The 72,089-nt window shown below is 35.9% G+C and overlaps 1 pseudogene; it reads right to left on the reverse strand.

Annotated features, from left to right (window-relative positions):
- Nucleotides 1–18,290: 18,290 nt before the first annotated feature.
- On the reverse strand, nucleotides 18,291–56,672 carry LOC149527981 (putative beta-1,3-galactosyltransferase 2; annotated as a pseudogene).
- Nucleotides 56,673–72,089: the final 15,417 nt, after the last annotated feature.

The following is a 72,089-nucleotide window of genomic DNA, read 5'->3' on the forward strand; positions in this document are numbered from 1 at the left end:
TCTTCTAGGAACACTATCCCTCCAAAGGTTTTATAGATCTACTAGGGTACCACAGAACTCCCCGGTCCAACCAAGGTTTCCATGATGTCCTAAGATGTTATTGGAACACTTGTACTATGCTTGAATGGATAACAACAATGGGTTTGTATCTGATCTCAAGATTTCTTCACAAAAGGGCTACAAGGAGAGCCCCTAATGAGGCCTCCACCCAGATTTCTAGGGCCAATAACTCCTTTGTATTATGATGTAGGAGCATCTTGGGTTGCCTTGTTATCCTGATCATTTTTTTCACCTAGAAGTTCCTTCATGTGCCTAGCAATCTTTCATGTACCTAGCAATTCCTTCATGTGCCTAGCAGTCCTTCATGTGCCTAGCAATTCCTTCATGTGCCGAGTTCTTGTAGCATTCCTTCATGTGCTGAGTTACCCAGTGGATGTCGAGCGATTCTTCATGTGCTAAGTTACCCAGTGCATGCCAAGTGATTATTCATGTGCTGAGTTACCTAGTGGATGCCGAGTGATTCTTCATGTGCTGAGTTACCCAGTATATGTTGAGTGTCAGTATTTAGATGTGATTTTGCAAGTTGACTCATGGGATTTCTTTCATTCGCGACATTTATGTTAAGATCTTTTCTTGGGATAAGTACAGACCATTGTTGGGTCGGCCTTCCTCTTATGTAATGTTCTAGAATGTTCTGTAAGCCATTTTGGCAAGTATAAATAGAGAGTTTAGGCTTAGAGCTAAGTATGTTTATTTGGAAATTTTTTTTTGAGGGAGTAGAATTGAAAGTGCGAATTTGCTGTTGGATCTTTGTAACTAAATGTATTAAATTGGCCGTAACCAAGAAGGCCTCACAGCTAGGCATGTATGAAGATATTTTGATGAATAAATAGAAGTATTTTCATCTTCTCCTCCTTTGGTTGTTGTCCATTTGTGTTTGCTCCTGTTGTGTTAACTCTTGCAGGGTGGTTTGGATAGTTGGGGGAGCCCTTGGCCCTAGTTATTCACCCCTTGCCTATGTCAGTTGGTATCAGAGCCTGAGGTTCATACTTGTGGAGATTGGATCGTGTAGAACCCTAATTTGGATTTGGTTGTAGGGTGGAAGATCTGCAGATTTGACCTATAACTTGTAGAGGGTTACGATCTTGCAAGAACCTAATTTGTAAAGATGGTTCATGGTAGAGGAAATAATGTTGATAATGCTATATTGGATCAGTTGAGACAAATTGCAACTAGATTAGATGTTGTGGAGATAGCCCAGAGGAGAGGAGCACATCTTGATGATGTAAGTGATGATGAAGCAGTAGCACCAAACCATAATCTAGAATCTGAAGGAGATCAAGATGAGAAAAGATTGTTGAGAGTATTGTCTAGAGCAAATTCAAAGCCTGTTGTAGAAGTTGTTCCTTATGATGGAAAATTGAATACCAATGCTATGGTGGATTGGATCTCTAATATGGAGAAGTTCTTTGAGTATGAAAACACTCATGATAATAGAAAGGTGAAGATAGCAGTCACTAGGCTGAAAGGTCATGCATCTCTATGGTGGGAGCACTTGCAAAATGATAGAAAAAGAAGAGGAAAGTAGAAGATCAGAACTTGGCCAAAGATGGTGAACAAGGTAAAGAAAAAATTCCTTCGTTCTGATTACCATGTTAACTTGTTAAGAAAGATGAAAAATTTGAAGCAAAAAGACATGACTATGAAAGAATATACTGAGGAATTCTATAGACTAGACATTAGATCTGGACATGTGGATGATGATGTTGAGAAAATTACAAGGTACATTAATGGATTGAGATCTAGAATACAAGATGAAATAATTTTTGTGAAGTTGGAAAGTGTAGAAGAAGCATACCAGTATTCCTTGAAGGCTGAGGAGATCTTAACAAAGAAGCATGAACAAAGACAAAGAGGTAGAGGTGGTAGATTCCAGAGAGGTAGAGGAAAATCTTATGGAGAAAGTGGCAGATTTGACAGTTCTATGCAGGATAAAGGAAAATCTGAATGCAAGAATGATGAAAAAGGAAAGACTGAATGGAAAAGTGGTAATTCTTACCGAGGAGGCACTAATTCTTACCGAGGAAGAGGTAATTCTTATTCTAGAGGTGGATCTCATGGTAATTGTTTTAGATGTGGTAAAGAGGGACATAGATCTTTTGAATGTAGATCCTCTGAAAGTAGAAAAGATAACAAAAATGCTATGATTCAAGAGGATGATGCGGGTTCACCAAGTGGACCTGAGGGTGGAGAAAATTTAATGGTGAGAAGAACCTTATGCAATAAGGGAAGTGATGAGGAACCTGTTTTAAGGAGAATTCTTTTCAAGACAAGATGTAAGATGGCTAGAAAATGTTGTAAAGTGATAATTGATGGTGGAAGTTCTACAAATCTGGCATTAGAAGAGCTAGTTACAAAGTTGCAGTTGCAGAGGCTGAAACATCCCAAACCTTATCATGTTTCATGGATCAAAGATGAGCATAAGATATTGGTAAGTGAGCAATGCCTTGTGAAGTTCAAAATTGGACATTACTTTGATGAAGTTTTGTGTGATATTATGCCCATGGATTGTTGTCATCTTTTGTTGGATAGACCTTGGCAATATGATAGATATGTTGTACATGATGGAAGATTGAATCACTATACTCTTTGGGTAAATGGGAAGAAACAAACATTGTTGCCTTTGATTAAAGTTCTAGATAAGGTTAATTATACTACTATAAAAATTTGCATAGTTAATGGGAAACAATTTGAAAAAGAAGTGAAAAAGAATCAAGCTTGTTTTGCTATAATTCCAAGAAAACCAAGTTTTGTCAATGAAGACTGAGTGCCAGAAAACAATGTTAACTGAGTACCAGTCAGTGGTGACTGAGTGACAGATGGTAGTATTGACCAAGTACCAAAAGAAATTGTAGAGTTATTGAATTAGTATAAAGACATTATTACTGAAGATATTCCTAATGGTTTACCTCTAGTAAGAAGTATAAGTCATTGTATGGATTTGATCCTTGGAGCTAGTTTGTCAAACAAAGCACCATATAGATTGACACCTGAAGAGAATGAAGAACTTAACAGATAAGTGCACAAATTGTTGCAGAAAGGTTCGATCAGAGAAAGCTTGAGTCCATGTGCTATACCTATTGTATTAGCACCTAAAAAGAATGGAGAATGGAGAATGTGTACTGATTCCAGAGCCATTAACAAGATAACAGTGAAATATAGGTTTCCTATGCCAAGAATGGATGACATAATGGATTATTTGAGTGGAGCAAAGTATTTTACCAAGATTGATTTGAAGAGTGGCTATCATCAGATTAGAATCAGAGAAGGTGATGAATGGAAGACTTCTTTCAAGACAAAAGATGGTTTGTATGAATGGTTGGTTATGCCTTTTGGTTTGACTAATGCACCTAGTACTTTCATGAGGTTGGTGAATGAAGTTCTGAAAAGATTCTTGGTTAAGTTTGTGATTATTTATTTGGAAGATATTTTGATATTCAACAAGACTAAGGAAGAACATCTTGAGCATATTAGGCAAGTATTGCAGAGGTTGAAAGAGGAAAAGTTGTTGATTAATCTAAAAAAGTGTTCTTTTATGCAAGAAGAGATTGTGTATTTGGGATTTTTGATTTCATCTGATGGTTTGAAGATGGATCCTGAGAAGGTTAAAGCAATTTTGGAATGCCTACAACTACGAATGTAAGTAAGGTAAGATAATTTCATGGTTTGGCTAGTTTTTACAAAAAGTTTATAAATAATTTCAGTGCTATTTATAATGCTATGACTAAAACAATGAGGGTAGATAAAAAGGAATTCAAGTGGACACATGGAGCTGATAAGAGTTTTGAGACTTTGAAACAAAAGGTTGTTGAATTACCTGTATTGGCTTTACCTAATTTCAACAAACTATTTCAAGTTGAATGTGATGCAAGTGGTAATGCAATAGGAGCTGTATTAATTCAAGAAGGTAAGCCTATTGCTTTCTTTAGTGAAAAGTTGAATGATGCTAAAAGGAATTATTCTGTGTATGATCAAGAGTTTTATGCTATTGTTCAAGAATTGAAGAAGTGGAGACATTATTTGATGCCTAAGGAGTTTGTGTTGTATATTGATCATAAAGCTTTACAATACTTGGAAAGTCAACATAAATTGAATCAAAGACATATGAAGTGGGTTGAGTATTTGTAGAGTTTTACATTTGTAATCAAGCATAAGAGTAGAGTTACTAAGAAAGTTGCTGATGCATTAAGTAGAAGACATTCTTTATTGACTGAAATGAAGGTTGAAGTTCTTAGTTTTGATGAGATGAAAGAGTTATATGATGCTGAACCTGATTTTTATAAGGCATGGAAAGAGTGCAGAGCACCAAATCTAATATATCACATAAGTAAGTATGATGAGAATTTCATTCAAGAAGGTATGTTGTTCAAAGGTATTCAGTGGTGTATTCCTAGAAGTCCTATGAGGTTGAATTTGATTAAGGAAAAGAATAGTGGTGGATTAGTTGGACATTTTGGAATTGATAAGACATTGAGTTTACTAAAAGAGAAATATTATTGGCCACAAGTGTATAAGGATGTTTAGAAATTTGTAAAGAGTTGTGGAGATTGTCAAGTTGCAAAGGGAGTGAGTCAAAATATTGGTTTGTATACACCTATTACTATTCCTGAGAAACCTTGGACTAATATTAGTATGGATTTTGTTCTTGGATTGCCTAAAATGGTGAAGGGGTATGATTCTATAATTTTTGTAGTGGACAGATTTTCTAAGATGACTCATTTCATACCATGTAAGAAGACATCAGATGTAGAGCATGTTGCTAAACTTTTCTTTAAAGAGATTGTGAGATTGCATGGATTATCAAGAAGCATTATTTCGGATAGAGACAGTAAGTTTGTTGGTTTTTTTTGGAAGACTTTGTGGAAGAAGATGGGTAGTGAATTGAAGTTTAGTTCTACATTTCATCCAAAAATAGATGGATAGACAGAGGTTGTGAATAGAAGCTTGGATAATTTTCTGAGATGTTTAGTTGGGAATAAACCGAGTAATTGGGAGATGGTATTGGCACAACCTTTATTTGCATATAATAATTCTGTGAATAGGAGTACAGGGAAGACACCTTTTGAGATTATTACTGGAATGCATCCTAGAGGTATATTAGATTTGAGAGATGTTGCTGGTGAAGAAAAGAAAAGCACTGTAGGAGAAGAATTTGCTGATTTTATGGAGTCCTTGCATAAAGAAGTGAAGTTGAGGTTGGAACAAAGAAATCAGAGTATAAGAAGAATGCTGATCAGTCTAGAAGACACCATGATTTTCAAGTTGGTGATGAGGTGATGGTTCATCTAAAGAAAGGAAGATTCCTAGTTGGAACATATAGCAAGTTGAAGATGAATAAATTTGTACCTTGTAAGATATTGAAAAAGTTTGACAGTGGTAATGCTTATTAAGAGGAGTTACCCGATGACATGGATATAACTCCTATATTTAACATTGCTAATTTGTATAAGTATCATGAGTCAGAGGATGAAGTTGTTATACAAGATGATTATCCTAAGAAACAGAGTGAGGAAGTTGAATAGATATTGGATCAAAGAGTTGGCAAGAGTAAAAGAGGAAAAGATTACTATGAATATATCGTGAAGTGGAAGAATAGACCTATTGAAGATGCTTCATGGATATTTCAATTTGAGTTGGATTCAGCTCAGGTTGGGACATCTCAATGATTTAGGAGAATCATTTCTTTCAACCCCGGTTGTCTGATGCAGGAGCATCTTGGGTTGCCTTTTTATCCTACTCATTTTGTTCACCTAGTAGTTCTTTCACTTGCCTAGCAATCTTTCATGTGCCTAGCAATTCCTTCATGTGCCTAGCAGTCCTTCTTGTGCCTAGCAATTCCTTCATGTGTCAAGTTACCCAGTGGATGCTAAGTGATTCTTCATGTGCTGAGTTACCCAGTGGATGTCGAGTGATTCTTCATGTTCCGAGTTACCTAGTATATGCTGAGTGTCAGTATTTGGACTGTATTTTGCAAGCCAACTCACAGGATTTATTTCATTCACAACATTTATGTTAAGATCTTTTCTTGGAATGAGTCCAGAACATTGTTGGGTCGACCTTCCTCTTATGTAATGTTCTATAATGTTCTATAAGCCATTTTTTCAAGTATAAATAGAGAGTTTAGGCTTAGAGCTAAGTAAGTTTTTTGGGAAGAAAAGTTTTGAGGGAGCAAAATTGAAAGTGTGAATTTGCTGTTGGATCTTTGTAACTAAATGTATTAAATTGGCCATAACCAAGAAGGCCTCACAACTGGGCATGTATGAAAATATTTTGATGAATAAATAGAAGTATTTTCATCTTCTCCTCCTTTGGTTGCTATCCATTTGTGTTTGCTTCCATTGTGTTAACTCTTGCAGGGTGGTTTGGATAGTTGGGGGAGCCCTTAGCCCTAGTTATTCACCCTTTTCCTATGTCATATTTGATTTTAAACACCTCTAGCCTTAATAAAAAATTATACATAGGACCCATGCTCAAGGATTTTTAGGGTCTCAGGGTGCCTACAGGTCATATAACAAAAATAGCAAAATTGAGGGTTTGGTAGGGTTTTTTTGGTTGTCTGCTATCTCCTCTTTTATGAAACCTTCCACACTTCATCAAGAATCCTCCTCCACAAGTTAGAACCTCCTCATACCCCTCTTCAATCCCTCAGAAGGGAAAGCCTTATTCTTCAAGCTTTGCTCTCAAGAGATCTTTCTTTGCTGATAGTCCCTAGTCTGGCATTGCCTAGCTCACCTAAGGCTTGGTCAAAGAAGTTTTTGCACTCACTTTTAGGGCCCTTTCTTGCATAATGTAATACATTAGAGTCTATATCCTTGAAATTTATAAGACCATGGAATTCCCATAGTGGAGATAAGACTAACAACCCTTTCATGATATACAACTCCAAAACTTGTAGCAGACAAGAATCTTTGAAGAAATTTACAAAACCTTTCAAAACTTGGTCACAAACTATAAATAATGCATGGAAAATGGAAAAATAATAATAAGACAACTACAACATGTAACAAAGTGATAATAGCCATGTGATTTGCCTCCAAACAAGATTCAAAACTAGTAAAATCTATGCTAAAACAATCACAATCTACTACATACATTCCAACAGTATGGATTCCTACAAGAAATGAGTTGTCAACCCTTGGTTATAGTTCCTCCAAGCATAAATAGGTTTCTCCGGGTTAGAGATAGGTTGATTTTTCAAAGCTTCTTGACAATGCAGGTCTTTTAGTAACAATTGGAAAAAGTTGCTCAACAACTTGTAAAAATTGAAAGCAATTTTGGGGCAATTTTTATTGCTCGAGTAATCTTGTTTTGACTGACATTTCAAGACTATGCTATGCCTTTCCAAGACATCCTTGGGAGTGAAAATTTTACTATCTTCCTTCACCTAAGAATCCCCAAACTCATAATAACATCCCTTCCATAAGGTGGTAGATTTACATAACATTGCATTATTCATGCACTTTGATCTTCTAAACAAGTCCACCTAAAATGCAATAAAAACACCTAAGTCAACCTTCCCCCAACAAAAATCTAAGAAGGGTACCAACCCAGAGTCAAGGTACCATTCTCACTAGATACCAAAGAGGAAACTTTAGGACCTATCCTAGCTTGGACACACAAGCATGAGCTAAATGTCGTTATTGTATTCACATACTTCTTCAAAGAAGTTCATTACACCAAAAATGATAATGTGGGAGCCTTGAAAGGGTGCACCTGCACCACCTTCCAAGATATTCTTCAAAATCCTATGAGTAAAAATAATCTTCTAACATCCTATGACTATATTTTCTTTGCAACAACATGTAATTTGTTGATTTTTGAACAACTCTTCACAAAGGGAAGTGGTTATGTTTCAAACCCATGAAATGACTATTAAGGCAACTAAGAAGATCATTAACATATTCCACTAACTCTATTTAGTGATAACATGAAACTATACAAGGTGTGATGACTCTCAAAACATTATTGAGTCAACTTATTAACAAAAATAATAATAAAAGGAAAATTCTTAGGACTAAGGCAATTTGGGTTTATAGGTAACCTCAAGTTCCTTGACCTTACAAAAAAGGATTACCTTATTACCATAAAAAAATAACATGTTCAAAATGATGTGTATGATCACCCCTTTACCTTCTATCAGGAGTCTCCATCATTGGATGAGATGACATATCCAATTGCCACCATCAAAGATCGCTGCCCTATGGCATTTAGTGACTCTTAGGGATGATTCGGTTCAACCTCCCCTGAGAACATTTCATCACTCAATGAGATGGGAAAATCTTGGGTCTAGTGTTTACCTAGCCAGCTAAAGCTAATAGAATAGATAGTTTGATCCTACGACAAAAGGTGAGAGAGATTTGGTAGTTGGCAACTTTCTACTAGCCAACACTACAAGTTTCAACATCACCTAAGATGGCATCACAAAATCACAATAGAGTATGATCACTAAAATGTAAGAGAGGTTATTATAAGTCTTTGCAACATGGTCCTATAGCACCTAAAATCACATCCATAGCTTGCATGAGCTCTGAGATATACCTTGACAAAGATTGCTGCCCTATGGCATTTAGTGACCCTTAGGGATGTTTTGGTTCGACATTCCCGAGAACATTCAAGTGCTCAATGGGATAGGACAAGCTTGGGGCTAGGTTTTACCTAGCCACCCAGAGCTAACAAAATAGACAATTTGATTTGATGATGAATGGTGAGGGGGATTTGGTAGTTGGCCACTTTGTACTAGCCAACACTACAAGTTTTAGCATTACCTGAGATGGTGTCACAAAATCAAAATAGAGTAAGATCTCCAAAAAGTGAGAGAGGTTATTCTAGGTCTCTACAGCATGGTCCTATAGCACCTAGAATTGCATCCATATCTCACACGAGATCTAAGATATGCCCTGTCAAATATCGCTACCCTATGGCATTTAGTTACCCTTAGGGATGTTTGGTTCAGCGTGCCCGAGAATGTTCAAGCACTCAACAAGATGAGACAAGCTTGGGGCTAGGGTTTACCCAGCCACTCAAAGCTAACATAATAGAGAGTTTGATCCCATAAAAAACAATGAGGGAGATTTGGTAATTGGCAACTTTGTACTAGCCAACACTATGAGTTTCAGCATCACCTGTGATGGCATCACAAAATCAAAACAAATTAAGATCTCCAAGAAGTGAGAGACATTATTTTAGGTCTCTGCAACATGGTCCTATAGGACTGGAATCACATCTATACCTCACACGAGCTTTGAGATATGCCCCATCAAAGATCATTGCCCTATGGCATTTAGTGACCCTTAGGGATGTTTTGGTTCAGTGTGCTTGAGAATATTCAAATACTCAATGGGACTAGATGACCTTGAAGCTAGGATTTACCCAACCATCTAGAGCTAATAGAATAGATAGTTCAATCTTACAATGAATAGTGCGGGAGATTTGGTAGTTGGCAACTTTGTATTGGCCAACGCTATGAGTTTCAGCATCACCTGAGATGGAATCACAAAATAAAAATGGAGTAAGATCTTCAAAAAGTGATAGATTTTGTTGTAGGTCTCCATAATACAGTCCTATACAACCTAGAATTGCATCCATACCTTGCACGAGCTCTGAGATATGCCCCATCAAAGATTGCTGCCCTATGGAATTTAGTGACCCTTAGGGAAATTTCGATTTGGCATGCTCAAGAATGTTCAAGCACTCAATAGGATGGGATGAGCTTGGGGCTAGGGTTTAGCTAGCCACTCGAAGCTAATAGAACAAATAGTTTGATCCCACGATGAATGGTGAGGGAGATTTTCCAGATGGAAACTTTCTACTGGCCAAAACTATGAGTTTCAACATCACCCAAGATGGCTTAGAAAAATCAAAATGGATTAATATCTCCAAAAAAGTGAGAGAATTTATTGTAGCTCTCCACAACATAGTCCTCTAGCACCTTGAATTGCATCCATATCTCACATGAGCTCTGAGATATGCCCCATCAAAGATCGCTACCCTATGGCATTTAGTGACCCTTAGGGACATTTTAGTTTGATGTTCCTAAGAAAGTTTGAATGGTCAATAGGATAGGATGAGCTTGGGACTAGCATTTAACTAGCCACCTAGAGCTAATGGAATAGACAGTTTGATCCCACGACAAACAATGAGGGAGATTTTGCAGTTGGCAATTTTGTACTGGCCAACACTATGAGGTTCAACATCACTTGAGATGGAATCATAAAATCAAAATAGAGTAAGATCTCCAAAAAAATGAGAGAATTTATTGTAGGTCTTTGCAACATGGTCCTATAAGACCTAGAATCACATCCATACCTCACACAAGCTCCGACATATGCCTCGTCAAAGATCACTGCCCTATGACATTTAGTGACTCTAGGGATGTTTCGGTTTGGCATGCTTGAGAAAATTCAAGGGCTCAATAGGATAGGATGAGATTGGGGCTAGGGTTTACCCAACCATGAAGAGATAATAGAACATATAGTTTGATCCCATAATGAATGGTGAGGGAGATTAGGTAGTTGGCAACTTTGTACTGGCCAACACTACAAGTTTTGGCATCACCCGAGATGGTGTTGCAAAATCAAAAAGGAGTAAGATCTCTAAAAAGGGAGAGGTTATTGTAGGTCTCTTCAATATGGTCTTATAGCACCTATAATCGCATCCATACCTCACACGAGCTCCAAGATATGCCCCATCAAAGATCGTTTCCCTATGGCATTTAGTAACCCTTAGGGACATTTTGATTCAGTGTGCTCGAGAATTTTTGAGCACTCAAAAGGATCGCATGAGCTTGGGGCAAGTGTTTACCCAGCCGCCCATAGCTAATGAAATAAATAGATTAATCCCATGATGAACGGTGATAGAGATATGAGCAAGATATGTATGTGTAGGCCACTTTGTGCAAGATATGAGCAAAAGTTGCTAATTAGGCCAAATTCAGTTTTTTTGAGGTTTTGGTCAAGATAGCCTAGGATTAGGTGTTTTCAATTTTTTTTAATAGTTTGGAACCTTTTCCAAGTCCTAGAAGTGAAATGTAGTGAACTTTGCATTAGTTGCACTTTTTGTGCAAAATTGCAAAAGTTGTAAAAGTTGCTTTAAAATGCAAATCTAACTGGAAACCATCTAACCTTTAAAGAAAAAATTTCCCATGATCATATACACAAGCATGGATAGTTACAACTTCCCAAACTTCCATTTGCAACTTTTTTGCAAAAATTGCAAAAGTTGTTGAAGCAACTTTTTGAGCAACATTGCAACTTTGCATTTATAGGACTTGGGATGCTAGGATACTCAAGTTGGGCATTATCCCTCAAATTTTTCATCAAAATATATTAATGATCTTAATAGAACAACATAAATCTCATTTCCAACTTTAAATGGAGACTTCAACTTAAATGGAGATTGTTAGTTCCCAAGCATGTCCCAATCAAGCAGATGACTAGTTTACAAAGCAACTAGTGGAAACGGGGTCATGGAAATGAACTCAATGCTCAATAAGGTTCAAAAAACCTAAAATAATTTATTTCCAAATGATCGGCACTTCACCAATTCCCAAACTCTTACCATTCACAAATCAACACGCTACAAGAGGTCAAATCTTTCATGGTACTTGACCTAGGGCTTGATTGGAAAAATCACAAAACACATCCTGCAGTCTTGAAACCATAGAATCTTTAAAAAGGCCCTACTAACTTTCATTTCCCAAATTATCATGAAATTTCAACAAAGAAAATTGTAGTTAGAGGCCCATTTTTGCTGTGTGCACCAAAATGTTGTCTTATAAACCTAGTTTCACTAAAAATACAATAACTTGAGTTAGAAAACATGTAGAATGATGAGACTAGAAGAAAAAGAAAGATGATTCAAAGATCTATCTCAAAAATTTATCACATCTAGTCTAAAATTCCATACATTTTGTGCAGAATGAAAACAATAGTAAAAATGACTCAAAAACTAAATTTCTTTCTTTACAACTTCTTCCAATCTGTATATTAATGTCCTCCAGACCTCACAAATGAGGTATATATATCTCTTATATATATTTTAATGGTTAGAACCAATATTTTAATAGTTATAACCCTTTTCCCACTAAGTTGGAAATTTGAGCAACTTTTACAATTTTCAACAATGCAACTTTGCACAAAAAGTGCAATTTTCACATTTTTCACTTGATTCCACATCTAGGACTTGGAAAAGGTTCCAACATAACTCAAATTAGATAAAAAAAAATTAGTCCTAGGATTTATTGACCAAAAATATTAAAAATCTTGAATTTTCCTTATCAGCAACTTTTTCTTATAAATTAAATAAAGTGCCTTAAGCATACAAAATGGTGTCTTTCTTTGACAACCATGGACTTCTCATTCAAGGGTTGTTTATTCTAGCCTAAGTAGGTAAAAAAAAACATGAAAACGAAAATATTTAAACCAAGTGCCGTGGTGCTATACACCAGTAACATACCCCCAAACATGAATGAAAAGAGAACAATGACCATGGACATAGTGAGATTGGTGAAATGCAACAAAAAAACTCTTTGTGTTTACAAATTTGCAATAAATGGCATCCAATACCCATAATACCACACTTAGGTCCAATTTGATGTTTTTATTTACTTAGATGACATTTTGTAGATAGTCATTTTCACATTGTTTCTAATGTAGATCTTACAACCTTCTTTCACCAAAAGCTTCCTAAGTGCCTAGTAACACCCATCCAATGCAAAGTGCCAATTAGGCTTACTTTCCTTTACCCAATACTGACCACTATCTCTCCAAGTGGACTCCACTTTTCTAAGGTCTTTCCCCTTCTCTGGGGCTCTTAGAAAACTTGGGTAAATTGTAGGTTTTAGGGACACTAGCCCTCAACTAGTCCAAATAAGGCAAACTGTGAAATTTGGTTTTCAAACTCCAAACTTAGGCTAGGAACAACATCACTAGGTTCATACCACAAAGATTCATGCACTTTTAGGGTTCTAAAACCCCCAAAAGACCAAATTTCCAAAATCAAGCCTAGAAATCCTAGTAGGTCAATTTTTAGTTTTCTATGGCTAACTTCCAAACTTTCCAAATTAGGTATCAAACAAATTTTCTTTTTAAATACCCTTTACCAGGTTCTTGAAGACTCCAAAATATCTTGGGCTAAACCTACTCCAGCATGTCCTAACTCCCACTTGGTTCATAGACCTAATAGGCCTAATTAGGTTGGCTTTCCAAAGTAAATGTTAGGATAAGGATTCATAGAACAAGCACAACTACATGGAACTCTTCCTCCCCATACCAAATCTCCATTTCAGCATTTTCCTAGGTTAGATTAGTTGGTTTGCAAGTCTAATCACCACTTCTCCTACAAATCTAGGCTGAACACATAGGGATGTTCAGCCTAGGGCCGACTGGTGAAAATATGAAACCTTCTCCTCCAAGCCTAAAACTCTACCATATTAAAGTACACTCCCCTAACTTGCATTCCTCTAAGTGGCATTAAACTCCAACCATGCATGTTTCCCAAAACACTCAAATTCAGCCTCAAACAAGCAACTTGAACAAAAAATGCAATAACTTGAACAAATGGAAAGATAAATCCTTCAAACCAAAATAAAATGAAGCCTAGTTCATCAACCTATCCAACCATGTCAATTGATACCTTCTCCCATTCTGTACAGTTCTATACAACATAGAAAATTAGTGAAAATGGTAGAAAATTAGAGTTTTATTCATGCAAATGTTCCCTAGTCTGTACCATCATGTTGTCCTCTCCATGTACAAAATATTTAAACATGTCCTCTATGTCTTCATTGTTCATAACCATATTTCAAATCGTTATGCCAACATATAATCATTTTTACAAACATATTTCAGAGTTGTCAGCATTTTTGCAATTTTGCTTGACAATTTTTGCAATTTTTGACAATTTTTGACAACTAACTTCCTATACACCTAGGACTTGACTCTAATGACTATTAAAACCTTCTAAGGATCAAAAAAATCCTATTTGCATTTAAAAACCACCAAAATTTCTTATTTTTGACCCATTTGTACAATTTGACACTCTGGCTTATAATGGCACCTAGAGCCCAATTGACCTTACACTTTGGTCTTATTACAAAATTCTTATTAATGTTCCAAATCCAAAAATAGGACCACTATCCATTTGCCTTGGTGACCTGCACTAGTTTCCTTCAAGAAAAATGATGTAACCATCCCCTTTCTATTCTAACTATGACTTGGGGATGGAATATTAAAATATATCATAAGTAATTATGCATACTAATGCAGGGAATAGTCAGAGGATGCAGATGATCATTCAACTAGACAAGTTCTGAGTGCTTGGGTGCATAAAAATGCATTAAATTTGATGCCATAGGTATAGCAGTGGGAGATCTTCCTAAAGGAGTCCATGGTTTTATGTAAAATAGTAAAATTAGTCATCATAAATATGGTGTAGGATCAACTAATAGGTCCTAAAAGTGATTTCTTGGTTAGATTTGAAGAGGCCCTAGTTTTTGGCCTTGTTTGCTGAGGGTTTCATAAAAAGCACATATAAAAAGTTTATGGGTTCAATCCAATTGAATAATCCTCACTTTAGGGTCATATTAAGATACTTTACCAAGTTGTATGGTTGGGGGATAATTATTCCATATAGTTCCTTTGTAAATAGAGGGGTTTTTATGCTTAAAAAGTGGCCCATAGTGTAACAACAAAGAATTGGTCCAAAATAACCATACCTCATATTTTGATATGTTATAGAGAATAAAAATGAGTATCCTAATATTCAATTTATTTTCTTTATGTTATGGAAAAATATGGAGAAAATGCAAGAGGACAACATTTGAGGGCTAATTGGGGGCTTGTAGGCCTAATAGGCTTGGATGATTGGTTTACCTTAGAGATAGGCTCTTGGTATTTTTAAAACTAGTTATTTGGGATGTATTATGTTATTTGAAACCATTATATTACTAAGAAGTCTTTGGATAATTCATTTACCTGATTCGAGAAACTTAAGCTTTAAGGTTGCATTCGAAAACCTTTGTCAAAACACATTGTTTAGAGTATTTTCTCATAGAAGTTGTAAGGGCCCATCTTGCTCTAAATAAATTTGACTAAAAGTTTCTATAAAGAAGATATGTAATCATATCCAAAGACTTGGTTGGAAGTGTAGAAGAGATACAATATGTAATTGGGTCCTAGAGCTACCTTACAAGTTGTAAATTCAATACATGTCCATATGTAGTCAAGTCTCAAATACTTAACTATGATTGTGTTAAGAGGGTGATATAAAATTAGGTATTGAAGACTAGATTTTAGGGATCCAAGACTTAACCCAATGACATGTGAAGATGCATAAAGAGCTTGCAATCAATTCCTAGAGACTTGATTATATTACATGCCTATCAACATAGGAGGATGACTTATTGGTTGGGTCTTAAGGTTTGCCAACCACTTAGGCATGAGAAAACTTGCAATAAAGTTTGTGAGACCCAATTGCATTTTGATAATGCATGTAACTTATGAATTTTAATTGATGTCAAGGACCTTGACTACATATGAGAACTAAGACAAACTATTCACATGTTGAGATTCAAATATCAACCTATACACTAGTAACTATGAAGATAATGCAAGGGAATTAAAAGACATACAAAAGGGCCTAAGTGATGTAGGTGGCAGGGTACTAACAAGGTAGATTGGGAGAGTACAACCTACAAGAACAACCTAACAAGGTTTGATAGCCCAAAAAGGCTCAAGATCCCACACTTGCACCTTGACAACAAATATTACTTAATACAAGAAACCTACACTAGACATAGAACCAAGAACATAGACTCAAGAAATGATGTTCTTACATTAGAATAGGCATATCAACTAGAATTAAAGACCCCAAACTGAGAAAAGGACATAGTTCCTTCATTAACCTCTTGGATTCCTAATAGCCCAAGGAATGAGACTTAGGACTACAACTTGTATGCTCAACATGAAAAGAAAAGAATAACACCAAGATTAATTCCTATTTGTAATGTACTATCAGAGTCCAAACTTGAGAGATCGCATTAGCAAGCAAATTGTCAAAACCTGTGGGGACAACATTTAGACACAAGGGCTAATTAGGCCACATTTACGAAGGAGGTACCATGTAAACATGTGATAAAAACATGAGACCAATTGGAGATGTTGAGTAATAATCCAAATATATTTATTACCAAGTTATAGACCATAATATGGAATGTTGAGGCTTTAAAATGTTGGGACAAAAGGTTTGTGTATTGATGCATACAAGGTATATGTATCTAGGGCATCATGTTTCTTCCTTCTCCCTACATCTTATCACTTCAAACAAAAATCATCTTAAAGCGCATTAAGAATACAAGGACTCCAAAAAAGGCCATAATTTTCATATGGTGGAGTCTCACATTGTATCTTGATTTCAATCAAAACCCTTGAAACCCTTGAATTTTGGGTTGTCGGCACTAAAATAGGAATAACTTGAGTTCTACAACATTTGAAGACCTCAAACCAATTGCATTATAAATATTATTCAAAAATATATCCAATGATACCAAGCATAGATCTCGAGGCATCTATTCATGACAGTACCATGCAGAAAAATAGCCTAGAATGCAGAAAATAAGGTTCTTTTTATTGATTTCAATGCCAAAAATGTACAGTGTATCTTCCACCCACCTAAAATGGATATATGATGGTCTTCCCCAATTGATCCAATGATATTTGAAATTTTGTGACTGTTGGAGGAAATATTAGAAGCATTTTTACTTAGTTATGCAAAAAGTTGCAAAGTTGCATAGCAACTTTTGCACTTTTAATGCTTTTTTTACATTTTAGTGCCTAAAAGGCATTTTAACCATTCAAATGAGTTTAGATTGACCCAAAACAACTACTAGACCCTAGATTATAAGTATATGCATTCATATTACATAAATTGTGCCCTTGTGATCTCATTGAGCAACGAGTTAATAATATACCCAAATTGCTAATGGGTCGTACAAAAGGGTTGACGCTGAACCTAAGAGGCCCAAACACCCTTATTTCATTATTCCATGTGAGAGTTCTCCTGCACCACTAAGAGACATGAGGCACAATGCAAATGGATTTTTGTGTAGATTTATACTTAATTTTTACCAAGCAAAAATGAAGAGCAACATATTGAAAGGTTATGTTAAACAAAAATAATATTAATGATGACCTTCAATCTACCTTTGAACGTTTTAAAAAAAATTCAAATCTCAATATACTTTGTTATTTAAGATGAAACAATATGTGCATTTTTCAATTCACTTGCTTCATATGTTTTTTACTCTTTTCTATCCTCACCTATATAATTCAAACTTCTACTACATTCAAAATACTTTCTAACACTTCCAACTTGTTAAATGGGTTATCCCTTAGCAATTCCATGCTAGGGACCCTTCCCTAAGCTAGAGACTTGTCCATTAACTTGGTCATTTCCCTATGGTAAGATATTCCTTGAATTTTATACCAATTAGTGACTCTTCCAAATACATTGTGACTTCCTACACCCTAGCTATCACACCTAGGTCTAATGACCCTTATTGATGCAAAGTACATAGCCTACTTCTACAACTTGGTTCTTAAACCTCTAAGGGTACCCAAACCCACTTCAAGATGATATATTGGTTACCAACCTTTGCCAAATGATGACCTTTACTTATCTAAGTGGACTCCACCCTCCTAAGGTCCTTCCCTTTTCCTAGGGTTCTTGGAAAACTTGGATCAAAATATGGCTTTAGGGACACTTGCCCTTAACTAGGCCAATTAAGGGAAAACAAGTAAAAAGGTTTCAAGACTTCAAACTTAGACTCGATTAATCATTTCTATGACTAAGACACTAGTATTCATGCACTTTCAAGGCCCCAACACCTTCAAAGGATCAATATCCCTAACTTAGGCCTAGAATTCCTAGTAGGTCAAAACTAAATTTTCCTTGGCAATTTTCCAAACTTTCCAAAGGACAAGGCAAATTTATCAACTTTTAAAATTCCTTTTACCTAGTTCTTGAAGACTCAATGAATTCTTAGTTATCTTTGGATTAAAATATTACACAAATGTAAAATATTTATACTTTTAAGATAGATATCAACTTTAAACAACATATAAAATGACACTAGCTTTTTATGTAGAATTACCCACTCTAATGAAAACAACAAATAAGTTCTACCCAAAAAATAAGCACATGAACTATCTAAAAAAATTATAACATAAAATATACTATTTAGATGAAACCATGAATGATGATAATGTATCTAGATTGGCATGCACGTCATCATCAACTTTAACATAGAAATCAACATCCCATTTAGTGAGTGTTGTAGAGAAGTAGATCTTGGTCTTTGTTGAGGGATAATGGTAGCCTTCAACATGTTTGAGTCTAAGGAAATCATTATGCTCTGCATCTTCTTCTTCAATTACATGATCCAAAATGCCACCTTGTGTAGCATTGTGCCCAATCACAAACCTTATCACTATCCCCTTCTCCTCCTCCAACTTCTTCAGCTTTTCCCTTACCATTCTCATTTCCAATTTCCCATTGTATTTGTCGGCTTCAAACAAGGCATAGTAATATTCAAATTAAAATACTTACAATTGTTACAAGTGTTTTAATTGAGTATTGTTGTTGACCTTGTGGCATCCAAGTGTGTCGAACAGAATCACATCATTTTCTACTGCTAAAAGCAATGTTGATTCCCACCACAACAATTACTTTTTTGGCTGAAGATTTATTTTCTTTCTCCACTCCATTCATCTTCATTCCATTCACAACTCTTGCTGCTCCTAATTTCATTTCCAGTGAAGAAATTGTTTTGTCTAATGACATGCATCACTTATGCCGCTTTATATTCTTCAAATGAATCTTAAAACCATCTATTACAATACCACTTATCCCAATAGATTTAGCTAATTTAAACTTCTCATACATTTATATATATCTTAGATGATAACACATCAAAATTCAATCTAGCATTATAAGATAGGTTTTATAAGTTTATGATTCAAAAATAAATTTGTTTTAGAGTTTATCTGAAATAATTATAGATGGAAAAACAAATAAAAGATAAAATCATGTTAGTCATAATATCATTATTGGTAACAATGTTCCAAATGCAAAGAATTATTTGTTTGAGCTTCTAGCAATGATCAAGTGGCTTACTGAATGGCTTGATGAGTCCTGGAAACTTCTCCCATTATATCCTTGCTTTGGCCAGTTTCAAGTTTTTGGTTACATGCACACAATCATGACTTTATATCACAAAGCATTCACATTCTAACAATTTTCATGTTCTTTCATTACATTTTGATCTTAAAAAAAAATTCTAAACTTTCTCTTATTCAAATGACTAATCTAAAAATGGGTCCTATTAAAGAATCTAATATAAATTAAAATAATGTATCTAGATTTTAAACAAATCAAAACATAAAATCTATGATTTAAACTTATCTCATCACTTACAGATAATAACAATACCCACCTTGTCATGTGGATAGTCTTGGGGGAGAGGTTGCAACATTGTTTTGGGGGAGGGACAGTCCACATTCGGTATGCAAATAACATACCAATGCAGAAACAAGCAAGGTAGAGGAATACAATGAATTTGGAGGGTATGGTAGAAAGGGAAACTCCAACTCCTCATAGCTTCTTTTGATCTTCTAGACACCTAAATATTTTCCCAAAGACCCCAAGGCATTTAAATCTATCTAAAGACCTACAAAGTCCTTATTGCATATAAAATAACTCAAATTCCTCAAATTTTACCTTGGTTCAATTTGGTATCCTGGCTTATAATGACACCAAGGATCCAATCAACCACTCTTTCTCTCTCTCCATCTCTCCCAATTCAATCTAATGAACCAACTAGATTTTCTCTACATTTTAATATCTCAAGTATTTCCTCATGGTCTGACTCACAAACTTTCCAAAGAATCTTATTATGTGGTTTTCCACCATATTTTATCAAGTGGACATTTGATTCAACAACAAGGTTTGAATAATGAAGAACCTTCCTCTCTATTTGCCAATCCTTGAATAACCAGAAGTTAGGGTTCTTCATAGAATATCATCTAAGCCACGTGTCAGTTATAATGACCATATCGATATGGTACTCTTACCCTTCACCATCTATAATCAAGTGATCCAATTTTTTTTTGGCTTGGACACAACACAAATAATAATATCTCCCTTCTTCATTATCTTCAGGTGCAATAACAACAAAGACATGGCTTCCAATAATAAATGTATAAAATGTGGTCATTAATTTAGAAAATACTTAGCTAAAAGCTATAAAGTTACATATTGAAATTATATATATATGGTTACACTAGATCAAACAAGCGGTCAAAGTTAATAGATGAATCCATCTCTACCATTTCTAGTGCTTGTGGGGAACGATAGGTGTCAACTGGGTCCAAAACTTGTATATGCCATTTGTCCACCCATTTAGTCAACTCACAGTCATCCTTATTTTCCTCTACACATGATGGACAATAGCATGCCATTTTCATGTGTGGATACTCCATGAACCTACATCAGAGCTTCTAAAAGAGTGCAACTCACTTGATCTTGTTAGTGTGCAACAATCCTCATATGGTGCAATGTTAGTACTATCTATCAACCAAAAAAATATGTGAACCGTAGACTCACCTTACTTACCTAGACACATTTTAGTATTACACCAATAGATGATGGATTTTGCATGTCAATATTGCTCCATCTTTGTACTTTAGTTCTTCATGAGCTAAGGCTATTTTGATGCATGTGCCTGTACCATCGTGATCTCCCTTTTTATGACCAACCTTTGTGAAATTTTACATATATTGAGTTCTACACAACCTATGCATCCTGCTCAACCAATAGAACATCTGTATGTTCTTGAATTAAAATGCACAATGGTCTGACGAAATAATGTGTTGACAATATGGTATGCCCTTGTTAACTAAATCTCCATAAAATAGTTGAAAACAACCATGTACAAACTCCATAGAATGTGATCGATCATCACTAATGTAAAAATGGTACTCCCTCAAAATTTTTCTGTCATCCTCTGTACTTGTAGGTGAATACATGAATGTCATGTGAACAAATATGGAAACTTGTTGAGAAGTATAATACTTTGCTTGCACCTCATTTTGTGGTTGTAGTGTGTAGTTCCTCTATGAAATCAACAACCAAAAAAATGGTATCTAGTGGAAACATATCCTTGCACAACTTGAATTGCAAATCCAACCATCAAGCTCTATTTGTATGCCTTGCATACGCATAAATAATATTTTCACAAAACATCTTCATGAACTCATACAATGGAATCTTTTCAATTACTAAATGACATCTTTTACCCTATTTCCCATATTTTAGAGCATATTTCACTGTCTTAAATTTTTCATAATCTATTATTTCATTTCAAATTGCACACGTACTATCCATATGTTCACAAGTTGATAAAAGTTGCAAAGAACCACAAAATAAGCATGTACCATCCAAGCATGATGTCTTTTAAAAAATTTGGCTGTCCCCTATTTCACATAAAATATTGGATATGAATTCCCTTGAAGATCTTGGTGGCTCATTCATGTCACAATCCTGCAAAACAAACTTAGAATTCAAAAACACACATATATGCCTAAAAACATCAAAATGGTTAGAAAATTCAATATGTATCCTACAAAAACAAGTTGTGTGTGTGTGATTTATCTTCACATAAAAAGGTTTATCCATCTCAAAAAATGTTTGACTTATTTAAATTTGAGGATACATACCAATAAATTTTGCAAAAAATTATGTTTGAGTTGAGTTCAAAAAATGTTTCGCATGTGGGTCGCAATTTTGGCTACCAATCCTTTTTCTTACAACATCTCTTTGATTAGGGGAAACAAGTTTTATTTTTCCAAAAATCTTCGATCAATGATTTCAAAGCTTCACTAATTTCTTTATCCTTTTGTGGTAGTCTACTACTAAATGTCCATAACTCATTTTTTGTTGGATCTTCCAATCTCTCAGGCCTTAGCATGGCTCTCCTTAGAGTACCTTTACCAATTTTTAATATTTTGCTTGTCTTTCTCATGAGTCAAGCTTTCTTCATTTGGGTACTTACTATTGTTGATGTAAGTACTCATCTTGTGATATTACTATCTTTTATACATGATTTAGAACCCACTTTGTCATAAGAACTCATTCGATTCTTTACAATACCATTTTCATTTGAATCGTCCATTGTTCTTAGCCAAGGAATATTCATGATAGGCCTAAATTTCAAAGTCATCATCATTTCAACAAATAATTGGAATTGACCTATAATATTTAATTCTTCAAAGAATAATCTCCACATACAATTAACTTTTCTTTGACAAGTACACTTGCTAATCTTGTCAAGCATTGATTTCAAAATATTAGTATCAATATCAATCAAATATTTTGATCTTCTAAAACAAATTTTAGAAGGTATTATAATAACTTCCATTCCCTCAACATTTTGAACATCAACATAAGGTTGAGTATTTTGTGTACCTTGAACTAAAGATGATGAGCCTTGGAAATAAGATGCAAAAGATGGAATATCACATACTTGATATGTTGATGTTGTGCCTTCAACATGACATGATGGAATGTGTACATCATCGGATCTACAAATTGGTGTCTCTTCAACATGAGACGATGATATGACTCCAATATTGGAAGATGGTGTAGCTTCACAATTTAATTATCTTTTTGAGCATAATGGTCTCATTCATTCTCTTTGTCTTTACAATTTTTCCTCTTTGTTTCTTTGTATCAGTGGTTCTTATTCCTCTTCGAAAGTCAATTCTTCATTATTGCTTTGAAATTTTCTTTCTTCATGTAGTAGTTTCATTTCATCTCTTTTAATTGCCAAATCTACCTCCCTCTCTTCTTTTGTTTGAGTTTTTGGTTTCTTCCTTGGCATGATGATGATTTCTATATGTCAAATTATTCAAACATCTAAATTACTTAAAATTTATAAATTACAAATAATTCAAATAAATATAAAAATTACAATTATTTCAATGAATGCACAATATATATCAAACAACTTGCCAAATTTTTAACCATTTCTAAATAATAATTCATTTAAACATAAAAATTTCAATGAATTCACTATATATTAAACAACATGTCAAATTATAATCAAATTTGTCTCTATATATCAAAAAACAATATTTAAAAAGGATTACACTAACCTTTTCTATAGAAAAAATATTCAAAAAGCCTTCAAATAACATATCCAATGATTGAATTTGATGTTTTCTAGCTTCAAAAACTCTTCAAATAGTGTTTTCTAACTTCCAATAGCTTGAAACCCATGTTTTCTATCAGAATAATAGAATGCACAACAACAACAAAAGTAGAATATGGATCAACAGGTACCCAAACTTGCTTTATGACCATTTTTTGGTGATTTCACATAGTGTGTATGCACTATAAAGCATGTACGCACTATAGTGCGTATGTACTATGTAAAAATAAATCTCTCCCTAGCCCACCATCCCCCATCCCCTACTCTCTCTCTCCCTACTCTTTCTCTCCTCTTCCATCCCTTACTCTCTCTCACTCACTCTCTCTCTCCTCTCCCATCCCCTACTCTCTCTCTCTCTCTCTCTCTCTCTCTCACTCTCCCTCTCCTACTCCCTCTCCCATTGCCTACTCTCTCACTCTCTCTCTTCCATCCCCTACTCTCTCACTCTCTCTCCTCTCCCATCCCCTACTCTCCCTCACTCTCTCTCCTCTCCCATCCCCTACTCTCTCTCACTCTCTCCTCTCCCATCCCCTACTCTCTCTCTTGCTCTCCCTCTCCCACTACCTACTCTCTCTCCCATCCCCTACTCTCTCTCCCCTCTCTCATCCCCTACTCTCTCTCTCTTCCTACTCTCTCTCCTCTCCCATCACCTACTTTCTCTCACTCTCTCTCCCCTCCCATCGCCTACTCTCTCTCTCACTCTCCTTCTCCTACTCCCTCTCCCACTTCCTACTCTCTCTCTCTCCCATCCCATACTCTCTCTCACTCTCTCTCCTCTCCCATCCCCTACTCTCTCTCACTTTCTCTCTCCTCTCCCATCCCCTACTCTCTCTCTCACTCTCTCTCTCCTCTCCCATCCCCTACTCTCTCTTGCTCTCCCTCTCCTACTCCTGCTCTCGTTGCCTACTCTCTCTCTTGGGGTACTCTCTCTCTCCCCTCTCCCATCCCCTACTCTCTCTCTCTCACTCACACACTCTCATCCTCCTCTCTCTATCTCACTCTCCCTCTCCCACTCTCTCTCCTATCCCCTACTCACTCTCTCTCTCCCATCCCATTCTCTCTCTTCCACCCTCTACTCTCTCATAGACTCTCACACTCTCTCCCATCCCCTACTCTCTCTTACACACACTCTCACCCCCCTCTCTCACCCTCTCCCACTCCCTCTCCCACCACCTACTCTCTCTCTCCCACTTACTACTCTCTCTCACACTCTCTCTCTTGGGCTACTCTCTCTCTTCCCTACTCTCTCTTTCACACACACACTCCCATCCCCCCTCTCTCTCTCCTCTCCTATTCCCTACTCTCTAGATCTCTCACACACACTCCCATCCCCCCTCTCTCTCCCTCTCCCATTCCCTCTCCCACCACCTACTATCTCTCTCTCACTCTCTCCCCCTCTCTACTCTCTCTCTCTCTCTCTCTCCCATCCCCAACTCTCACTCTCTCTCCCATCCCCTACTCTCTCTCTCTTACACACATTCCCATCCCCCCTCTCCCTGTCCCTCTCCCATTCTCTCTCCCACCACCTACTCTCTCTCTCCCATCCCCTACTCTCTCTCTCTCGGGCTACTATCTCTCTCTCCCCTCTCCCATCCCATACTCTCTCTCTTTCACACATTGACACACTCTCATCCCCCCCCTCTCTCCTCTCCCATCCCCTACTCTCTAGATCTCTCACACACACTCCCATCCCCCTCTCCCACTACCCATTGTCTCTCTCTCACTCTCTCCCTCTCTACTCTCTCTCTCTCTCATCCACTACTCTCACTTTCTTTCTCCCATCCCCTACTCTATCTCTGCCACCCCTATAATCTCTCACACACTCTCCCATCCCCTACTCTCTCTCTCTCTCTTACACACACTCTCATCCCCCCTCTCTCTTCTCCCTCTCCCACTCCCTCTCCCACAACCTACTCTCTCTCCCCTCTCTCATCCCCTACTCTCTCTCTTTCACACACACACACACCCATCCCCCTCTCTTTATCTCTCTCTCTCTCTCTTCTCCCCCATCCCCTACTCTCTCTCTCTCTCTCTCTCTCTCTCTCACACACACACACACACACACACACACACACACACACACACACTCACTCTCTCCCTCTCTACTCTCTCTTTGCCACCTCCTACTCTCTCTCACATCCTCACACTCTCTCCCATCCCCTACTCTCTCTCTCTCTCTCTCTCTCTCTCTCTTACACACATTCCCATCCCCCCCTCTCTCTCCCTCTCCCACTCTCTCTCCCCTCTCTCATCCCCTACTCTCTCTTTCACACACACACTCCCATTCCCCCTCTCTCTCCTCTCCCATCCCCTACTCTCTCTCCCCTCTCCCATCCCCTACTCTCCCTCTCTCACTCGCACACTCTCATGCTCCTCTCTCTCTCTCTCACTCTCCCTCTCCCACTCTCTCTCCCACTGCCTACTCTATCTCCCATCCCCTACTCTCTCTCTCTACCACCCCCTACTCTCTCTCTCTCACTCTCACACTCTCTCCCATCCCCTACTCTCTCTCTCTCTCTCCCATATTGTACTCTCTCTCTACCACCCCTACTCTCTCTCCCTCTCATCCCCTACTCTCTCTTACACACACTCACATCCCCCCTCTTTCTCTCTCTCCCTCTCCCACTCCCTCTCCCACCACCTACTCTCTCTCTCACTCTCTCCCCCATCCCCTACTCTCTCTCTCCCTTCTCCCATCCCCTACTCTCTCTCTTTAATAGACACACACTCCCATCCCCCCTCTCTCTCTCACATCCCCTACTCTCTAGATCTCTCACACACACTCACATCCCCCCCTCTCTCTCCCTCTCCCACTTCTCCCACCACCTACTCTCTCTCTCCCTCTCTACTCTCTCTCTCATCCCCTACTCTCTCTACCACCCCTATTCTCTCTCACACTCTCTCATTCCCTACTCTCTCTTACACACACTCCCATTCCTCCTCTCTCTCAGGCTACTCTATCTCTCTTAGGCTACCCTCTCTCTCCCCTCTTCCATCCCCTACTCTCTCTCTTTCACACACACACACATAACCATCCCCCCCTCTCTCTCCCCTCTCCCATCCCCTACTCTCTCTCTCTCTCTCTCTCTCTCTCTCTCTCTCTCTCTCTCACTCCCATCCTCTTCTCTCTCTCACTCTCCATCTCCCACTTCATCTCCCACTGCCTACTTTGTCTCCCCCATCCCCTACTCTCAATCTGTCTCTCCCATCTTGTACTCTCTCTCTCTCTTCCACCTCTACTCTCTCTCACTCACTTCCTCTCTCTCCCATCCCCTACTCTCTCTCCCCTCTCCCATCCCCTACTTTCTCTCTCTGCCACCCCTACTATCTTTGACACTCTCACACTCTCTTCCATGCCCTACTTTCTCTCTCTCACACACACCCATCCTCCTCTCTCTCTCCCTCTCTTGCTCCCTCTCCCATAGCCTACTCTCTCTCTACCATCCCCTACTCTCAATTTCTCTCTCCCATCCGGTACTGTCTCTGCCACCCCTACTCTCTCTCACACTTCCTCTCTCTCCCATCCCATACTCTCTCTTTGCCACCCCTACTCTCTCTCTCACTTCCTCTCTCTCACCCTATATTCTCTCTATCACCCCTACTCTCTCTCTCTCTCTCTCTCTCTCACTTCCTCTCTCTCCCACCCTACTCTCTCTCTCTCTCTCACTTCCTCTCTCTCCCATCCCCTACTCTCTCTCTCTCTCTCTCTTTCTCACTTCCCCTCTCACCCATCCCCTACTCTCTCTCTCCCCTCTCCACTTCCCTACTTTCTCTCTCTCTCTCACACACACACACACCCATCCCCACCCCTCTCCTCTCTCTCTCACTCTCACTCTACCTCTCTCCTTCCCCCTCTATGCACTATTTAGGTCTCAATAGTGTGTGCACACTAAAGCATGCACACATTATTAAGACATAAATTTAAAAAGCTTTAAATAGCATGTGTGTGCTATAGGGTGCATGCATTATTCAAAGCATTGCATTCTAGCAAGCCTAAGGTTTGGTTTTTCCTTGGGGATCCAACCCAAAGGTTTGGAGTCTTTAAACTATCTCTGAGACATGTTTTGCTACAAACATACAAAAAATGATTGATTTTTCTTGTGTGCTCTCCTTCAAGTTTTCTTGTGGTTGAGCATCGATAAAATCAGGTTACATGACATTGTAGGTCTCTCTGTTAGCTATATAACCATATAATTTATTTTTTATTTGAACTATTTTAAGCCTTTCATCTATAATTTCTTTTGAATATATGTCCATTTTTTTTAAAAAACCAACATATACTAATTGGGCTATAGATTTTAGCTCATTCATCAAATTTTGCAACAACTTAGTTTCTTAGAAACTAGACTGCATTCTACACACTTTGAAAGAAAGGAAGTTTTGATTTTAGATTAGTTTTCAATCATTTCTAGGGGGAGCGCACAGATATTTCATATTTTTGGGATGTGTCTAATTAAAAAATTTATTAAATAAAATACACATTATAAAATTACCCAAAAAATCTAGGATAAACTACATATTGTTAGATAACTTTTGACCAGAGTGATTAAAGAATTTCAAAAAGAAACTTAAAATTTTAGGGGGGCCACATTTTGTATTGTGTTATATTTTTTTTTAAATAAATAGTAGCACTTTCTGTGGCCTCCTTTTTTGAGGACCTAAAAGTAAACCATTTTGAAAAAAATTAGTAGTTTAGAAACTAGATTCAAAGGAATACTACTTTTGTTTTTGTCATATCTTAAAATTTTGAGCGTAACTATCTTCAAATTCTTGTTGAAGTTTAGAAATTGCTGATTTCAAAAAAAAGGTGTCCACTTATAACCCCCTTTTGGCACCACAACTTGGTGCACTTACCCAATATCAAATGAGTTCACTTTCAAATGTTAAATGAGTTGACATTTTAGAAACCATTTTTTACATTGAGGTAATATTTTGTTCATGTTCTTTTTTATCCCCCTTAGCTAAGAGGGAGTGTTAATGTTTGGTAGCTTCATTCAGTTAAACCTATGAGGCTATAGTATAAATATTCATATATGGGTTAGTGCAAGAAGTTGGTCTCACTTTTGGCCAAAAAGTAGAAATGTTTTTCCTATTTTTGAAATATATTGTCAAATGATGCCAAAATTTGAGCCATTTAGAAAGTAAATATAAAAAAAGTCAGAAATAAAAATTGTAGTGCCCAGAATCTTCTTTTTGAATATGTAATTTATTTGTATACCCATATGATAGATTATATTTTTGGTATGGATCTTTAAAAACCACTTTTTCAAAATGTTTGTTTCAAGAGCATACCATGCTCATGTACTGACACCATAATTTGACACAACTAAATATTTTTTTGTGAATCCTTTTAAATGAAGTTACCTAACACACCAAATATTGATCAGAATAATTTTCTTCAATTTTTTAGTGGATTTTTTAAATTAATTTTTAATTGATGATTAAGCTAATTTCTAAAACCTCTCATGTACGGACACCATAATTTAATCAATTTTTAATTTTTTAATTTTTCTTTTTAACCTCAAAAGAATTGTGTGCGAATTGATGACACGTAAATTAATTTACAAAATATGAAAAATTAAAATGATATTAAAATTTTAGTGAATGTCATTATTTAATGTTTAAGAAATACTTTTGATTAATAAATAATGGAAAAATAGAAAATGAAATCATAACACTATAGAATTTACACTCTTGAAATCAGAATAGTAAGACCGATAATGGGTTTTAATTTTGTTAAGAAATTCAATCAGGACGACCATATAAAAATTATGACAATCCCTAAAATTGTCAATTAAATGCCTTAGTCAAAAATTGGTTCATAAAAGCATAGGCTTGGTCCCACCAAGCCTATGCCATGCCTTTCCCCAAGACAAAACTCGATGTGAATTCCCACCCATGGTGAATTCCCGTCCATGTCACTAGAATCAAGCATCTGATTTGAATTTAGTTGTTAACCAAATCAAACACTCAATTTTTAAATAATCAGCTACCCAATAATTTAAAAATTAGGTGCTTGATTTATAATTAGGTACCCAATTTTGATGTACCCGTTGGGCCCCAAAAGGTGCCCCGCAAAGCATCTTTCAATTATTGCAATGAATGAATGATAGTTTCAAACTACAATAGTGAATGTCTATCATAATTATTTTATTTTCTTGTCTTCTTTTACAATTTGTAAGTTGTTGATTCGAATTCAAAACTGGTGCAAACATGGGATCACAATGTCAATGAGAGAAAAGACAAAGAATCAGAGAGTTGAGCAATTTTTTAGAGGAGAAAGACATTGAGGATACCACGATGGATGAAGAGGCTAAAGAAGAGAACCCAATACAAGGAGATTCAGGTGCAAATTCTAATCAAACATTCAATGTAGGTGTGTCTCCAAACCCTTGAGTTTTTTCTCGTAATGAAATTGTTGATATTTTAGAAGCAGGTTATGATTTAAACGATTTATATTTTCTTCATTAGAATAAATTTCCAAACAATCATGCACAAAAAACTCCAATATAAATGCATGCCCCGAAAGAAATACTAAGAAAAAATGAAAATAAGATTCAAATTCCAAATAACATTGAAAATGAAATGACAATTGAAAATAAAAATGGTATGAATATAGACATGGAAACACCAAGTACTTAACAAACATGTTAAAATAATATTGAAGTGTATGAACGTAATTTTCATTTTTCGAATGATGTGCTAGATAATCTTCATGGATTGGTTTCATGGAGACAAATTAGGACACATGCTAATAGATTATATAGACTTTTTTTATTATAAGAAATTTGGGTTTCAATGTCAATTGATGTTGCAACTAATTAAAATATCTAAAGAGTTAAAAGTAATGAAAAGATTAGGAATGTATGCAAAACCTAAGAATAAAAATGAGTCTTTAAAAAAAGTTGTATCCACTATTTCTAGTGCCTTTGATGTTATATGAAAGAGAAGTCACTCTAAAGATAAGAATGCAGCATGATAAGAAATAACAAGAGCTTTAGTTAAAAAATCAACAACTGACAAAAGATTGATTAGTAACATAAGTGGATATCTTAATGTGAATCATAAAACTTTAGAAAGAGATGTAAAGAGAAGGGTTACCTTTGAATGTGATCCAAAAAATATTTTGTGGACTTCTAGTGGTAGACTGCCGAGATGTGATATGAATCTTACTAGTGAAGTCAAAAGTTTGGTTGAAAAATCTTGGCATGATATTACAAGAGTATCACCTAATTTAAGAGATGTTCTTAAATTGAGAGTTGGCTCAAAAATACATGATCCAAATCCTAAAAACCTTTTGGATATTACTCAAACTAAATTGTTCAAAAAAATTGTAGATGGTAAGGTGTTAACTATTACCATTAGTCAAAAATATTTTAAAAAGTGTAAACCATGGTATGTAAGGATTAACAAGGAAAGAATCACATCTTTTTGTAAAAATCATGTTTAATTTCATTACCATTATGATTTATTTCGATCTATACATGGTACTATACATAATAAAGAAATGTTGCAAGAATGTGGTATAAAAATACCACCTCAAACTCTAAAAGATTTCATATCAAGTTTGTTTTGTAAGCCACCTACTGATGAATTATTTCTTTTTAATGCATGTCTTTTTAGTACATGTGATACGTGTGGCAATCTTTCTTTGTTGGATGAATGTTTTGACTACTTTTGGAAAAAAATTAGTTGATGTAAAAAGATTCAAAACTAATGAATATTTATTGAAGGATGGGAAGATTGGAAGAAGGTGTGATATTGATATAGATAAAGTTAGTTGTCATACATTTATGGATGAGTTTAAGAGTGTGATCATACCAAAATATTTTAAACACTCTCAATGTGCTAGATGGCTTGATGGACACATTCACATATGTAAGAATATATTTCCAATTGGTATTATACTTTTAGTTGTTGAGATTGTAGAGAACTACTCACTTGCACTGCAAGATGGGGTACAACAACAATATTAAAATTTAGTGCAAGTAACAATTTATGTTCATATAGTTTATAGGCATGCACCTAATAGTATAGAGGAAGATAGAAAGATATTAAGAGAGTACCATTTCTATATGAGTAATAATAAACTTTATTCATCTGAGTTTTTATAATATTGTTTCAAGGTCTTTTATGATAATTTAAAAGAGAGACAAATTCGAATGACACAACATTGGATATGGTCAGATAATTGTACAGGACAATTCAAGAATGCTAGAATGTACACATAGGAAAACTAATAATCAACATGTGTGGAGATTTTTTGAGGCTGGACATGGTAAAGGAGAACATGATGGTCTCAGTGCATGTGTGAAGAGAGCCCTTAGTAGAGAGCAATTAAAATTTGAGGAAAAAGCCAAATTCAAAAATGCATGTGATATTGTGGAATGGTGTAACAAAAATTTATACACAAGATCAAGTCAGAACTCTACAATCAAATTTTTCTTCTACCTAGTCGAAGAGAAGAATATCCTTTCAAGATATGACTATTATAAGAGCTATTGTACCCTACCACCATCTCTTGATTAGATTAGGTCTCAATATAGTTTAGCTTTTTCTTATCCCTAATTTCTAATTATGATTTGAGTGAGGATTCATTATAGTGTAATTTTATTTAGGGAAATCAATTTAAGATTAGTCAATGTTCATAGTTTTTCACTAATAGAGACATGGTTCTATTCTGATTCAACAAATAGTTTGAATACTATCATAATAGGTATTATAAAATTTGATTTTTTATTACACTTTACTTTGATTTATAATGTATTCGTCTTCTTTATTTATGATTTTGTTTCACTTCTCTGCTTGTTTAATATTTACACCATAGTTATCATTTTCACTTTCTCTAAGATGTTGGAGTAAAGCATGTAACAGGATTGAAACTGTCATGCAGCTTTAGTATAATTTACAAATCGCATGCTCTCTTAGCTTTAAGTTAACCAAGGAGTGCTATGACTTAAGACTCTTTCTACCATGTTAGAATCCTTCAATCATTTTCTTCACTCTGATATCATAGAGAAGCTCCTAATTTATCTCCTTTACTGCGCTGCATTTTATTCAAGACACTATTGGCAAAGGTTTTGGCTTTAAATTTGACAAAATTTAGAAGTCCATAATCCATCAATATATCATTAAAACTATGTCTTCGACCCCAATGCTAGAATTCCATCAATCCCCTGCCATACCAAATAAAAAGTCAATGAAAATGAAGGACATAGAGAAATTCCAATAGATCCTTCTGAGACTACAAATGATGTTAGTACAGGCTAGAAAGGAAGTGGGCTCCAATACGATAAATATTGAACAACTATAGAAGTTGAATTAGTGGAATGTATATGCTTGGAATATCAAGAGATCGATTTGTCTGATTATGTGTTTAATTGTTAATGTAGCTAAAACAATTGACAGATCTCTGAATTTCCACAAATATGATACAGATCCCTCTTTCTTGGGACATACCTACTGACTAATTTATCCTTTTGGTGACAGATGAATGTTTTGAAATAAGGAAATTCTTAATGAGTCTAAAATCGTAGTTAAACAGCTGCACATACTTATCAACGCCATTTTGATCATAATCGTACCAATTTTTTCTTTGATTCTTCTCTACATTGTTAGCACCCATGCTATTGTCATTATATTATCTCACTTGCTGCTTGTGGCATTCACATAGGAAATTGTTAACGTATTAATTAGGGTTAAAGAGTTAAATTTATAGTTCAGTTTTTATATAGTTATTTTATAGCAGTTAGAACTATTATATGGCTACTTTATTTATGTAATGAATCGCAATACATAAAATACAAAAAAGTTTTGATTGTATATGGATAGCCAAGGCCACAAAGGGATTCACACTGAAATAAAAGTGACCGCAGGTTTGGAGTATAAAGAATAAACTATGGACATTGTGAAACAGAACATTGTGAAACCAAGTAAATTGTAGATGCTAAATATAAGCCAGTGAATTATGTCAAGTAAAGCAAGTTTAAGAATGAGATTTTGGGTTCAACGTGAATGAAAACAGAAATAGTTTCTTTTTTACAATGTTTGTATCATGGACCGAGAAATATCTAGAAGTTATAGTGGGTTCTAATCAGTAATTTTATGTTAAAGAATGAGAAAGATGGTTGATGATATATAGATTGAAATAACATGGAACATGGATGCTCTGCATCAAACATACAAATGCATAAGTAATTCATAAAGGAGGGTTAAATGCAGAGCCTCCTATCTTAAGGAGGTTGCAATCCATGGCTTTCTAGGAGAAAAGGCGTGATGACCATAGATATCGAGACCATAGGAGAAATAGCAAGAGTCAGAAGGATGGTTTTTTTTATAGATTTTGCATGAGTTGTGTCATGAGTAGAAGAAATTCCATTAGAAGCTCCAAAAGTTATGAAGAAAAATATGTGGCCTCTTGTTGTTAATATTATTTCCTCTCACCTGTTAAGGGAAGGAATATTATGTAGGCACTAGCTAAATAGCTGAATATTTGCATGGGCCTATTAGCCAGTGCCTTCCTTCCCTCAGTCTACCTTCGTTAGTTTGTAACATTTTAATTACTATGCAATAAAGTGAAATGTACTAATGAGGGAATATTGTACTTATGTTTCTAATGTCAACAAAATCAGCCAAACTAATACCAAAGAACATATGGACTTCAATTAATTTTAATTTTTTTAAAACAAAATTAAATTATAGAAAGTTGTTAATTGAATAATATATTATTTTAGACAAGTAAAAAAAATTTTTTTTTTTGAAATAAAAAGCGACCAAAACAAAGGGGTCGGCCCTTACAACCAAAAAGCTGACAACCAGCACATTGCCAGACAAAAAAAAGCAGAGGGTAGCCACTACTATAAAGAACAACAACTAGTAACCAAAAAACACCACAGGATTAAATACAACAAATAGAGTATCATCTATACTAATTCTAAAACTATAGTACTAAACATACTATGATTGTTCAAAACATAAACTATTGGCATAAACAAACCAACCCAACCCAAAAATAACACGCAATCATTTACAACTACCATAGTATCATCTATATTAGTTCTAAAGACTATAGTACTAAACATATTATGAAAGTTTGGAACATAAAACTATTGGCATAAACAAGCCAACCCAAGTCTAAGAATAAGTTATAAACCAGCAAACAAGGTAACTGCAAAAACAAATAAACAACTAGGGCTAAAAACCCCTAGAGACCATTACATTATTTCTCATTCTTATCTTTCCCTTTCCCAGCAAGAAGCACCCTAGCCCAATCCTCAACAAGAAACTTATATAAGAGTTTGTTGTCCTTTGTGTCCAGCCCTGCCTCATCTTTCTCCTGTGCCAATAATTGGAGGGTAGTAGCAGCAACATGGATAACTTTCAAGGCAATTTTAGAGAAGGAGTAAAACCCATCCTCTAAAGATTTGACCCTTTTCTCCATCTATGCATTCTTCTCATTTTTTTCCTCCTCTTTCTCCTTGTTTCCTTTTCTACATTCTTATGTGCCTTCTTAGTCTTTGTCAATGGCTAGTTTTCATCTTGCAAAACTTGAGGGTTAGTAAAATTATTGGTTTTTTCCTTTGTCGAAGAGGAGATGGTGATAGGGGAGTTATCCACTTTATTGTTGTCCTAATAGAAGGTAATAGGCTACAAGTTAAAACTAGCCAACACATGAGTAGTCTCAATGGTATTGACATTACCAGCAGACACCTATTTGTTATCAACAAAGTTTTCACTTTTTTCTTTCTCCTTATTCCCCTTTTCTCTCTTGGAGTTAGAATGTTTCTCCTCCTCTAGCTCTCTTTCATTATTCTTAGAATTCTCTTCTTCCACCTCCTCGACCCTAAATCTATTTGCCTTCTTTTTATACCTTGCTTGTGTTTTGGCTAACCTTCTTGACCTTCTCCTACCATTTCCTCCCTCGTCTTTTGAATCCTCAATGTCCACCTCGACTAGCTTTACAATTTTTATTTTTTTACTACCCTTCTATTCAATTACCAGTTTTGGGTTTTTCTTTTTCTTATTATCCCTACTAGGGGAAGAGTGCAGCATGTGGATTCTGGTTCCAGTGCTAGTACTTAGAGGGGAATTCTTGTGGTGGCATTGATTATCAAGAACAACAACCCTAGGGAGACAAAGGGCAAGATGAAACTGGTAAAGTCTAAAAATTAGACCCTGGTGAATGATAGTGAAATTATTACCCTTACTTCTCTTCTCCCTAACATTGCTTATCATGTTTTCAAAGGAATGTAACAGAAAGAATGAAATAGGAATCAAGTCTCCATTTCTAAAATGGTTTAGGAGAGGGAAATGATAATAATAATAAACTCCAAACCTCCCTTCGAACATGAGGTACTTCATGATCACCAGACAGACATCATCCCAAGGAGCCAATAGCTTATCCCTCTAGATGCCTCCCCTATAGTGAATAGGTTCTTCATCCTCAACAAAAAAGCTATTCATGTTGGCCTTGTCTGCTATTTTTGTAACCTTCTTCCATTTTTTCCTTTTCAAAGACAAACAAGTGGCCATTTGAAATGTCCCCTTTTCTTATTTGATATGGTATTTCACACCTCTACTCAGATTTTCAAAATCAAACAACTGATATCACAAAGATCCACCAATTTCTCAATGAAACCCCAAATCGGGTATGCTGAAAATAGTGCTAAAAGCTTCACAACTTCACAAATTATTAATAAATCTGAAAATGGAAATTTTTACAGAACTTTCAGCAGCATAAAAACCTAAAAATTGACATTTCTAGATCCATATAGCCTTTACACAACAGCTCAAAAATGTAGGACAAAAACTATGCTCATCGGGCTCCCGAAATTAACACAAAAATGCCCGGAAACACCACAAAAACACCAATAAACTATCTCAGAAGTTTAATCATGTCCCAATACATATATTCAGCTATATTTCAACAGCTTAAAGTTTGAAATACATCAAAAACCAAAACTGATATGAAATGCTCAACTGAAAACACCAAACTCATGCAAAAAACACACCCAAAAACCCACAAATCTACACTGTTCAGCACAAAGGAAAACTCTGTATGAGCATGCACATGGAATGGCTTCAAACTCCCATCCTTAGCCTTCTTGGAAACCTGCAAACTCCCATTCTTGGGTCTCCCTGGAAACCTGCAAACTCCCGTTCTTGGGTCTCCTTCTCCACAGGTTTGGCAGCCTCTGAAGAATAACAAAGAATGAGCGAAAACCAAGTTCTGGAATGAGCCTAAAATGCCTCCAAAACCCCTTAAAAGAGGGTATAACTGTAACTCATGTCCAAGAGAGGTTAATGTAACATATTTTAATAATAATTTTCATTTATTAATCCAACGGTTTCCAAAGATTAACCCCCTTTTTCCGAAACTTCACTTTCTTGGGCCTGCCTGCCTTAGCAAAGATTATTATTTTTTTATTATTTGAAAAGGGGACATGACAAGTCCTCCCCTCCCAAAAATTGCTTGTCCTCAAGAAATGGCTGAACAATAAACCAATCAATCCACCTGGATCCCAAATGTAGTCATGAACTATACTACTACCAATTAACACAGGCTCTTGCAATATCCTTTGCAATATGACCAAGAGGAATCCATAATCAAATTGACAATTATAGCTCAACCAAACTCCAAAATCACCACTACCATAGTCAAAAACCCATGAGACACAAACTCTTAGAACATCAGAACCCAAGTAAAGTGGACAAATCAAACTACCAACACAGTAAATACCATCAACGCATCCCACTGGCCTATACGGAATGTATAATCCAACTCTGCAACAATGGTGAATGTTCTCGAATGAAACTATACCAAGTATGGAGAATCCACACACTGTACAACTCTTGCAGTTAACACAACTTTGCAAATCATCGGCCACTATCTCATAACCATAACTCCCATGCACTGCTGATGGTGAAAAGACATTACAAGATAAAGAGTAAGAAATGGAATCCAAACCAAATTTTCCTGCCATCAACTCCTCAAAACAAGGATCAAATGCTAACTGATGTTCATACCCTGCAATATAATGTTGATTAAAAAAACCAACCTCAGTCAACAGCTCACCATGAACAAGTGATACAACCCACTGTGACTGATCACTAGCTAAGTCAGGAGATGTCATAGCCAAAGGAGTAGAATCAATAACAACACCCACTGAAGCATCACTCCCAAACTCCTACTCTAAGTCACATATTATCAAGTTGTCAACTGCAGAACCTATCACCATGTCATGCCCATCATAACTCTCATCTTGAGGCATCAAATTACCCCATAACTAATGATAAGCACTAGGAACCAAAGTACATCTCTGTATCATTATCTCATCAACATGGTCATCAAAGGTAGATTGATGAGCGTACCTCATAGTGTAATGCCGATAGAATGTGCCAATCTCAGTCAGTGGCTCAGACTGTAATCCAGATGAAACTAACTGCAATTGATCATTAACCATGTTGGAACTGACTACTACCTCCGAAGATATCACCAATGGAGTAGTATTACTAGCAAGAACCATGCCAACTATTGACTCACCAACATCACACATGATCTTTGATCCATCTCTAGTCTCTGTGCCATCAATACTAGAGGCCACCACCATGTCAGGCATACAACAATCTGCTACAACACCCAACTCAACTGAACCTGACTCTAGTGGGAATGAACCTTATATGCCAATGTTAGTATCAAGAATGGATGCATCCCCATCTCCACTATTTCTGACAATCTCGGCCATGGACATCCTCGGATCACCAAACACCATAGCTTGTGACTGTATAGAATCAGGTAAAGACTGTAGTCACTCTAACTCCATGGTCACCTTAGCCAAATGAAACTGTGACTCCTTGAAAGCCAACTGTGTACTCTCAAGAATCTCAGAAGTCACCTCAAGCTGCTCAGTAAGCTCACTCACCTCATCTTCCTTGGCCAACAATGCATCATATGTTGTACTGCCCCACTCCATAAGATAATATCTGTCGGCTACCAACTGCATATAATTTTGTCTCAAAATCCGAATAGCCTCCCATAAAGAGTGGATCTCTATCAAGGAAAGATAACTTCCTCCCTGCTCATCACTAGTAGGAGAACCCCATCCATAAACTGCTAACAACTGATGAGCAGCATCGAAATGTTGGCAAGTGATAGCAATGTCTTGGTCACTAACTCTCAACTGATTAGACACATGATGGCACTGGCTTGACTGTCTCCTACAAACCTCCTCTGATGCACTGTCTGAAGGAGTGTCCTCAAAGTTACTAGTCTCTAGAGTATTACCATCCATATCCTGTGAATCAAATCTAAATCTCATATCAACATACGGAGTATCAAAAACATTAGCATTGCTGTCCAACTCCTCTATACCCAAGGAAACTAAGTCTTCAAAACTGCCCACTGCATCCTCCTGGATGTCATCAATGCCAATATGATCTTGGGACTCATCTATACACACTGCCAAATATGAAATATCATCAACACATTCCAGCAAGTATGGTTGACTAGATATATGAACAAAGCCCAGCATCGGTGTATAAAAACTAATACCAACATCAGATAAGCTCCTGGCACAAGAAAAGACAACACCATGCAATCTGCTAATCAAATCCATGGTAGCACCCAAACAATCACTGCTACCAAAAAGTGTTAATGATTTACAGTCAACTGAACCCCAAATGCCAATATAAGAATCTCGAGTCCATATCTGTAAACTAGAATTAGCTGGTAACTCAAGCAAAATCCTGACTTGAGTAATATGACCAATACCAACTAACTCCACATACCTGTCATGATGAGATAATGTAGTGACAATACGGTCTTCACACACCTTCAGCTGGCGGGATAAATCATGTGAAGTACTACTAGCCTCAACCTCATGTGACGAAGCATCTAACTGTGCCTGGTACTCTCTTTCAAAAAAGTCATGAATGCTCAATGTCTGCTCATCTACACCAGGTATCTCACCATTATGCACAAAAACATCCTCATAATCATCATCCTTGAGGTCAAATCTATCTATCACTCTTTGACTAAAATCATCAAATGTAGTTACCTGATCATGACCTTGAGTAGTCATTCCATGATACCACCAATCATAGGCTGCATCTTCCAAGTGTAGACTTGCAATTTGAACAACATCACTCTCCTTCATGGGGTTAAGTGTGAAGAAGGTTTGTAATTTTTGTAGCCATGCTCTAGCTGAAATTTTATTTGTTCCATCAAAAGTAGGTGCTATAAACTTGCTTATTTTATTTTTGAGCTCTCTTCCACTTATGTCATGCTCCCTTCTGTACTCTTTCTTGGGCATCAAAGTGTTCATCATATCCACATATTATCTAAAAGGAACTAAACTACGAAAGTCATCATCTAAGCCATTATAAGTAGCTCTTAATGTAATTAAGTTACATGTAACCTCTTCCATAGGATTAATGGCTGGATTTGGTACTGGTGGCTCATCTGCAGGCAAGAAAATAGTTTTGGTGGATTTAGATGGTGTGGATTTCAGATTTCTTGGCTCCTCTGAAGTGCTCCCTTTCTCATTAATAGATGCAACTCCTTGTAGTTTTTCTGTCAATATTCGCAAAGCCTCTCTAGTTTCTGCCAAACTATCCACTATTTGCTTCTGAGTATTTTGGATGTCTTGGAAGAATTTCTTTGCCATCTCATTTGGATCAACCATACTTTTCCCTTCCTTGGATTTTGTACTTTTACTTTCAACTAGAGGTTTGATCAAAATTTCTTTATTCTTTTCTCGCTGCAAATATCTTTTTTTCTCTTTCACTTAATTGCATGCAACCATAAATTTTGACATGCAGCTGATTAGAAGAAACATGCAACCACCAAATTCATCAAGAACTAACATGCATATGATTAGAAGTAGAATGAAACCATAAATTTTGACATGCAAGATTTGGGTAGTTATCAAAACTAACATGCAAGATCTGGGTAGTTGTCAAAACTGACATGCAAGATCTGGGTAGTTGTCAAAACTAACATGCAAACTTCTGCAACTTCTACAAACCCTCAGGCTGGCAAGATCATGGCTCTGATACCACTGAAATGTCTCCTTTTCTAATTTGATATGGTATTTCACACCTCTAATCAGATTTTCAAAATCAAACAACTGATATCACAAAGATCCACCAATTTCTCAATGAAACCCCAAATCGGGTATGCTGAAAATAGTGCTAAAAGCTTCACAACTTCACAAATTATTAATAAATCTGAAAATATAAAATTTTAAAGAAATTTCAGCAGCATAACAGCCTATAAATTGAAATTTATAGATCCCTATAGCCTTTACACAACATCTCAAAAATGTAGGACAAAAACTATGCTCATCGGGCTCCCGAAATTAACACAAAAATGCCCGGAAACACCACAAAAACACTAATAAAATATCTCAAAAGTTTAATCACGTCCCAATACATATATTCAGCTCTATTTCAACAGCTTAAATTCTGAAATACATCAGCAACCAAAACTGATATGAAATGCTCAACTGAAAACACCAAACTCATGCAAAAAACACACCCAAAAACCCACAAATCTACACTGTTCAGCACAAAGGCAAACTCTGTATGAGCATTCACATGGAATGGCTTCAAAATCCCATCCTTAGCCTTCCTAGAAACCTGCAAACTCCCATTCTTGGGTCTCCCTAGAAACTTGCAAACTCCCGTTCTTGGGTCTCCTTCTCCACAGGTTTGGCAACCTCTAAAGAATAACAAAGAATGAGCGAAAATCAAGTTCTGGAATGAGCCCAAAATGCCTCCAAAACCCCTTAAAAGAGGGCATAACTGTAACTCACATCCAAGAGAGGTTAATGAAACATATTTTAATAATAATTTTCATTTATTAATCCAATGATTTCCAAAGATTAACCCCCTTTTTCCGAAACTTCACTTTCTTGGGCCTGCCTTCCTTAGCAAAGATTATTATTTTTTTATTATTTGAAAAGGGGACATTTGTCTGCTATTTTTGTAACCTTCTTCAATTTTTTCCTTTTCAAAGACAAACAAGTGGCCATTGCAATAACCTCTTCATTTACTTGGAATGTGATACCATTTATGGTAACTCTATAGTCAGTCTACCCATTCACAAATTGAAGAGCACAATTTTCATCATAACTAGCCATTACATGCATATAAGGAAGAAATCCCCCTTCTTTTAACTGAAACTAGGTTGGCATCCTATCCTTAAAATTTTCTATCTTTGTTGACTCTAATCAATTCAAATCTCCACCCATTTCTTCTCTGATGATTCCTGACCCCCCAACCTCAATGATTTTCATTTGAGCCTTCTTACCCTCAAGCTTGCTAACAACGGGAATATTTCTAATCAATAACAACACTACAATGTTGACAATAACATCTCTAGGGCCTTAACATCCTACAAGCATGATTTCAAGGAACTTTTAAATCCCATACCTTTTTATTATGGGATTCGTGTGTACTTTACATCATAACTCTAACATCCCTAAAATCTTTGATGGTATCTGTAATGATATTTTTTGTACTTTCAAAAAGAAAATGTTTAAAATTTTGCATTATGTTACCATAATTGTGAAGTAACTCTTGCATCAAATTGTGTCAATTTATTATCCAACCTATAGGACAATGTCTCATCATCTTTCCTTTATACTTCTTGTTAAATTTAGGAAGCTTCACCTTCCTAGATATGATATTGCCAAATTTGGCATTGATCTTTATTTGTTTAGCCATGCTCAATTTTTGCTGCCCCACCTTTCCTTGCAAATCAAGGCTTTAATTTCCTCCGTTAGGATATCCATGCTTCTCCAACATGTCATTTATTTTAACTTAGACCCCATGGTAGTAGTAGCATCTGCCACCATATTACCTTCACTATATATGTGTTGTAATTGGATTTTTTCCATCCCATTTAGGATATGTCTAATATCTGTGATAATGTTTTGGATATTCCAGCCTAGCTGAGAGACTCCCTTCACCATAACAATTATTAATTTAGAATCACCTTCTATATTTATTTCCTTTATTTGCATATCATTAATCAATTGTAGGCCCCAAAGTAGAGCCATTTCTTTAGCCATGTTATTATTCCTCCACCAATTTTTCCAAAATAGACTAGCAGCGCTTCACCATTTCCATTCTTCAGTACTCCACCAGTGCCCCAACTCCCTCTCTTGTAGCACCATCAAAGTTTAATTTAAGCTGTGTTATTGTTGGTGGTTTTCATTTTGTCTGTTGTCTCTTTATTGCCTTAGAGTTATCAAAATGATTAAAGTTCCAGTGGACATCCCATCTTTCCGCTATTTGGTATTCTTTCCTTCCTAGTTTTTCCTTTGATGCCTTACATTTGGTAATCATTATATTTTCTTTAGTAGTTTCTCCATAATTCCCATAACTACCTCCATAGGCCTTTCCTCTTCCCAAAAGATTCTATTGTTTCTTTCCTTCCATATGTTTAATGTCTACCGAGTGCCTACTTTTGCCAAGCTACATGAACATAATGTATACAATGCAACTTTGGGTTTACTGTTGATCGAGTTCCTTGAGCTTAACCGATTAAATCAATTTAGTGTCTACCAAGTATTTACCAGGTATTAAGTAGTGGTGTGTTGAATGAGCTCCAGTTGGGTTTTTACCAAGTTAAGTAGAGGTTTGTGCCAAGTGATCCGGATTTTCCATTATTGAGCTTTTGATGATCAACATGCAGAAATGTGATGGCTCCGAGGGGACAAGACTTTCTGAATGACTAATGGTCACTAAGCTTTATAAAAATTGGCATTTCCAGTATGGGCCAAAATTTAGTACCGAACATTAATTAGTGCCTTTATAAATCTTAGGCTCTCATGTGCGAGATTATGGTAAAATCGTGCTAAATCTTTTCTTACTACTCAGAATCATGTTTGTTGATGTCACTTGAGTACAATCTCACTTCATTTTGGATGTGTGGTTCTTTGTACGTGACAAGATCAAATTCAACACATATGACAATAGAACAATTTTCTCCTTTAATTCTAGAGGTGTCTGTTTTGTACTTTGCCCTTCACAGTTGCAATTGGGTTCTAATTTAATGGCATATTCTTTATTACTCACATGAGAGCAAGTACTTCACTTCCTTTGAGCATATGATGGGGGATTTATTTATATGTGAAGAATGGACCTCTTTTCATATCTTCATCTTCTCGGTTGTTTGTGTTTGTCATCTCAATTGCTTCTAGAATGTCGCTTCCACATGATACATGCATGAAATGTGATTCCTGTTACCAATTTCATCAAAGTATTCTCCCCAAAAAAATTAGAATCAAGCTTCAACCAACATCGGATGAAGATGCACTCTCTCATCCTTTAGACGATGCAGTCCTAGATACTATGTTCACTATGCATTCCTACAACATTAATCGAGTGATTCAAACCATTATTAGGGAGGACTTCTTTTCTATATCCTCAAGAAATTCGTTATTTCCTTCAAATTTGGTCTCCTAATGCCACAGATCTCCTATAGTCAACATCAAAATTGGAAATTATCGCTATCAATGTGGTCCAACTGGTATACTAGGCAAAAAATTAGTTGAAATGGGAAATGTAGAGTTATGATCTATGGTCCAGAGATGCCTTGGTGGGAGGAATATTTCCAAGAACCATACTTATGAAGAATTATGAAGCTATGATGACATTCAAAGTGCTACAAAAGTCCTTTGAAAAGCACAACCCTCGGTTCCTAATTAAGACCTTGCATGTCACGACATGAGCTCTAGGTTTTCAATTGACCAAGGAGGTGAAGAAAGCAGGATTTGCATTGCTTGATATTTTGGGTATTTCAAATTTTGATGCACAAGAAAAATCAGCCCACATGAAGATACCTTTTATTGATCTTAGAATGGTTTGGACAATTGAGTGTCAATGCACTTAAGAAATTTTCTTAGTTGATGATGAGTTACAATATGTGCCAAGCTAGAAATTCATCAAATGTTGAGTTATTCAAATGCCGAGTAAACTATAGCTGCTGAGAAAGACAGAATTTCTATAGGTGCCAAGCAAGATAGAATTCCTATGTGTGTGGAGCATAGTAATCAGTAAGTGTCAAGTAACACAGAATTAGCATAAGAGTTTATGCCCTCATAAACTAAGATGTAAACTATTTTTGAGCCAACATATGATGATCATGAAGGATTAAAAGATAAGATCGAATCTATTTCATTCCCTATGCAATCAACATGCAACCAATCAGAAAATATGTTTTACCGTCACGCCATTGTGTACACAATTTTCTCTGAAAGGCCCAACCCTTCCCATTAGATCACTCTTAACCAATAAATACAATTAATATAGCACATAATTAATTTAAATTAACGCATTCATACCATTCTGTATTAACAATCAATTGCCTTTTCTTCTCGTTATTTCAGCTTGCATTGGAAATAAAATTTGGAACTTTTGTTTTCGGATGGGAGGAGGGAATGTAAATGGTTTTTATTTCGAACAGATTGTGAACTGCAGAGGCTTTTCAATCCGACTTTTTTCTTTTTGGTGGAATGAAATGGAATGTGAAGGGTTTCTCATATTCTATTTAACCTATGATAGATACACTTTTTAACTTAACTCTGTTATGGATACAATTTTTGTATCTCATGCAACGGAAAAATCTACAGAAAATGGCTGTAAGGAATTTGAACAAATCTCCTTCACTTGCAGATGATCTTGAATAGGAATTTGAATATGATCCCATCAAAGAAGAGGTTTTTTCTGGAATGTGCAGCTTTTGTGGGTCTTATAGCAGGACTGCTATTAAGCCTCACAGCTAGCTTCTGAAGAAACCTATTATTTGGGGATTAGATTCATGGAAGTGGTTTTTTTTGGTTTTGGATATTTTCTGCTGGAGACTGGTTTTCGGCTGGATAATTTGTGTGGGAGTATTCTTCTTAATTGAGAGGAATTTCATTTTGATTAAAAAGAGGGTTCTCTACTTTGTCTATGGAGTGAGAAGTAGTGCCTCTGGTTTGGCTTAGTTTTGTTGGCACTCTTTTGTTCCACAATCTCATTATGAATTGTATTTTCATAATTGTTATTCTCAATGGAGATGCATTTTCATAATTGTTTTTGTTTTTAGTTTTATTCATTTGCAAGCATTCATTTATTTTCGAAATCTCTTTGCAAAATCCTAATGTTTTGGTGTGTTTATGTTACTGAAATTAACTATTTGAATAAGCTGTAATTTATGGATTGCATGCCGCATTTGACAAATTGCATGCTCTATCAGCTTTATGTTAACCAAAGAGTAGTATGCTCAAGTATTTGTTAGTCAATTTCTCTGTTCTGATAACATGTGAAATTAATAAAAGTGACAGAAAAATAAAAGGTCTTTTCAGAATGTCTTTTTTCTTTTTAATATAGGTAAAAAATAAAAATTGGCAACTGAAAATAAAAATTTCTTTGAAAATAGCTTCCATTTGCAATACCTACAAGTAAGACAGAGATTTTGGCTTCTCTAAATACTACTTCAGGTCCTCTCAATAGGTCCATTCTTGTCCTTTTGATGAGCATTATATCATCCTGTCTGATATTTATCATTTGTTTGTTGAATCTCTCTTTAATGAAAACAACATTTGAGGACATATTTTCCTTTCCTTAATCATTTTCCCGTCTTTAATGATCATCTTATGTTAGATCATAGATTATGATCTAAAATGTTGATACAAAAACATCTACATTATCGAATTCAAAATAAACTTCAAATATATTATGAATTGTAGAAATCTATATTTTGATTCTCATTTGAACCAATCTCACACTTCAGTGATCACTATTCTTGATTCTTCTATGACAGAGTCGTAGTTCATCATCAGATTGGAGAAAAATGAGTATTTTTGAGAATCATTTATCTTGATTCCTTGAAACATTTCACTTGAGAAGAAATTCAACAATTTGATAACTTTAAGATTCTATCTTCCAAAAGGAAGACGGATTATTTGTTGCAGAGGTACCTACCACAGTATAGTACATTATGTATTGGCATTCTTTCTCTTGTTTGTGGAGGCACAATGGACCATATGTTGGGATATGGAGTTCAACGGTCACTGATTATTCATTCTTCTTCGATTCTTTATATTCATAAAGTTCTTTATAATGGCTGTGTGCAGCCCATGTAATTGTATCGATTGTTCATTAATACTAATTCTCTGCTAGAGTGTAGACATAAGCAAGATTTATCAAACCATGATATATATTGTGTTGTTTTGCATATTCGTCTTCTTTATTTACCATTTTGTTTCATTTCTCTGCTTATTTAATATTTACACCATATTTATCATTTTCACTTTCTCTAAGATGTTAGAGTAAAGGATGTAACAGGATTGAAACTGTCATGCAGCTTTAGTATAATTTACAAATCACATGCTCTCTTAGCTTTAAGTACACCAAAGAGTACTATGACTTAAGACTCTTTCTACTTTGTTAGAATCATTCAATCATTTTCTTCACTCTGATTTCATCAAAAAATTTGCAGCTATACTTACAAATATTTGTGATCTAACTGCTAGAAAAGGAGAAACTAGTTAAAATTCAAAAAAAATTCTTCTAAAATAGTTTTACTCTGCAATACTTGGAAAGAACTTGTTTGTGCTTCTTTCTTATAGAACTTGTTTGTGCTTCTTTCTTATACCGTGTAAATTTTTCCATTGTACCTGTAAATATATAGATCTAACTATTCACAGATATAGCTGTAAAGTTTCACATCGGATAGAGAGCTACCCAGAATAACAAGTTGTTGGATTTCATAGAGAAGCTCCTAATTTATCTCCTTTACTGTGCTGCATTTTATTCAAGACACTATTGGCAAAGGTTTTGGCTTTAAATTTTCATGTGAAAACATATTCTAACAAAATTTAGAACTCCATATTCCATCAATATATCACTAAAACTATATCTTCGACCCCAATGCTAGAGTTCCATCAATCCCCTGCCATGCCAGATAAAAAGTCAATGAAAAATGAAGGATACAAAGAAATTCCAATAGATCCTTCTGATACTACAAATAATGTTAGTACAGGCCACAATGAGGAAGTGGGCTCCAATTTGATACATATTGAACAACCACAGAAGTTTAATAGACAGATCTCTGAATTTCCACAAATATGATACTTATGTTTGTAATGTCAACAAAATCAACCAAACTAATACAAGAGAACATATGGACTTCAATTAATTTTAAATTTTTCTAAAAAAAAATTAAATTATAGAAAGTTGTTAATTTAATAATATATTATTTTAGACAAGTAAGAAATTTTTTTTTTTTTTTCAAATAAAAAGTGACGAAAACAAGGGGGTCGGCCCTTACAACCAAAAAGCTGACAACCAGCACACTATCAGCAAAAACAAGTAGAGGGCAGCCACTGCTACAGAGAACAACAACTAGTAACCAAAAAACACCACATGATTAAACACAACTAATAGAGTATCATCTATACTAATTCTAAAACTATAGTACTAAACATACTATGATTGTTCAAAACATAAACTATTGGCATAAACAAACCAACCCAACCCAAAAACAACACATGATCATTTACAACTACCAAGGTATCACCTATACTAATTCTAAAGACTATAGTACTAAACATATTATGAAAGTTTGGAACATAAAACTATTGGCATAAACAAGCCAACCCAAGTCTAAGAATAAGTTGTAAACCAACAAACAAGGTAATTGCAAAAAAAAATAAACAACTAGGGCAATCCTCATCTTTTCCTTTCATAACTAGAAGCACCCTAGCCCAATCCTCAGCAAAAAACTTATATAGGAGTTTGTTGTCCTCCATGTCCAGCTCCACCTCGTCCTTATCCTGTGCCAATAATTGAAGGGTAGTAGCAACAACATGAGTAACCTTCAAAGAAAATTTAGAGAAGGAATAAAACCCATCCTCTAAAGATTTGACCCTTTTCTCTATCTGTGCATTCTTCTCATTTTGTTCCTCCTCTTTCTCCTTGTTTCCTTTTTCTACATTCTTATGTGCCTCCTTAGTCTTTGTCAATGGCTGTTCTCATCTTTCAAAACCTGGCGGTTAGTAAAAATATTGGTTTTTTCCTTTGTCGGAGAGGAGATGGTGATAGGGGAGTTATCCACTTTATTATTGTCCTCATAGAAGATAATAGGCTACAAGGTAAAACTAGCCAACACATGAGTAGTCTCAGTGGTATTAACATTACTAGAAGACACTTGTGTGTTATCAATAGAGTTTTAACTTTTTTCTTTCTCCTTATTCCCCTTTTCTCTCTTGGAGTCAAAATGTTTCTCCTCCTCTAGCTCTCTTTCATTGTTCTCAGAGTTCTCTTCTGCCTCCTCGACCCTAAATCTATTTGCCTTTTGTTTATACCTTGCTTTTTTGGCTAACCTTCCCAACCATCTCCTACCATTTCCTCCCTCCTCTTTTGAATACCCAATTGTTGGATACAATGGTTAATTGTGTATTGTCCTTGATGTTGCACAAATGTTATATCAGTCATCAAACAGAGTCTACTGAGCTCCCAAGGTCAACAAAAGAAAATTAATGTCTACTAAGCTTCCAAGGTCAACAAAGGAAAATTAATGTCTACTGAGCTTCCAAGGTCAAAAAAGGAAAATTAATGTCTACAGAGCTTCCAAGGTCAAAAAAGGAAAATTAATGTCTACCGAGCTTCCAAGGTTAACAAAGGAAAGTTAATGTCTACTGAGCTCCCAAGGTTAAAAAAGGAAAGTTAATGTCTACCAAGCTCCCAAGGTTAACAAAGGATAATTAATGTCTACCGAGCTCCCAAGGTTCACAAAGGAAAGTTAATGTCTACTGAGCTCACTCGGTCTCCAATGGATTCTTGTAGGGTTTGCAGTGTTTACCGAGCTTCACTTGGTTATCACTACAAAATCATTCTGGAGCAGTGGTTACCAAACTGGGTTGACTAGCAAAGGATTTTACTATTTTGATATTAAGTTTAATTGTTTCATGCGGCTGACTGATGTAATGATTTTTTTTTATTGTAACCTATATTTAACCCGATTTGATAATCTAAAAGGTATATATATAGATGTTCAAATTGTGAATTGGAGTGAGAGTGAACATATGGATGAGGATGCAATAAGTGAATATTAAGCGAATTCTGATGAAAGATTAGGTATCCTAGAGGAGCTGCAAAGTTGTATTCGATCAGTAAGGATTTAGTAAAGTAGAAAAGAGATTTGTAATTAGCAAAAGATAAGTTGCATATCATTTAGGTCACCTCATTGTTGCTTTCTAATCATTGTAACAATGAATCTAGAATCTCTTAAAAGAGTTGGTTTAATAGCCATTTTGTAAATCCTCTAACAAGGTCACACCTAACAGTGTGTTTTGTAACCTTTAACAGGGCTAGCCCCTAACAGGGCTCACTTCAGAAGAGTGAAAATTGGTGACTAGTTACTTGGTGGTTTTTCTCATATTGAGTTTCCACGTTAAATCTGGTGTCTCCTGTGTTCATTTATCTTAATCTTTGCAAGCATATTAATGACTATGAATGCTAGATAATCAGTAATTAGTTAATCTACCGAGTTACAGTATTCCTACACTATTTACCAATTATCAGCAGTAAAGACATCTAAGGGATTTATTTTTGTAATTGTATTTTGTGGTAACTAATTCACCCCCCGCCCCTCTCAGTTACTTCATCTATGTTTCAACAATTGGTATCAGAGCTTCTGGTGCTTGCAGGACAAGATTTCAAGGATCTAAGTGAAAGATCAGGATGTCTTATAAGAGAGAAATTTCAAGACTTAACAGGGAAAACTTCTCAGTATGGCAAGGGTTGATGAGACTTCATCTAGCTTCTATTGGAGATACAGGACTAAAATACCTTGATAAAAAATATGCAGAACTAGCTAGTACACTATCTGTCAATGATATTCTTGAAAAGAAGACCCACAATATTATGATGATAGATATAGCATTTTCTCTAAGTTATAGAAAAAGCTAAAAGAAATCTATGGAGGAGATGATAATGTAAGAAGAGCGAAAGTATAAAGTTTGAGAGGACAATTTGATCAGATGAGGATGAGAGAGGATGAAAACATTGCAAAATATGTTGAAAGAGTCAAAGCATGTGTCAGTGCAATCAAAGCATCTAGAGGAGATATTAAGGAAGAGACAGTTATAAGTGAAGTTCTTAGAACTCTACTTCCCATCTATGCAATCAGAGTTTTTGCAATTCAAGAAAGAAGATGTGAAGCAAATCATAAGATAAATCTAGAGGCCATAGTTGGAAGATTAACTGCATTTTAACTAGAAAACTTTGACAACTATGTTCTAGATTCCAAAAACATTGAGTCAGCTTTTGAAGCCAAGCTTTCACTCAAGAAGAAAAGTAAAAAGAAAAAGGAATGTCAGTCAGAAAGTGAAGATGAATCAGACCAAAGTTCAGACAGTGATCTTGAGGTGATTGAAGCTCTAATAGCAAGGAAATATTCTAGAGGTAGAAGAAAATATAAAGGTAAAGTTCCTCTAATGTATTTTTCATTTGAATAAGTTGGTCATATTGCTGCTAGGTGGCCAAACAAGGAGAACAAAGATGACGAGAAAGGTTACAATTACAATGGCAAGAAAGACTTCAAATCATTCAAGGATAAAGGTAAAAGAAATGTTTTATGGCTAAAGATTCTAATGATGAAGAAGAAGATGAAATTGTCTACATTGCTATGAAAGATGAGTCTGATAATGATGAAGAAATGACACTAATTTCTCATATAAACAAAAATGATACATGGATCATAGATAGTGGTTGTTCTCATCACATGACTGGTGATAAAACTAAGTTTGAATACTTTGAAGGCTATGATGGTTGCAGTGTAAGATTTGGTAACAATGAACCTAGCTATATAAAAGGAAGAGGAAGAATCTCTATAACCAAAGAACTTATATGTGATAATGCCTATTGGATAGAAGGACTAAAGAATAATTTGTTGAGTGTGGCACAACTACTCAATAATGGATTCAAAGTAGAATTCATGCATGGAAAAGCAAGATTGTTGGATGGAAAAGGAAAACTGATTGGATTAGGCACTCAAACAAAAGGTAACTTATTTTATCTTGAACTTGGTGAATTTTCATGTTTTATTTCTCAATTTGAAGAAAGTTGGTTATGGTATAAAAGGTTGTGTCATGTAAATTTTGATAACTTGGTAAAGATAAGAAAATTCAAGAAAGTGAGAGGCATTCCTAACATAAAGAAACCTGAGGTCGGTTTATGCAAGAATTGTTAGATTGGTAAAATGGAAAAGACTGGTTTTAAAAGTAAAAACTATCAGTTTGAAGATATATTAGAAATTGTACATACTGATTTATGTGGACCCATTGGAATTGAAAGCTATACTGGAGAAAAGTTCTTCATTCTTTTTGTTGATGATTACTCAAGAATGACGATTGTCATGTATCTAAGGAACAAATTAGAAGCATTGGAGAAATTCAAATGGTATTTGGCCAGAGTAGAAAAGGAAATAGGAAAAAGATTGAAATGCTTGAGGTCAGACAGAGAAGGAGAATTCATTTCACATGAGTTCAATAAATTTTTCATTGAAAGAGGAATCAAAAGATAGGTATCAGCCCCTGAAACTCCTAAACAAAGTGGAATAGCTGAAAGGAGGAATAGATCTATCATGGATTGTGCAAGAACCTTAATGATTGAAAAGAATATTGCTATCAAATACTGGAAGGAAGCTATCAACACTACAGTTCATACTTTGAACCGAGTACAGTTTAAAAAAGACTCATTCAAAACTCCCTATGAGCTATGGTATGGCTATAAACCTAATGTAAGTTATCTAAAAGTATTTTGAAGTAAATGTTACCTTTTGAAAGAATTTAGAAAAGGAAAATTTGATGTAAAATGTGATGAAGGAATATTGTTGGGATACTCTTGCAAAATTAAAGCATATAGATGTTTGAACTTGTCTACTTACAAAGTCATAGAAAGTGCACATGTGAAAGTTGATGAGTTTGCAGAAAGGACTAAAGAAGAAATTGAAAAGGAACCAGAAGATTATAGAAGGTTTGTAGTCACTAAACCTAATACAGTACCAGTCAATCAGGAATCTTCTACTCTCAAGTCATCAACAACCAAGTTATAGGTAGTTCAAACCAAGCTACAACAACCTGAGTTACATTCAGATACTACCGAGCAAGTTTCTACCGAGTCTGAAGGAGCCAAGCCAATATCTACCAAGCCAAAACAGCCAGAACCTAAAATTGAAGTACAAGACCATAACAATAAAATTCTCTCAAAAGGCAAAGAACCTGTATTTGCAAAATATGTCAGGAGACATCATTCAATAGATTAGATCATTGGAGACAAATTTGAAGGAACCATGACAAGAAACAAGTTGAAAGGTACATGTTTACTTGTTGATTTTGAACCTAGAAATATTAATGATGCATTTGGAAATGACAGTTGGATTGAGGCTATGAATGAAGAGATAGAACAGATAGAGAAAAACAAGACATGGACTCTTGTACCTAGGCCTAAAGATAAAAATGTGATTGGAACTAAGTGAGTATTCATAAACAAGTTGGATGAAGATGGTAAGGTATCAAGAAACAGAGCAAAACTAGTATGCAAAGGTTATGCTCAAGAAGAAGAAATAGACTATGGAGAAACTTTTGCTCCTATTGCAAGATTGGAAGGAGTCAGAACCTTACTAGCATATGCTGCACACAAAGGATGCAAAGTTTATCAGATGGATGTCAAGTCAGCATTCCTCAATGGCATACTAGATGAAGAGGTTTACATTGAACACCCTGAAGGCTTTGTTGATCCAGATAAGAAGAATATGGTCTGCAAATTACACAAGGCATTGTATGGTCTGAAACAAGCCCCTAGAGCATGGTATGAAAGATTGCATAGCTATCTTATTCAGATTGGTTTTCAAAGAACTAATGATAACAGTAGCTTGTATATAAAGGAAGGACTAGATAATAAGATTTTTTTGGCAGATATATTTGTAGATGATACTATTTTCACAGGGAATGATGATCTATGCAAAGAATTTTCAGAGAAAATGAACAAGGAATTTGAAATGTCTATGTTTGGTGAAATCAAAGTCTTTGTTGGTCTTCAGATTCAGCAAAATAAAAATGGTATCTACATCACTCAATCAAAATACATCAAGGAGATATTGAAAAAGTTTGGTATGGAAGATTGTAAACCAATTGGGACTACTATGTGTACTAGATTAAAACTTACCAAGGAAGATGAATCAAAAGAAGTAGATCAAACATTGTATAGATATATGATTGGAAATTTGTAGTATGTAGTTCATACTAGGCCAGATATTGCCCTTGCAGTTGGTATTGTGGCAAGATTTTCAGCAAAACCAAGAGAAAATCACATAATGGCAATCAAAAAAATAATGAGATATTATAAAGGAACTAAAGATTATGGTTTATGGTACAAATTTGGAGGTAATTTGGATTTGAAAGTGTTTACTGATGCTGATTGGACAGGAAACCTTGATGATAGAAAAAGTACAAGTGGAGGAGCGTTCTTTCTTGAAAAGAGGTTGGTTTCTTGGACAAGTGAAAAGTAAAATTGTACATCCCAATCTACAGCAGAGGCAAAGTATGTTGTTGCAGCACTAAACTGTTCTAATATTGTTTGGTTTAAACAGTTGTTGGGAGGCATGAAGTTAGAAATCAAAGAACCATTTGTTATGTTTTGTGATAATACAAGTGCAATCAACATATCTAAAAATCCAATGATGCATTTCAAAACCAAGCACATTGCAATAAAATATCATTTTGTCAGAGAATTGGTGAAAGACAAGGAGATCAGATTGGAATATGCTCATACAAAAGAACAAATTGCTGACATATTCACAAAGCCATTAACTAAGGATTCATTCTTGTATCTAAGAGGTATGTTAGGGGTCACTCCCCTATCTAAAGTTCACTAAAACAAAGTTTTAGTGATGCATCAATGCATATCAAGTAAAAGTTCTATCAGCTGATGTAGTATAATTAGGACATATTGCATATGAATTAGTACTCAAGGTACATTAAAATTCATTTGAGTTGTGTTGTCTTTGGCATATGTTGTCAAAGAGGGAGAGTTTTACTATCATATCTTTCTAAAATTTGTTTGACAGGAAGAGTTTTCTATGGAATTCCTTCACACAGAGAGATTACTAAAAGAGGGAGAGTTTGCCATCTAATAAAAAAAAGTTGTCTTGACAGAAAAGACTTGTTAGACTTGTTTTCAAATTTCATTCTGCTATGATATGTTGTGTTGCCATCAATTACAAATAGGGAGATTTTTGGATGCAATTGTTAATTGTGTATTGTCCTTGATGTTGCACAAATGTTATATTAGTTATCAGATAGAGTCTACCAAGCTCCCAAGGTCAACAAAAGAAAATTAATGTCTATTGAGCTTCCAAGGTCAACAAAGGAAAATTAATGTCTACTGAGCTTCCAAGGCCAACAAAGAAAAATTAATGTCTACCAAGCTTCCAAGGTCAACAAAGGAAAATTAATGTCTACTAAGCTTCCAAAGTCAACAAAGGAAAATTAATGTCTACTGAGCTTCCAAGGTCAACAAAGGAAAATTAATGTTAACCAAGCTCTCAAGGTTAACAAAGGAAAGTTAATGTCTACCGAGCTCCCAAGGTTAACAAAGGAAAGTTAATGTCTACCGAGCTCCCAAGGTTAACAAAGGAAAGTTAATGTCTACCGAGCTCCCAAGGTTCACAAAGGAAAGTTAATGTCTACCGAGCTCCCAAGGTTCACAAAGGAAAGTTAATGTCTACCGAGCTCACTTGGTCTCCAAAAGATTCTTGCAGGGTTTGCAACGTTTACCAAGCTTCACTTGGTTATCATTACAAAACCATTCTTGAGTAGAGGTTACCGAGTTGGGTCGACCAGCAAAGGATTTTATTATTTTGATATTAAGTTTAATTGTTTCATGCGGCCGACTGATGTAATGATTTTTTTTTATTGTAACCTATATTTAAGCCGACTTGATAATCTAAAAGGTATATATATAGATGTTCAAATTGTGAATTGGAGTGAGAGTGAACATATGTAAGAGGATGAAATAAGTGAATATTGAGAAAATTCTAATGAAGGATTACATATCCTGGAGGAGCAGCAAAATTGTATTCGATCAGTAAGGATTCAGTAAAGCGAAAAAGAGATCTATAATCAGAAAAAGATAAGTTGCATGTCATTTAGGTCACCTCATTGTTTCTTTCTAATCATTGTAACAGTGAATCTAGAATCTCTTAATAGAGTTGGTTTAATAGCCATTTTGTAAATCCTCTAACAAGCTGACAGTTCAGTTGAATTTTTCTCAAGACCTCTAACCAGGCCACTCCTAACAAGGTGATTAAATCCTCTAACAAGGTCAAACCTAACAATGTGTTTTGTAACCTTTAACAGGGTTGACTCCTAATAGGGCTCACTTCAGAAGAGTGAAAATTGGTGACTAGTTACTTGGTGGTTTTTCCCATATTGGGTTTCCACATTAAATCTGGTGCCTCCTGTGTTCATTTATCTTAAATTTTGCAAGCATATTAATGATTATTAATGCTAGATAATTAGTAATTAGTTAATCTATCAAGTTACAATATTCCTACACTATTTACCAAGTATTAGCAGTAAAGACATCTAAGGGATTTATTTTTTTAATTGTAGTTTTTTGTAACTAATTCACCCTGCCACCTCTCAGTTACTTCATCTATATTTCAACACTAATGTCCACCTCCACTAGGGGAAGGGTGTGGCATCTAGATTCTAGTTCTAGTGCTGGTACTTGGAGGGGAATTCTTGTGGTGACATTGATTATCAACAACAACAACCCTAGGGGGACAAAGGGCAAGATGAAACTAGTAAAGTCTAAAAATCAGACCCTGGTGAATGATAGTAAAATTATTACCCTTACTTCTCTTCTCCCTAACATCAATTATCATGTCCTCAAGGGAATGTAATAGAAATAAAGAAATAGAAATAAAGTCTCCATTTGTAAAATGGTTCAAGCGAGGGAAATGATAATAATAATAGACTCCAAACCTGCCTTTGAGCGTGAGGTACTTCATGATCACCAAATAGACATCATACCAAGGAGCCAATAGCTTATCCCTCCAAAAGCCTCCCCTATAGAGAATAGGTTCTTCATCCTCAGCAAAAATGCTATTCATGTTGGCCTTGTCTACCATTTTCGCAACCATTTTCCATTTTTTCCCTTTTAGAGACAAACCAATGGCCATTGCAATAACCTCTTCATCTACTTGGAATGTGATACCATTTATGGTAACTCTATTGTCAGTCCACCCATTCACAAACTGAAGAGCACAATTTTCATCATAACCTGCCATTACCTGCATATAAGGAAGAAATGCCGCTTCTTTTAACTAGAGCCAGGTTGGAATCCTATCCTTAAAATTTTCTATCTTTGTTGACTCTAATCAATTCAAATCTCCACCTATTTCTTCTCAGCTGATTCTTGACCCCCCAACCTCAATAATTTGCATTTGAGACTTCCTACCCTCAAGCTTGCTGATAACGGGGATATTTCTAATCAATAACAGCACTACAATGTTGAAAATAACACCTCTAGGGCCTTTAAACATCCTACAAGCATGGTTTCAAGGCACTTCAAAATCCCATACCTTTTCATTATGGGATTTGTCCATACTTTGCATCATAAGTCTAACATCCCTAAAATCTCTGACAATATCTGTAATAATATATTTCGTACTTTCAAAAAGAAAATGTTTAAAATTTTGCATTATGTTACCATAATTGTGAAGTAACTCTTGCTTCAAAATGTGTTTTTTTATTATCCAACCTATAGGAAAATGTCTCATCATCTTTCCTTTATACTTCTTGTTAAATTTAGCAAGCTTCACCTTCCTAGATATGATATTGCCAAATTTAGCACTAATCTTTACTTGTTTAGCCATACTCAATTTTTTCTCCCCCACCTTTCCTTGCAAATTAGGGCCTTAATTTCCTCCTTTAGGATATCCATGCTTCTCCAGCACATCATTTCTTTTATCTTAGACCCCATGGTAGTAGTAGCATCCGCCACCATATTACCTTTCCTATATATGTGTTGTAACTGGACTTTTCCATCCCATTTAAGATATGTCTAATATCCGTGATAATGTTTTCGATATTCTAGCCTAGCTAAGAGACTCCATTCACCATATCAATTATTAATTTAGAATCACCTTCTATTGTTATTTCCTTTATTTGCATATCATTAGTCAATTGTAGCCCCCAAAGTAGAGCCATCGCTTCATCCATGCTATTACTTCCTCCACCGATTTTCCCAGAATAAACTAGCAGCACTCCACCTGCAACCCCAACTCCCTCTCTTGCATCACCATCAAAGTTTAATTTAAGCTGTGTTATTGTTGGTGGTTTCCATCTTGTCTGTTGTCTCTTGATTTCCTTAGAGTTATCAAAATGATTAAATTTCTAGTGGATACCCCATCTTTCCTCTATTTGGTATTCTTTCTTTCCTAGTTCTTCCTTTGATGCCTTACATTTGGTAATCATTATATTTTCTTTTAGTAATTTCTCCATAATTCCCATAACTACCTCCACAAGCCTTTCCTCTTCTCGAAATATTCTATTGTTTCTTTCCTTCCATATGTTGCAACAAATGTATGGTGGACAATTCTCCATAGGAATATCAGCTTGGGGTGATAAAAGGGACAATCTCAGTTTTCCATAAATTGATTTAAATTTTCTTTCAAAACCCAACACAATCCAAATTTCTCCCACACCAAGGACTAGATCTTTAGAGTATACTGGCATTCTAGAAATAGGTGAGAGATACTCCTCTTTTTCTTTAAAAAGATAACATCTATTTGTGATAAAGAAACCTCTTTTTTTACATGATAGTATCTTACCATGTTGAGAAATCCACCAAAATAAGTTGATTTTGGAAAGAAGATTACTAATCCAAACTTTAAGCCATGTTGTGGGACAAATTTCCTTACAAAAGAGAATTTTGTAAGTAGATTTGACAGTATAATGGCCACTAGAAGTTATATACCACACAACTATATCCTCCTATATTAGAAGTGGGAGTCTTTGAGCTTCCATTAACTCCTCAAGTTCTTTAAGTAGTTGAATATCCTCCTAGGGACATGTATCTTTTCATAATTTCTTCCACTTCCTTCTAGGGTCAATATAATCCACCACTCTCAGCCCCACCTCTGCCTTCAATTTTTCCATTAGTCTTCTAAATATTTTGTAAGCCAGTGGTTTCCCCCCATCCAATTGCCTCCTAGAGCCTGATGTTTTTCCCACTACCCATAATCCACCTCACCCCTTCCCTTAGTATACCTCTACTTTTGACAATATTCATCCATATTTTGGGTCCTCCTGAGAGGTCATTATTGAAAATATTATGAGTAAATAGAGAGTTAGATAGGTATTTAGCTTTCATGATATTGCTCGAATCCATGTTTCTCTCTCTCAGCCTCCATCCAATTTTATCAAGCTAGGCTTTATTCAAGTCTCTAAGTCTTCTCACTCCCAAAGCCCCTCTCTACTTTGGTTTGCAAACATCCTCCCAGTTGACAAGATTTAATTTGTTCTTTTCCTCTGTTCCTGACCAAAGAAAATTCCTCTGTATTCTCTCAATTTTTTCCACCATGTTTTGGTTTATTTTAAAAAGGGATAGAAAGTAAATTGGAATGCCCTAGAGAGCCACAGAGAGTAGTTATAGTTTTTGGGTATTATAGTGAATTTTCCCTTTCCATCCTACCGGCTTCTTTTGGATTCTTTCAACAATGGTATTCTAGAAGTCATTTGTTAGCTCCTTGGTGGTTAAAGGTAAACCAAGATAAGTATCTAGGAGGTTAGCCAACTAACAACCTAAAATGTTCCTAATCTTCCTCTGCATAAAAGCATTAGTGTTAAAAAATAAGTTTACCTTTAGAGTAATTTATTTGCTGACTTGAGTTGTCTTCATAATTTCTAAGAATACTCTTCCATGCTTCAACTTCCATTATAGGGGATTCTCTAGAAAGAAAAGTGTCATCAATGAATTGTTCTAACACTTCAGTTTTAGTAGTAGTGGCAGGTTTAATACCTTTAACACAGTCCATATTTACCAGTTTGGAAAATGATCTCCCGAGCACCTCTGCCACCATAATGAAGAGGTAGGGAGATAGTGGGTCCCCTTGCCTTAATCCTCTCCCTACTTCAAAATTACCCCAAGGAGAGGTGTTTAGTAAGATCGCATACTGGACAGTACTCACCATCATCCTACTAAGGTTTATGACCTTTTCATTAAACTCCACTCTTTCAAGAACATCGAAAAGGAAGTCCCATCTTACCTTATCATACGCCTTAGAGATATCCAATTTGAAGTCCATACTAGGTATTTTATTTCTCTCCATTGAATGTATGATCTCATGAGTTTTTATCATAGCATCCAAGATTTTTCATCCCAGCAAAAACCTTATAGACTATGTTAAAAAGGCTTATAGGTCTTAAGTCAAGGAGACTCATGGGTGTCAAAATCTTAGGGACCAAATAAATAAATGTCTTATTTATCCTTTTTAGCATCTTCCCCATTTTAAAGAAATCCCTGGTTGCCCAAATCAGCTCATTTTTAATAACCTCCTAGAATTGCTAGAAAAAATCTACTGGGAAACCATTAGGTCTTGGGGCCTTGTAAGATTTCATAGAAAACACTGCCCATTTCATTTCCTCCTCTGTGATATTTCCTAGAATTCTATTATTTTCCACTTCTCCTAGCCCTTGTGGGATTGTGTTTATCAAACTTCTTCTTATTACCTAATTTTCTATTCTATTTTCCTTTTTATAAGCCTTGCAAAAGTACTCCATAGCATGTCTTCCCATCTCCTCTTGCTCCTTATATTCTCTTCCTCATTCTTCTTCCAACCTATTAATAATGTTTCTTCTTTTATGGTTCAAGGCTGACCTGTGGAAAAAGGTAGTGTTCCTATCACCTCCAGTTAACCATTGAACTCTTCATCTTTGCTTCCGAAATATTTCCTCTCTCAAAATGGTGTCTTTCCATTTTTTTTCTATACTCTTCTTCTTCTTGTGTAGCTTATTCCAAATTATTACCCTCAGCAATCTCCCCCTACAATTTTTTAAGTTCCTCCTCCACTTCTCTTTTGACTTTAAACAAATCTCCAAAGGAACTCTTAGCCCAGCCGTTAAAATTTCTCCTTCTATTATCTAATTCTTTAGTTAGTCTATACATTTTAGTACCATATATCCTTATTTCCATTCCAGGTGGGATTCCCACATTATTTCATACCTAAAAGGTTTTAGAACTCCTTTAATACCATCCTTCCAATGGAAGATTAAAGGGGAGTGGTTAGAAGCAGTTCTTGTGAGGTTCTCCTAAAAGGAATCACTTAGCTGATTCTAGTTCCTTGTCACTATCAGTCTATGTAGTCTTACTTGAATAAGATCACATCCTTTTCTATTATTAGTCTAGGTGAATGAGTTCCCTCTCAAGTCTACATCTATTAAATCCATTTTTCCCATAAAAATCATGAAGATCTTGCAAACTTTCAGGGCAGTCTCTATATCCACCTAACTTTTTTGAGTGGTAGAGGGGGGGTATTAAAATCTCCCATACACTATCTATTTTTCCTTCATAGTATCCATTATCCTCTCCAGCTTTCCATAGGTTTCTTTTCTCCCTATCTTATTATTAGAAGAATAGATATTGATAAGCCCCCATCTTTGATTACTAGTTTGGAACTCAGTTATTAGAAAAAAAATTTCTTTATATAACTCAAATCTAGTCATAGAACATGAGTTCCACATGCTAGAAATACCCCTTGAGGCTCTATCAACATCCACATGCATGAAGACAACCCCAGGCCAAACATGACCCTCAAGTCTACCAAAATTAGCACTACACATTTTGGTTTCTTGGATTAACACACAGTCAACCTTTTCCTAGAATATACACTGCTTTAAAGCATATTGTTTCTGGGGGGTTTTTAGCCCCATTAAGTTCCAAGAAAGAAATTTCATTTCTTACCTCTTGTTACAGTCTCTAGTGTAAGCTGCTTAATAGTAACCATGTCCCTTGCTACTTGTTTTGTCTTGGTTGCTCTACTACTTGGTCTTCTAGCTATACCACATGTTCCTACATCTAGTCCCCCCCTTGCTTTATTCCTTTTATGAACTTCCAATTCCTCATTATTGCCCGTCTATAGGGAAGTGGGGCTTAGTTCTTTTTTAGCTTCCACTTTATCCAAATTTTCCATCACTTTTGCTGCTATCTCTACTAGATAGGCCTTCATAATTCTTAAAGGGGTGCATAACCTTTCATGGGTAACATAGTCTATAGACTTTTGTTCTTGTAATCCCTTGCTTTTTGGACTTGCTAGAGAACTGGGAAGGGAGTGGTGTACCACTGTTTCAGCTTCCTCCATCATCTCACCTTCTTGAGGTCCCCGCAAAGATGACCTTATTAATTCCTCTATCTCTCATATAAATAGATACTCTTCCATTTTCTTCTTTTCATCTAAAGCTTCCCCCACTTTGGGTTCACTTAGCCCCCCAGACCCTATGACAGGGTTATCTTGCACCTTGTTAGCCTCTAGGATTTGAGTGCCAGTAACAATATCCTCTAACTGTGGAGCTTACTATGGAGCTTCTGAGGATTACCCTATGGTTTCTTTTACAATTCTCGAGGATTCTTCCTTTTGTTTCTCCTTCTGCAATTGGGCTTTATAGTCCACTATGACATGCCCAAATTGTCTACACTTCTGACAGAAAAGTCCCACATTCTCATATTTGTTATGTATAATATTGAGTAATTATTTCAATATATTTATTATTTGAAATATCTATAAGATTAAATATAATTTTAAAAATTATATATTATAAAAAAATTCTTTATCTTAATAAGTCAAAATAATGTATAATCTATTTCAAAATTAAGTAGTAAGAAAAAAATAACATTTGCATTTATTTTTAAAAAGATGGTTTTTTTATATAAATAAAAATAATTTAACGAAACAAAATAAATAAATGGTATTTTAAAAAAAATCTTAAAAGTCTTAAATAAATTCACATGTTCCAAATATATTCTAAAAATATTTCCCCATAAAAATATAATATTGAATTTTTTAACAAAAAAACAATACTTGGATATTAATAAATAGTACTTACAATAATTTCAAAAAATATTACATACTATTAAAAATTGAATTGTAATTTATAAAAAGTTATTTAAGAGACTTTTAATTTAATATTGTAAGTTACAAGTTTATAAACTTAATTTTAAAAATTATTGAAAAATCAATCTCTGAACTTGTCAATGCAAGTGTAAATGGATGTAAATCTAATCCAATTATCACTTCCTGAGATGGAAGTGTCATTAGGCAATGGAAATCTATATTCATACCATTAGGATTTGGCACATCTTCAAAATTGCATACACCTATAAATAGATCTACAATTAAATGGCAACCCCATATGCGTAGATTTGTCAAACACAACTTTGATGGAGCATCTAGAAGTAATCTAGGACAACTAGGCTTGGGAGCATGCATTAGAGATTGCATTAGTAAAATGTTGGCAATTACAATAGCACCCTTACCTATAGGAACAAATAATATTGCTGAGGCTCAGTTATTGCTTTCAAGATTAATTCTTGCAAAAAAGGGGAATTTTCATTATGTGTAGATTGAAGGGGACTCTCAAGTTATAATCTTAGCTTGTGTCAGGAGACAATCATCATCTTGGAAACTTAAGTATGTGCTTCAGAAAATTTGGAATATAATTGATCAATTTCAGTAGGTTACTTTATCACACACATGTAGAGAAGGAAACAAAATTGCTAATTATCTCTCTAACTTATGTTGTAATGGGATTAATACTTCTACATTACAACCTTCAGCATTCATCGAGCACTACAAAGACTTGTAGAAATTGACATCTAATGATTTTGTGGACTACCAACAATAATTGGTTATTTCTTACATTTTCTTGAATAGTGAATACCATTTCATTGTCGAACAGTAGTATTACTGCTGAATTTCAGCTGTTGCTGAGATACAATTCTTGTTGAGATTCAGTAATTTCCAAGCAAGGTAGGGTAAAGCTTTTGTTGAGGTACATGAACATAGAGTATACTATGCAATCTCGGGTTTAGTAATGACCAAGTTCCTTAAGCCTCACTGAGCTACTCAGTTTAATGTCTACTGAGTGCCTACTTTTGCCAAGCTACATGAACATAGTGTATACTATGCAACTTTGGGTTTAGTGTTGACCGAGTTCCTTGAGCTTCACTGAGTAAATCAGTTTAGTGTCTGCCAAGTATTTACCAAGTATTAAGTAGTGGTGTGTTGAATGAGCTCCAATTGGGTTTTTGCCAAGTTAAGTAGGGGTTTTTGCCAAGTGATCTGAATTTTCCATTACTAAGCTTTTGATGATCAAGATGTGGAAGTGTGATGGCTCTGAGGGGACCAGATTTTTTGAACAACTGATGGTCACTAAGCTTTAAATAAATTGGCATTTTCAGTATGGACCCAAATTTAGTACTGAACATTAATTAGTGCCTTTATAAATCTTAGGCTCTCATGTGTAAGATAATGGTAAAATCATGCTAAATCTTTTCTTACTACTTAGAATCATGTTTTTTGATGTCACTTGAGGAAAATCTCACTTCATTTTGGATGTGTGGTTCTTTGTACATGAAAAGATCAAATTCAACACATGTGACAACAGAACAATTTGCTCCTTCTTCAATTCTGGGGGAGTCAATTTTGTCTTTGCCCTTCATAGTTGCAATTGGGTTCTAATTTAATGGCATATTCTTTATTACTCACATGAGAACAAGCACTTCACTTCCTTTGAGCATATGATGGGTTATTTATTTATATGTGAAGAATGGACCTCTTTTCACATCTTCATCTTCTCGATTTTTTGTGCTTGTCATCTCAATTTCTTCTAGAATGCTGCTCCCACATGATACATGTGTGAAATGTGATTCCTGTCACCAATTTCATGAAAATATTCTTTGAAAAAACTTTAGAATCAAGCTTGAACTGACATTGGATGAAGATGCACTCTCTCATGCTTTAGACAATGTAGTCCTGGATACTATGTTCACTGTGCATTCCTACAACATTCATCGAGTGATTTGAACCATTATTAGGAAAGATTTCTTTTTTGTATCCTCAAGAAATGTGTTATTTCCTTCAAATTTGGTCTCCATATTCCTGTCTAATACCATGGATCTCCTACAATCAATGTCGAGATCGAAAATTATCAAAATCAACGTGGTCCAACCGGAGTACTGGGCAAAAAATTAGTTGAAATGGGCAATGCAGAGTTATGATATCTAGTCTGGAGATGCCTTGTTGGGAGGACTATTTCCAAGAACCATACTCATGAAGAATCATGAAACTATGATGACATTTGAAGCACTTAGTTCTTGATTAAGACCTTGCATGTCACAGTACAAGCTCTAGGTTTTTAGCTGACCGAGGAGGTGAAGAAAGTAGGATTTGCATTGCTTGATATTTTGGGTATTCCAACTTCTAATGCATGAGAAAAATCAGCCCACATGAAGATTCATTTTTTTTAATCTCAGAATGGTTTTGATAATTGAGTGTCAACACACTTAAGAAATTTTCTTAGTTGATGTCGAGTTATAGTATGTGCCAAACAAAAAATTCATCAAGTGCCAAGTTATTCAAATGTCGAGTAAACTATAGGTTTTGAGAAAGACAAAATTTCTATAGGTGCCCAACAAGACAGAATTTCTATAGGTGCCAAACAAGATAGAATTTCTATAGGTGCCGAGCAAGACATAATTCCTATGTGTGCCAAGCATCAGTAATTAGTAAGTGTCGAGTAACATAGAATTAGCATAAGAGTTTGTGCCCTCACAAACTAAGATGTAAACTATTTTTGAGCCAACATATGATGGATCTTGAAGGAATAAAAGACAAGATTGAATCTATTTCATTCCCTATGCAATCAACATGCAACCAATCAAAAAAATGCAAAGATTCGAGCAGGAAAGATAGATGAATCTCAATCATAGATTCATACCTAACCCTAAGTCATGAAACCCTTTTAAGGAGGTTGAAACCCCATAATTCAAGTATATATGGGAATGTAGGAGAGAGTATGCAAATAGAGAATGAATGCAAGGATAGAATACTAGTGAAGTTTGAAGGAAGGGAAAGGGATGAAAAGACTTAGAAGAAGGACAACATTGCATCATTAGTTAATAGAATAGAGTATCAGTACTTTGAACAGAATCATATCAGATCAAAGAGGATCAGATCAAAATGGACTAAAGATCGATCTGATATCAACATCAACAATTAAGGATTGTAAGTTATCAGGTCAACACATTCTACTATACTTTCTAACCATTGTATTAGGAGAATGAAAATCCTATGAAGATAGGTTGGTTTAACAACCATATTTTAAATCCTTTAACAAGTGACATTCCAAGTGAATGTTTTGTAAATCCTTTAGATAGGTAGATTTTTAATAGAGTGTTTGAGCTTTTAATAGGGTAGGCCTCTCATGGGGTAGACCATTGATGATGGTCAAAGTTTGTAACCTTGACAAGTTAGATATTGTTGTAGTGATAAGTTGGGGGTTTCATCCCCACCCTAGTTTTACCTTCTCATTTTGGAGGGTTTCTGGTTGATCAAATATTGTGTTATCTATTTTCATGCATGCTTTTATTTTCATGATGATTAGAAATTTTTCATGCATGTATTGATTTCAGTTAAAATTTTTGTACTTCTGATTCACAACCCACCCCCCGCCCCCGCTCTCAAAAGTATTCTTTGCACTCGTTAATTCTAACAATTGGCTCCCCCAATTTAGTTGGTTCATGAACCAGGTGTATGGTCAACTTAGGCTATCAATGCTCCTAGCTTCGTACACCATGTCTCACAAGAAACTACTTGGTCTCCCCATTCAGATTCCCCCAAATAAAATATTTGGGGTCTGTCTTCTACCACTAGCATTTTAGATGTCGCAGCTAAAGACTTGAATTCAGGATGGGAGGTCGCTCCTATAACATGTTCAAATTTTGGATGGGGCTTCTCTATTAATCCTTGTTTGCAATCCACTTCTGTTGAGGCCCCCTCATGCGAGGATATGGAAGAAAGATAGCACAAAGGCTTCCCTCTATTTTTTTGAGTAATTTTTCCAAACTTCAAGCATGCTATGTTAATTGTTGACAATCTTGGTTGAATTTGAGTCCTCCATGCCTGCTATTTGATATGCATGAAAATGTAAAATTCGATAAATTTTGAATTCTTGATGGTATTAGTTTTGTTCATTGATATAATACGATTGTAAATATTGATATTAGTCACTTGTACATATTGCGACTGTATATGAGCAATGTTAGTATGCTAATAGAAACCAAATTTAAATAAAGCTTCTACAAACTAAACAAAATTCATAAACTTCAAGATAGACTAAGATGAACTCTCAATTGAGAATATGAGCCATTAATGGGCTCTCTCAATGAGAAGCTCTCTTGTTGAGTAGCTTTATCTAAATAGATAGGATGTATGCTCAATATGCTTCCAAAGGCTTCAATGGATGATTGTGGATTTTTGGTGTGGATAGATGGCTTTAGTATGGATTTGGCTCTCAAAATAGAATTATAACTTTTCTTCATGGATTGTGTTATTTTGTAAAGGGGAAGGATCCAATTTATAGGCAAGAGGCTTGAGGGATTGAGGGCTAAGATGCAAGGATGGGAAAAAGCTTCTGGAAGGCTCAGATTGCATGAGAGGAGAGCACATGGATTGTGCTTCCTTATAGCCAATCAAGGAGTGACACATGTCACATGGTGAGAGGATGGAGGAAAGGGCAAGGATGAGTCAACAAAGGAGGCTCAAGAGATAAAATCTTCATAAAGACCCTCATAATGACTTGTAAGAGCAATAAAAGGGCTTGTAAGAGTCATTTATGACCTAGTGGACTTCATAAAGTTTTATGGTTGAGATATTTTGAGGGTGGTGAGAGCAATTTCGACTTGGGCTTGATTAGGAAGGTTCTGAGCTTGCTTAGGCTTGTGCAAATGATTGGAGGATGGATTAGGATGGTTTAGGATTAGCTTAAGGATAGGCAAGTGGATGGCATTTAATGAGGGTGGGTGAAGGAAGAGATATTTGTTAACTTTGGCTTGGGTTAGTAAGTCTTAACCCATGTTTAGGGAATGTGACAAGGTTAGGAGGGGATTAGGATTAGGTTTAAAGACATCTTCTAGAAGAGTCTAGATTTTGGATGAGGATAAAGACTTTCTAGAATAGTCTAGAATTTCCTAGGATGAGGATAAATTAGATTTTTAGAAAATAAATACAGTTTTATTTATTTCAAGGGTTTGGGTTGAGGAGATATTTATTAAAACTTTTTTAATAAACATGAGGATTAATATTTAATTTTAATTAAATATTTTGAGTTGGGGTTAGGGGTAGGAAATGATGAGATTAGCCTTTAATCGAAATTAAAGAAGGATTAGAAGATTTTGGAAGAGGTTATTGGTCATAAGGAAATTGGCCAAGTTTTGGGCAAAAAATAAATTTTTTAGTTATTTGAGGATTTTTGGTCAATTTATTAATTAAATTATTAATAAATAAGAAAATAATGTTTAAATAAGATTTAAACATTTTTGGGAGGGATTCCTTAATTAAATATTTTTAATTAAGATAAAAGGATTTAATGGCATAAAAATTAATTAATTAATTAATTAATTAATAAATGATGATGTCATCAGGACTTTTTCAGAAAATAAAAATACTTTATTTTCTAAAGGTTTTTAGGTGTCTATGTTTTGCCCCTCTTTGATGTGATGCCGCAAGTGGCATGGCATCAAAGATAAGAAAATAAGATGCCCAAGGCTAGAGCAGAAGAGGAGAGAATGGACTGTGAGATGCCCCCTCAAGAAGGTAGCGAGGAGAGAAAGCGAGGCTCGATGGCTTCTTGAAAAGTACAAGAATCCAAGATGAGCAAGGAGACTCAGATTGGCAAAGAGAAGGGGCTGAATTAGCTCAAACTCTCACTATGGGAGAATGATAAAGGAGAATCAGATGCACAAGAGGAAGCAAGCTTAAGACCTTAGGGAAGGTGGAGGATGAAGGAGCAGAGTGCTATAGAAAGGAATCCAGGATAGGGAGATGGATGAGGGGATTATAAAGCTGATGCAACAGGATTTCAAAGAGTTAGATTGGCGGAAGATGGGTTTCGGAGATCCCTAGGACTAGGATTGTGGATCTCGAAAGATGAGGCTTGGTGGGTTGATTTGGATTGGTGGATCCCTAAGACTAGGATTGTGGATCCCTAAAGCTAAGAGTGATGAGTGATTCAAAGAGATACTGATGCATAAGCTGGGGTAGGAGAGACGGATGCTGGATATAGATGGGGGATAATGGAGATGAAGGAAAACCATTGAAGCTTTTTGAGTGGGGGGATACTTCAAAGAGAAGTACCACCATGTAGTTGAGCACTAGATTTGCTATAGGACTATTGGTTAATTGCCAAGGTTACCAAGAACATCAAGGCCTTTTCACCAACTGTCCAAAGGATTGACAAACTAACTCAAAACAAACACGCAAGGATTGCCCCAGCATCACACATGAATCCTAGAGGAAGCAGCATGGAAACGACACTGGAGAACCCACAAGCAGAAAAAGAAAAACAAACGAAAGACCTGATCAAGACCTTACACTCTAATTGCCCCATACGTAGCATACCATGATATGGAAGATCATGGCAACCTTGAGGAGGGAACAAGGAGATTGCTTGGAAAAGATACTTCAAGACCCAAAAGGGAAGATCCCAAATCAAAAGAAAGTGAAAATCCAAAAGAGAACCGTTTGGCAATGAGATGGGTAGGATGAGGTACTAACGGACCAAGATCAGACATGAGGAAAGCTATATCCTGCAAGGACCTATCGGAGAGCACCTAAGCTGGTGGATTTGGATAAGTGATGCATCTGGCAAGCTGAACTAAGAAAGATAACACTTTGGTGATAGGAAATCTAGCTAAAGGATGCATTGGAATATCTAACCAAGATGTGTGATGGGTGCAAGATGCTGATCAAGGACGAACTGACATGAACGTTGGATAGATACAATGGTACTAAGCTAAAGAGGATGTACAAGCTGACGGACCAAGATATTTACAAGCTGAAGCTGACCAAGATAGTTACAAGCAGGCAAAAGCTCAGGATGATAGGATAGCGGGATGGTTCGATGTTGTGCAAGATGCAAAAGCTAAGGGTGGGGTGATAGCAAAAGATATGGATTTGGCAGGATGCATCCAATGATGATGAGAGATTTTGTGACCAAGGATAGCTAGAGGAGCAGGATGAGATGGCTGGATAGGATGGTAGATAGCAAGGATTATGATGGATATAAGGAGATGACATTGGGTTTGCATGAGGATAGCCTAGAGCTAGATATCAATGACAAGGGAGGATGGACAAGACAAGATCTCCAAGGAATATAGTGCCCCCAATCAGAAGATAACATGCGGAAGGAGGTCTTATGATGGATGTGATAGGATTGAAGCTAGGATGGAAAAAGCTGAAGGGGCTAGGGAGATGGATGATAGCTGAGATGATTGGCTGAAGCTGCATAAGATTAGTGGATGGTGTGAGATGGAAGCTGGAGGATGGAGGATAGGTGGATAGATTGGAAGATGGAGGTGGATGTGAAGAGATGACCAAAAGCATGAGGGTGATAGGCTAAGTTGGGGATGGCAGGATTACGCATGACGCTTGTTTGCCAAGTTTTCATCATGGTACTTGTCCAAGGCACTTGAATTGCCAAGTTTTCACTAGTGGACACTTTATTTTTCTTTTCTTTTTTGACTTTTTGACTTTAGACTTAGCTGGAATGATTTTGGCTTTCTTCAGCTATTTTGGCTTTTTTGGGATTTTTCACTGGTTGTTGGAATGTTCAATTTTTTTGCTAGCTATTGGTACACCGGATGTGTGATTTATGCAATAGATCGGATTAGATGGGATTGATGGTAGGAGATGGAGGGATGAAAAGGTTGGAAAGGAGCATGATATGGGGATGCTTGCAAGAGCAACATTGGCACATGTTGGGACAGGTGTGAAAAGAGCATATGGCGGATAGATGGTAGATGCGGGCATGATGGAGGATTTGTGGAAGCATGCTTGGGGATATAGGCACCCAAGATGGAGTTAGGAGATGGGGGACATGAGTCACTAGATGGGGGATTAGCAATGGTGGATGCCATTATGCATTGGGTTTCAACTTTTTTCTTGGGGATCCACATGGTTTTGGATTTTCTTTTCATAGGCGTTTGCATTATTTTGCATTCTTTGATTGGATTTTTCCTTTTTGGAGTATGTCTTTTAGAATAGACATATGATTGCCTAGGATGTGCATTTTTAGCTTTATGCACTTTGAAGTTGGCATTTACATTGTTGTGGTAAGCTTTGGGAAGATGGTTAGGAGAAGCTTTGTGAGATGGAGAGGATATGAAAGAGCATGTAGGGGGATGATGATGGATGATGTGCCCTGATATGTGCCTTTTTTGATCTTGCATAGGAATGGATGGAATAGGATTTTTATGATGGCTGATAGGAGGATGGAGGATGGTAGATTTTGGGACATAGGGACCCAAAATGGATTTAGCGGATGAAGGGGGGATATGGTAGGTTGTTTTGGGTTGCAAAGATGGTGGAGGGGGGATGACATAAGATTTCTTGAAGGAGTGATGGGAGGCTGGCATGGTGGGTTTGGAGATAGGCTTGGTTTGGGGGTGTGGTGTACCGACACCTTTAGATGGTGAGCCTTTGGATACATATCCAAGACCATGAAATCCTAGATTTTTTTGTGCAATAATAGGCTCTCTGATCCCTTGCTCTTGTGGTCCTAAACCTTGACCTTGATAATGCCATCGATTGAGCATTTGAACAAGCTGAGGAAACTTTTTTCTTGCAGAAAATGGTAGAAGTGATTTATTAGATGTATTGCAATGGGGAGATACTGTTCTTAATTCTTTTGCTGAGAGAGGGCCACCATGGATGAATGTAAGTGAACCAAGAGGGTAGATTATAGATGGTGGAATAGCTTGGATAGGTGGTAAGATGGAAGCATGGAGCGGGGGAGATGGAAGGATAGGATCTTGATGTAGCTGGTGGGATGACAAGATATCTTGTAGTGGAGGAGATATGGCTTGAGGTTTTGGAGATAGAGGAGATGATGACTGCACTATGGATGGAAGACATGGTACGATGATATCTTCATTTATGCTTTGGGGGATGTCAACATGCTTTTGGACAGGATCTTGATAGGATTGGTTTGGATTGGATGGTGCGATAGGAGGTGAAGGGATGGATTCTTCAAAGGCAGCGGATGGATAGATGGTAGATTCAGTAGTGGAGATGGGTGAGTAGAAGATGGATGCATAAGGGTCATTACAGGAGATTTGGGAAATGCTTGGAGGTGATGTGGATAGGATTTGGAGGGATTTGACAGGTGGTGGGATTTTGATGCTTGCAGGAAGTGGAAGGATTTTAAGCAATTTGATGGATGGTATGGGGATGATAGCTATGGGAGATGGAGGTGATATTATAGATGGGGAAGCTTCATCACTGACTACTTCACATGGTTGGATTAGATGACATGGCTTATCGACTGTTGGAGGCAACTTTTCTTGTATTTCCTCTAGGAGATTCCTTGGAGACTCATGTGTCGAAGGTGGAGGTGGATTGACAAGAATAGCTAGTGTGATGGGGGTGGAA

The sequence above is a fragment of the Cupressus sempervirens genome, chromosome 11 (assembly GCF_028749045.1).
Source record: "Cupressus sempervirens isolate cs-2001-9-10 chromosome 11, ASM2874904v1, whole genome shotgun sequence".
NCBI lineage: Eukaryota > Viridiplantae > Streptophyta > Pinopsida > Cupressales > Cupressaceae > Cupressus > Cupressus sempervirens.